This window comes from Amblyomma mixtum, chromosome 3 (assembly GCF_055824585.1).
Source record: "Amblyomma mixtum isolate Tamu chromosome 3, ASM5582458v1, whole genome shotgun sequence".
Taxonomy (NCBI): Eukaryota; Metazoa; Arthropoda; class Arachnida; order Ixodida; family Ixodidae; genus Amblyomma; species Amblyomma mixtum.
This window is the reverse complement of record NC_143014.1, coordinates 419,233,005-419,305,093: the sequence shown is the minus strand read 5'-3', so window position 1 is coordinate 419,305,093 and position 72,089 is coordinate 419,233,005. Positions and strand designations below refer to the sequence as shown.

Below are 72,089 nucleotides of genomic sequence, written 5' to 3'. Positions count from 1 at the left end.
ACAAAAGACCGAGGAGCTGCTGAGCGCCTAATTTAGCGCCAATTAACGTGTTTTCTTTTCTTACTGTTCGAGTCTCGAGCGATATGTCAGGTTTGGCTGATTGCCAACAAATAAGAACGCTTCCGACTAACTCTTGAAACATGCGGAAGATTAGGTAGTCACTTGGATTAATCGATATATGGGCACTTGGGGATTTCAGGAATCTGTAGATGCCAAATGGAATTGAATTTCGCGGATAGCCAAGAACTCTCCCCTGACGCAGAGATGACTGATGCGAAGTTATGCTTTCTAAATGTTCTTTCTGCCTGGAAGTCTGGATACCGCAGCTCTCCGTTCTTCGCACCAACGTCTTTCCTGACCAAGCCGTGTAGCTGCCCGACTCGTAAGGCCTATTATTTCTCTTTCCCCTTTCTTCAACACTTCTCTATCCGTTCTGGCGCTGACCCGGAATGATACTATGAAAATGCGTGTTTTTCCCTCATTACTGCGTAATTTCTCTCGGCAATATTTCCTAAAATGCGAGCCATGGGCCAACCAGCTTTCGCCTCACCTGGTTTGTCGATAGACGAACTTGGCAACTACTGCGCTGGCTGTGAATGCTTGAATCGTTTGAGCTACACCTATAGGATATATTAACTACACATATACAGGGTGTCCCCGCTAACTTAAGCCCAGGGTTAAAAAATAGTATATTTGAGGTAGGCCAGGGAAAACACTTACATACATCTACCAACCGGCTTGCGCATCATAGGCAATTTTTTGTTTTGCAATTAATTAATTAGCAATTCAGACAATTTTTCTAAATTCGTAAATATTGAATTTAGGCAGAAAATGTGAATAGCAAAGTTGGAGAGCACCTTGAGAAACCCCCATTCCATTTGTTTGCCGTAAAGAAAACCTCACGTGTATCTTTTTCCGAGCTCCAAAAAAAGCCCGCGAAATACAAAAAAAATCACGTGACTAACGCATTCGCGCACCACGATTGTGCTGCTCTCAACCGCGGCTTGAGTGAACAACATCAGCTGCTGGCAAGGCGCGACGACCTCAATGCGCCGGCAGGCCGATATGTCAAAGGTGGTTGCGGCGCCCTGCGAGCCAGTCTGCAAGCGTGACGGTGCAAGTTGTGAGCTATGGAATGGCCAAAGGTGACAAACACAAATTCGACCAGTTTTATTCGCCACCTAGAGGCAAAAGCAGATAAGTATACTTGCCTATCTTCTTTTGACTCTCAGTGGCGAATAAAACTGGTCGAATTTGTGTTTGTCACCTTTGGCCATTCCATAGCTCACAACTTGCACCGTCACTTTTGCAGACTGGCTTGCGCGGGCGCCGCAACCACTGTTGACATATCGGGCGCATTGAGGTCGTCGCGCCTTGCCAGCAGCTGATTTTGTTCACTCAAGCCACGGTTGAGAGCAGCCCAATCGTGGCGCGCGAACGCGTTAGTCACGTGATTTTTTTGTATTTCGCGGGCTTTTTTGGAGCTGGGAAAAAAGATACACGTGAGGTTTTCTTTACCGCAAACAAATGGAATGGGGGTTTCTCAAGGTGCTCTCCAACTTTGCTATTCACATTTTCTGCCTAAAGTCAATATTTTCGAATTTAGAAAGATTGTCTGAATTGCTAATTAATTAATTGCAAAACAAAAAATTGCCTATGATGCGCAAGCCGGTTGGTACATGTATGTAAGTGGTTTCCCTGGCCTACCTCAAATATTTCATTTTTTAACCCTTGGCTAAAGTTACTGTGGACACCCTGTATACTGAAATCGGCATTTAAGGCCTACAACAAACCGTTCCCGAGGTCGGGTGTCAGTGAGCATTATATGGGCATTATATGAGAAAGTATATGGTTTATGGTTTATAGGAGTTTAGCCTGCGACGACTTACAGACAGAGCAACCAACTGGCGCAAACATTCAATCAACAATTTTTCTTCCATCAACGGCTATATGCAGGAAATTTCAGTAGCTCTGGGGTTGTAGTGCTTCTAGAATTGACCCCTGCACACAGTTTGTCTCTTGCAGCTCATACTGAGAACGATAGTACAGGCTGCTTTAATTTTGGCCCCATCAGGATTTGAGTTGGGGATCACACCCATGACAGCGAGCATAGCGGGCCTTGAGCTCCACTCGGAAGCCACAGATATTCTTAGCAATGCTACCAAAAAAGATAGTCCGGGTTTGTTTAGTATCAGCAAATAAACATGCCAGTTGAATTCCACCACTGATGCGCTAAAAAAACATATCTGAGCCCTCATTGCTGACAACGGTGAAGGTACTGACTTCCGGCACCACCCTAGGGACGAGCACCTAATACACAGAGAATGCGACAAGGCTTTCAACCTGTTTTCGGCAGGACCAGCCCGTGCTACCACGATCAAAAAATTAATGGGCATGCGTTCTCGCAAAAAAAAAAAAACAATTGTAGGTTTGCCTCGCAACCCAGCCGCATGGTACTGCTCTGCGCATTTCAGGCAGCTGGATTACGTGAGTGCTCCAAAAAATCATTTATTTCCGCACACTCGCGTCCCGTAAACTTTTGATCGCGTAAGCACGTTGGTAAGTCACAGCCTTCATGAAAAGATAACGTCCCATGGACGTAAACGGAGGAGGCCTTACGGTTTCCTTCGACGTCACGGCGCTCTTCCTCACGTGTCCAGCCGTTTCCACGGTCGAGGGTGTTCTGAAGAGAGGCTGGCAGGTCGCACTTCTTTGACGCCCCTTAGCTCAGCGTACTGGTGCGGTTCTGCCGCAGCGATACACCTGCAGAGAAAGAGGGGAGGAAAAAAGCCAGATACAAATACATCGCTCGGCTGTCTTCTCCCCCACCCCTCCCCTCGCGTCACGGGATTCCAGCGTGGCGAGAAGGGGCCTCTAACGCGAAGGGTATCCTCTTCCATGGAGAGAACAAAAGCAAGACTCTGCATAGACCCCACACAGCCGTACATGGCACGTCCGCTGTGAATGCGAGATGGTTCCTGTGCTAGACGATCTCAGAGGAAGAGACTGGCGCCGACGGCAAGAGAAAAATGAGTAAGTAAGTGGTTTAATAAAACATAATAAATTGAACGGAAAGAGTTTTGCTAGGCCCCGCATCTGCTATCGCTGTAAGACGGCTTACAAACGTTGACTCCGCACTGAAGAGCTTTTTTTTTTAATTAAGTGGTGTTGATAGCCTCAGAGCATAAAACTGAATGTAATGATAGATGAGGATGTGATGTCTATATAAATGAGAATAGATTCCCTAATCTAAAGAAATCGAGCAGTGAACGATGATGAGGTGCTTGTGTTCATGCGGTGTATGAAGCAATATTGTTGGGCGAAGGACCCTTTGCCAACAGGTGCCGAATTCTTGTCGGCTTCAGAGCCGGGCAAACCCACAGCAGGTGGTGAATTTCGGCCTCAAGATTTCGGTTCTTGCAGACTGGACACCCGGGGGGGTACCAACCTTCGAATGGCGGCTACTTTCATGTAACGGCTGGAGTTAGGGCAACCCCTACCCGGATGCTAAGAAGCGCAACCTCCTCTGCACGGGTAAGACCACGGGGAAGGGTTACCGCACACGGAGGGATTAGAGCACGTGTGCGGCGCCAGAGGTGTTTCTTTCCTGTTAAAAGGAGGGTGGTGTCATCGAGAGTTGGGGTCACAAGATGAGGTTGGTGTCACAAGGCGCGTCGACGAATTTTCACGGCTTTGCGAGCTCAGGAGGTCTCGTGGGACGCATTCAATACGGATTTGCTGCGAGATGCGTGCCGCGAGGCGATGGATGTCCTGGCAATTGCCTGGGGTGCGACTGACGTGTCGTAGTAGGCGTATGACGTGAAGGGCGTTGGTGCGGATGACAATGCGAGCCGTAGGTAGCAGGGGAACGGCGACCACAGAGTAAAGTGCCTCTGGAACCGCAAGCATTTCCGCACAGAACGAGGAAGGAGGTTCCGGGAGGAGAAACCTGGACGTTTTGTTCAGGACAGGCTTGCAAGGGCAGTAAATTTCAGTCGTTTCGCTGGTTTAGATGCTTGCATAGAGTATAAAACGATTGAGCCATGCGGCAGATGGGCGTCTTTTTCTGTAATTCGTTCGCGAAACGACGCCGCCGCGAGGGTAGATGATGGGCGACGTAGTTCAATTGGTTTGTTCTGGCTTAGCTGCACAAAATGCCAGTGAGGGAGAACTGGAAGACGCGGCTGTAGAATGAAGTGCGATGAAGCATACGCCCTGAGTGCACACGTTGCGTGGTACACGGTTAGTCTTAAGCTGGCGAGCATAACGTCTTTGTTGCATCTGCTCATCTAGTGTACTCAGCTGCGCATGTTCTTGAAGCGCCACGAACAGCGCGACACGTGGAAGACAAGTGATGACCCTCGTTGCCTCTCGATTAACAGCTTCAAGGGGATTCCCTTGAGTCTTTGTCAAATACTGGAATTGGGCTTGGTAAACAAGGCGCGGTTGCACAACCGTCCGCACCAACTGCCGCGCAACATGGGAGCGGGCGCGGCCTGTTTTAGGAGCAATGCGTCTAATCAGACGTTACGCCTGAATCCCTTGTTTTTTAGCTCGACAAAACCAAGCAGACCCTGTTCCGGATTCGTGTATTGTTAAGCTGAAGATTTTTATGGTCGAACTTTCTTGAAGTGGAGCTCCAGATAGATGGAGACGAAATGGTGTAACAGCGAGTTTACGGCGTCCCCAGCGCTTGGATACTAACACGTACGCAGTTGTCCTCACTGAAAGCTGAAGACCAATCGAAGAAGCACAACTCGACGTATTAGCTATGGCTGATTGTAGGGCGGAGGCTTGAGTCAACAGGTCGTGGTGGGTGCTCCACACAGTGATGTCATCAGCGTACAATAAAAACTTAATTTCAGACACACTATGTAAGCGCCAGGCAGAGGGGATAAAAGTAAGATTAATTAATGTTGGCGACAATACCGATCCCTGGGGTGCACCGCGAAACGGCACAAAGGATCCGATGGCCTCACCACTGAGGCGTATGGCAAAGTGTCGGCCTTCCGAAAAGTATTCTACAAAATTGCGCACTCTAACGGGGAAATGCAGCATGTCAAGGGATTCCAGGATAGCAGCATGACTAATATTATCATACGCCTTTTCAAAGTTTATGGCCAGTACGGTACGTAGTCTTTGTCAAAAGTAACCAGGCTGCATTGTTTGCTCCTAGCTTGTATAGTGGAGCCCTTGTGGCTTTCCTAAAGATCAAAAAGTTTTGGAAGGTAAGAAGACCCTCAGTCCTTACCTTTAACGACCATTTCAGCTTCAGGGATGCTGTAAGGGCTCCACTGTACGAGCTAGAAGCAAATCATGCAGGATGGTTACTTTTGACAGACTGTACATTGTTGCTGCCAGTTGATGCTAGAACTGTTGACGCCAAGACAGCCAATTCATCTTATGATTCTATGGACTTCCGAAAGCCTATTTTGGCTGGGTGATAGAAACCGTCAAGGCACCACGGCAGTCGTGTGGCCAGCATTTTTTTGGTAAGCTTGCACAAAGTGGGCGTAAGGGATATAGGCCAAAAATTACCGAGGTCTGTCGGCGGCTTCTCCGGCTTTGAGATGGGGGATCACAATAGCCGATTTCCAAATTTCTTGTACGACGCCTTCTATCCATACCTTGTTAACTGTGGCAAGGAGTTGAGGCAGTACAGCGGAACTCAAGTTCTTGTACACCTCGTACGGAATGGAGTCTAGACCGGGTGCAGTCTTCCGACGGGCCTCATCTGTTGCTGCAAGCAACTCAGGCATGGGAAATGGGCTTGCGGTTCTCTAGGCGTTGGCTGTAGATGGTTGTCTATGGACATATAATCGAATGCCCGCCAAGTAGGCTCCTATGATCCTTGGGGGCAACACATCATACTTGGGAAAAAACTTTCGCGCTGCTTCTCTGCGCAATGATCCGGAGCTAAGTTAGCAGCGAAGCGTGCTAAGTCCGCTGCGTCAGGACGACAGGAACCATGTTCCGTAGTCCGAAATGTTTGCCATAGAGAAGCATTCGATGACTTCGTTGAAAACTGCTCACAGCACGCATGCCACTGCATTCGCGAGCTGAAGAGTTGACCTTCGTGTGAGGATTATGCATGCACTGAGTTCTCTAATAGAGTGTATTTTTTGTTTTCCTCTATGAATTAAGTACAGCTTCACTGTACCGCTGTACCGGCAAGCATGGAAAGAATATTCCCCTTTAATGGGCTGCGTCGCAGGTACATGAAACTCACACAGTACAAGACCCACGTGCGGCCGCCAATCGGGTTCTGCCTGTCTCGGCACGCAGCGCGTCTGAAGGGGCTCCTACCCAACCACTCTTTTGCAGCATCCACAGAAACCACAATTTCCTTTTCTAGCCATAATGGTTTTTTGTGACCAATGGTGGGCAAATGCGCTAATTTTTATCTTCGTCCTTCACCGTCACTTTTGAATACCTCGTTCACCCTCGCCCTTATTTTGAGAAATTAACCGGCCCTCCTTTACCCTCACTTCGCAAAATTTGCTGGCCATCACTCCGCTCTCCCACAAATCGTCAACCCACCCTCAGCCTCCCCAGTAGTTTTTTTTTCTATAAGTTTTTTTCTAGCCGGCAGCTTCTGGCAATATTACTGAGTAATAGCAATATAAGAGAAGCTCTCAAGGCACAGTTGGACGAGAGGCTAGATGTTTTTATTTTTGTATTTGCGCGTTAGTTTGAGCTAATGCACGAGACAAAACCAAGACAGTTATGAGTTGAGCATCATAATATCACTCTTCCTTCACTTCTGGCACGCACTGCATTCATACATGTGCCCTGCACTTATAACATTTGATTGTTATCGATATGCACTGCTAAAATTAGTCAGTGCGTTGTTTTGTCGTTGTAGGGAAGCTAATATACGCCGCGAACATTCAGAAAATAATGCAGTGACATTTACCCAGGCAATTACAATAAGTGCAAAGCACTAACTCGACTCAGAACAAGGGAAGTTTGTACGTCGCTTAATTACCATTACCCGGTGACGTTCCGATAGCATTGTCTTCTAACTGAATTTCACTGCTTCTAAACTCCCGCCATTTCGTGCGGATTGCTGCATGCTTGTCTGACGGCGCTTCCACCCGCACGGATGGAAGATAATGAAGACCACGTTTTCAAACTACAGCACGACAGACTGGGAGTGAGTGAGTGACCTTACTATTGTTTTTTACGCGATGTCCCAAGTCAAGCTACTGTGCGGTTAACGAAGTGTGCAGAAAAATCTGAATGAAGGCTATGGTGGCTATGCGTCTGGCGCGCAAACCTGCAAAGAGCGCTGGGTACGAAATCGATGAAGACTACTTCTTGAAGTCTGTCTTGTTCGGCGCTTACCATCGATGAAAAAAGTGTCAAAGGGTGAAGTGCTGGAGTATATGAGGTGGGACTTTTTGTTTCTTTTCCCTTGGGAAAGAGAAGACGGCCGCAAAGTACGATTTTCGGAGAAAAAGAAAGTTCTTTCCCAGCATAAGCGAGTTTTCTTTATATGGTGCTGTGGCACAGAGGCGACCGCGGGAACGCACTGCTTCTGCGCGCCAACTTTACAGATTGCCTCCGATATCCGCCACAGGCATTTTCTCCCCGTCGGTTGTGCGCCGGCGGCGTGCGTCTCGTTACCAACGGCACCTTGAAAGCCGCCGGTGGCAAAGGACCGCAGTGCACGTAGCAGCTGCGCACCACCAACAGCGCACTCGCACGCACACTTCCGTGTTCATCGGCGGCTTCGTCGCACAGCCACTCCGCAGTCTGCTTCTCCAGTTGAAATAGGCGTCGAAACAGACCGTCCGGCAAGTGAAACGCGTCTTCATGCGCCCTCCTTTGCCGTTGCTCACGCCGGCGCAGCCTGCTCAGTCGTTTCGTCAAGTACACCGCCACCCTTTTCTGTGACAAACGCAACGGCGAAATTGAACGCCTCGAGGCGATCACAAAAACAATTTGCGCCTGCATAATTAGGCGCGCAACATCATCACTTCTGCCACATCTGTGACGTAATCTGCCGCCGCCCATGACGCAAAAAAGTAATGCGGTTGCCGGCCACGGCCAAACAAACAGGAGCGGGGCTAATTTGTAATTTTATCGTTGCGTTGTACGGTCCCAGAAGAATTATTAGGTGCAGTGTTAGCGCATTCCCTATGTCTGTGCACATCGGCTAGTGGTCTGAGCACGCGCACTCCTCAAGCGATGATAGCACGCTTGTTTTTGAAGCCTCCTTCAAACAGGTATTCCGGGCATTGCAGACAACATACTGCAATGCAGGCTTGTCCCCATATAGGTCATGCATACCTGCTCTGGCTAGACGAAGCCCTGCTCTTAAACGTGCACTGAAGAGGAATCTGAACTTGTCTTTTTGCCGCGGGAACTCGATCTACACGTTCCGACCTTTCTTAGAAACATAGATTTATTGCCCTGTGTGGCCGATTTCCGTAATTAAATCGGATTAACGTCCGGCTCCCGCCTTTTTTTTTTAATTCTCCCGAGTACGGTGGGCGGAGTCGACCAACGCGTAGAGCGCCTTTCACCCAGTCCCGTGGCGGCTTGCCGCTCTGCCATCGGCGGAGTAATGCGTAGTAGTCCGTAGTAGCAAATAGTCCGCGCGTATTTTTATTTCTGCGGGCTTATTTGGCGGCTGTGTTATCTGCGAATGAAACTATTTATTCATGGAAACATAAAAAACAAATAAAGCGAAAGCAAAGCCCCCATGGAGCTGGCTGAAAGGCACTTCACGCGTTGGTCGACTCCGCCCACCGTGCGCGGAGATTTAAAAAAATAAAGGCGGCAGCCTGACGTTCATTCAATTTAATTAGGGAAATCGGCCACAGAGGGCAATAAGTCGCAGTTTCTAAGAATGCTAGGAACGTGTAGATCGAGTTCCCGCGGCAAAAAGACAAGTTCAGAATCCTCCTCAGTGCACCTTTAACCGTCCCCCAAATTAAGCCCAGGAGGCTGCTGTAGCGAGTGATAACGGCCACAGCTCTTTGGATCCTTTTTCCGGGGGAAATCTGTATTTGGGGACCATTCCAGTCATTTGCCTTTGCATGAGGAACTCGCTCGAGGTTTTCAAAAAACACTCGATTTCCCACGCCGCGGAATATATTTATAGTTTCACCCGCCGCGGTGACTCAGTGGTAAAGCGCTCGTCTACCGAGCCGGAGTACCCGGGTGCGAACCCGACCGCGGCGGCCGCGTTTCGATGGAGGCGAAACGCAAGAGGCGCCCGTGTGCTGTGCGATGTCAGTGCACGTTAAAGATCCCCAGGGGGTCGAAACTATTTCGAAGACCTCCACTACGGCACCTCTTTCTCTATTTCTTCGTTCACTCCCACCTTCCTCCCTTCCCTTACGGCGCGGTTCGTATGTCCGCCGAGATATGTGAGACAGACACTGCACCATTTCTTTTCCTCAAAAACAAATTCAGATTTATAATTTACATAGTCGCCACTTGCCTCCAAGGTGTTCATGCATACTCACCGATACGTCATTGTTAAAGGTGCAGTGAAGAGGAATCTGAACTCGCCTTTTTGCCGCGGGGACTCAATCTGCACGTTCCGAACATTCTTAGAAACTTTGATTATTGCCCTGTGTGGCCGATTTCCCTAATTATATCGAATTAACGTACGGCTCCCGCCTTTTTTTTTTAATTCTCCCCCGTACGATGGGCGGAGTTCACCAAAGCGTGGAGTGCCTTTCACCCAGTCCCGTGGCGGCTTGCTGCTCTGCCATCGTCGGGAATACGTAGTAGTCCGGAGTGGCAAATAGTCCGCGCGTGTTTTTATTTCTGTGGGCTTATTTTGCGGCTATATTATCTGCGAATGAAACTATTTATTAATGGAAACGTAAAAATAAAATAAAGCGAAAGCAAAGCCTCCACGGAGCTGTCTGAAAGGCACTCCACGCGTTGGTCGACCCCGCCCACAGTACGGGGGAGAATTCGAAAAAACAAAGGCGGGAGCCGGACGTTAATTCGATTTAATTAGGGAAATCCGCAACACAGGGCCATAAATCGCAGTTTATAAAAATGCTCAGAACGTGTAGATCAGGTTCCCGCGGCAAAAAGACGAGTTCAGATTCCTCTTCAGTGCACATTTAAGGCAAACTTACTCCTCTTACTTAGACACTGTTCAAAAACGTGCCCAACCATCTCGGCTGACGCCAAACGGGCACTTATCGCCTCAGCAGCAAGCACGGAAGCACGTGGGCGTAACATTGGTCCCGGCAATGTGCGTGATAAGTGACCACTTCCTTCGAGATCGAAACTGTGAAAGTTGGCCAAAGAGACCGACAGAGCACCGGGCAGCTCACCAATACATCTGTGCGACCCAGGATATATGCTAGGGGTGAGTGAACGTTACTTTGTAGTGAGTGGACATGAACATAAGTGAATGGTTGCCAGTGTGACTGAACGTGAGTGTGAGTGAACGGGTGTGAGTGTTAGTGGTCATAAGAGTGAGTGTGAGTGAGTGGTTGTGAGTTCGAGTGGTCATGAGTGTGAGTTTGAGTGGGTCCTTGAGAGTGTGAGGGACATGAGTGCGAGTGTGAGTGGTTGTGAGATCGAGGGGACATGATTGTGAATGTGAGTGAGTTGTATTGAGAGCAAGTGGTCGTGAGTGTAAGTGTGAGTAAGGGGATATGAGTGCGGGAGGCCGTGAGTGTGAGTATGATTGAGCCACCCCTCATGGAGCCGAGTTATGATTCCTGTATACCACAACGGGAGAATTTTTCGGCTAAAATTCTCCCGGCACTCTCCTCTTATTTTCCCCCACCGCGGTGGATCAGTGGTTACGGCGCTCGGCTATTGACCCGAAAGACGCGGGTTCGATCCCGGCCACGGCGGCCGAATTTCGATGAAGGCGATAAATTCTAGAGGCCCGTGTGCGATGTCAGTGGACGTTAAAGAACCCCAGGTGGTAGAAACTTCCGGAGCTCTTCACTACGACGTCCCTCATAGCCTTAGGTGCTTTGAGACGTTAAGCCACAATAAATCAAATCAAATCAAATCTCCTCATTTGCTACTTAGGGTACTTTGTGAATTTTGCTACGCTTTTCACGGCCCCGATTCTCCGGAGACAGTTCATTATAGCCGCAGTAACAAGTACCCGACTGACCGGGCTCTTACCAGTGATCGGCTACAGCATGATCATATTCCCTGTGTTACTTCTTGAGGCCAACCTTGGCTGCTGCAAACTATGAAGTGCTAAGCAAGATCCACGCGGCTGGAGACACGGTACAGTGGACACAACGAACGATAATTTGCGCCTAATGCGAAAGTTTTTTTTTTTTAAGGAAATGAAAATGGCGCAGTTATTGTCTCACTTCTCGGTGTACGCCTGAAGCGCATCGTACGGGAAGGAAGGAGTGAGTGAAAGAAGAATGAGCTTAAGAGGTGCCGTAGTGAAGGGCTGCGCAACAATTTCGACCACCTGGGAATCATTAACGTGCACCAACGTCGCACAGCGTGCGGGCCCCTTTTGCATTTTGGCTCCATCGAAACGCGTCCGCCGCGGCCAGATCCGAACCAAGGTAACCTAGTGCGCAATTCATTACATTGGCACATAGCTGTAATATGAAAAAATAACTCAAATGTCAACAGCGCTGATTGTGAGGGCGAGGATGAGGGAGGGTAGGCAAATTGACGGCGACGGAGGGCCAAATAATTTTCGCAAGTGAAAGTGAGGGCGAGGTAGGGCCGAATATTTCAAGGCGAGGGTGAGGGAGGAAAGGCAAAATGGGGGTATTTGCCTATCTTTGTCCACGACCCGGACCCCTCGACTTTGGGGATTGAGGGTAATAGCCGGAAAGTGGGACCCCAAATAGAGTGAGTTGTTGCATAGTGTAAGCGAGGTAAGCTATGAAGCCAAATGGCCGCTACCAGCATCAAACACTAGCTGCCGGTTCTAAAGTTTGTTATCTTCCATGCACGATCTCTAAGACTTTTGACGTCGACCAGCTGCCTTGAATCTCACTGGCCGTCGATTGGGTTGGATTTACAGCAAGGGGACTATCAGGAGGATGCGCATTTATGTCGACAAATACGACTAGAGCAAGCTTAGCAGTGACAACAAGCACTGGGGCAGCACACCCAAGAGGAAGAGACAGATGCCACATGCCCGCTTGGTATGAGACCGTTCAGATTTAGCTCGCAACCTGCCACGCAGATCACCCAAATTCGATTGTGCTCCTCTATTTCGATGAGTTTCTTCTTTTTTACTCATGGCAAGTGATCGCGCTCTTGGGATGCTTTAATTTCATATATCACGGGATCTTCTCAGCCAAAACAGCAGTTCATAAAAATTCAGCTTGCCGTAATAACTTGGACTCTGTTTCAACGACGGCCATTACGCCTGGAATTAAAAATGCTATTACTTGTGGCAAAATATGGCTGCGTAAAAATGGCAGAGGACTTGGTCACTGCCTCTGTGACTATTAGTTACTACGTCCGCTGCATGGAATAACAAACATTAATTCGACACCATTTCAGCTGCCATCGCGGGAAAAACAGTGTTGTTTGACATGAAATTCAGTGGTTAGTCGAAAGAGCTGTGACATCATCGAAGTCACGAGACATCAAGAAACCAATCGCATGATGGCTTCAGATTTCAATATTCATTAGCACCGGAGGAGGCCGGCAGGCTGGGGCAGTACAAACGTTCCTACAAGAGAGAGAGAGAGGGCGAAATGGAGAATATAAGCATAGCAAGGGGCGTCAGAGTGCTAGGCGGGAGGCGGACATAACAGATAAAAAATCGTATGGTATTAACAAAGTTAAACCTAATAGATGTGTGGAAGGATACCTTTAGCCTGGTTGGCTCATGGTTTTGCTTTGCTGGGTCGTCAGCACGTCTGGAGACGATATTAGACTCAGGTTAATCCCTGATCAAAGTTAAGCTGATATGATCTGTTCGCGCCGCAGGCGGAAGTTGATAAAGACGACGAGGCGCAATGCACAGCGCGAGAATGTGATGCAGTTTGACACGAGGCGTTATCGGCTGCGGCGATAGCATTGCCGGTGATACTTATCTGTTCGCGCTGCCGCGGGTTAGAATTCTAGTCGCGGAGATATTTAATATTTAATTATTTATTTCAAGCAGACGAAATTGAAGTGACGCCGCTGGTGCCACGCAACGGCTCAGAATCATACGATCAGTCCACAAGATAAATGATCGAGGTTGGTAAGCGCACGAGTGCTGTCGCACTAATAAATGAAAAATCCTTGGCCGCGAGTGGATTTCGAATCATAGGCGGCGCGAAAAGATAAGCCTCACCAGCCACTGCATTATACCTGCCAGCCTCTCGCGCTATGCTTTGCGTGCCGTCGTCTCCATAAATTTTCACCCGTGTGCAATGGAACCAGCACACACAGCTTTCGTTTCCCTTTTAAGATATGTAATTATGCGGCCCCATAATTTTTTTCTTACCTGAAAAAAGCTAAATTCTCCTGAAACAAGTAAGTCACTGCTAGGTGCAGCACGCTCTCATAAAAACCTGCGAGTTATGAGCAGAGATCATTAAAGGAGTTAACATCACCGGAAACACTGGAGAGCATTTAACCTGCATGGAATTTCGGCACAATATCGCAAGTTCTGTAAACAGCTCATTATGTCCTTCCTTACAGCCAGCGATGGCATTATTAAAGTCGGCTCTCGTTTCAGGCTAAAGAAACAAAACCATTCGGGAAGAGCCAGCCTCCACTCTTTTTTTGTAGCTTACCTCAGTTCTTGCCTTTCTTGGCTTAAATCCGAAGCTATGCCTGCGAAGAGCGCTCAATACTTTGGCTATTTAATGCAAGCAAAAATGACGACGAATGCTCGAATAAGTGTTGATTTCTTGACCCGGATACCAGTCTCTGAATTGCACCGGTACTCACCTATGGGGTAGAAACGTGGAGGCTTACAAAGAGAGTTCTGCTTAAGTTAAGGAAAACGCAGCGAGCTATGGAAAGAAAAATGATAGGTGTAACGTTAAGCGATCGTAAGAGGGCGGAGTAGGGAAGAGAACAGCCACGGGTTGATGGCATCCTAATTGAAACCAAGAGGAAGAAATGCGCTTGGTCAGGGCATGTAATGCGAAGGCAAGATGACCGCTGGTCCTTAAGGGTAACGGTGTGGATTCCAAGAGAAGGCAAACGCAGCAGGGGACGGCAGAAAGTTAAATGGGCGGATGAGATTAGGAAGTTTGCGGGGATACAGTGGCCGCAACTGGCAAATGACGGGGTTATTTGGAGGGACATGGCAGAAGCCTTTGCCCTGCAGTGGGTGTAGTCAGGCTGACGATGAATGATGTGAGCAACAAAATACAGAGGAGGGCCAGGTCTCGTAGGCAGCTGAGTCCCGTGAGGAGTTGACTCCAGATTGGAGTTACACAGAGCACATGCGGCTTAGTTGGTAAGCTTGGGAAGGCTGTGCAAATGAAATCTCCAAAAAGAACAAATGCCGAAGCCTCGCGTCGTAAAATTATCTCCCTCTCATTTACCGACCATAAGTCATTGAACGCGACTGCAGATTAAGTAATGCGACTACACTTATTTCCGGCAAGAATGGCCAGCACACCCTCTTCTTCGCGCTATTTCTTCGCGAGTAACACGCCTGTGTCCTCAGATATGCCTGTCTAGAATTTCAGCCAAATCCGCGTGATTACGCGTCCGAGAGTGCAGCACTCGGCTTGAAGCTCCTTGCTTGTGTGACGCAGTTGTAAAGTGACAGGCGACGGTCATCACTTTTTCCTCTTGGACAGCAGTGCCGCTTCGCTGCACTTGCCTGCATGTGAAGTCTAAAGCGACACCACATCTTATCCCCCACTCTAATAGCAATCACTTAAAGAAGTAGTGCTCCCCCAGCGCCTCAGCATGCCTCAGCGCCTCAGCGCAGCACCATGGATTGAAGTTGGGTCCACAGCAAGGTTCGACCGTGCATGCAAAAACCTTTAAAACGCGTTCTCCAGAAAGCCTGCTGCGACACCTTGTATCCACGTTTACAAAACGTGACAAGTTTCGGTCGGCTGGCGGATGATGGTGCCATCTGCAGCAGTCGTCAAGGCGGATGGGTTAGTGGCTGGTTGGTTCAAAGGCCTTGACACCAGGTAGATGGTGCCACGTGCTACAGTTCATTAAATGATAGTGCGACTCCACCTCGCTTAGTGTTAGTGTGCAGCCTTGCTACCGAATCTCCGTGGCCAGCAAACTAGGCTTGTATTTGGCTAAAGCCGCGTGCGTGTGCAGCAGCCTATGCTGTTTTGCGCCTTGTGTGTCGCACTGCAGCATTTTCAGCCATTTTGTTCTATTTCAGCCCTGTGTTCAAGTATTAAAGGTGTGTCGTTAAGTCCAGCCTGGAGCATCTATGTCACCTGACCTTGAACCCACGCACTCGCAGCAGGAACGCTTGAAAAGCACTACCTGGCACCGACGGTGGCTCGCGAATCGTTCTGAGACTCTTAATCTGAGGGTCGTGTGTTCGGGACCGACGTGGGGCCCGAACTCACGCCGTTTTTTGTACAGGCACTGCTGACGTATAGGAATTCAGTGTTCCCTTTTCGCGATTAGCAACGACTTAACGGCTGCTTCAGTTTCTTCCGTACAGTCAATTATGCTTGACCTTGAGCAAGAGTAGAGACAAGAATAGCCGAATTTTGAAGAAAAGGTATCAAAACACGGCACCGCAAGCAGCACAGGTAATCGAACCAACATTGCAAATGAATGGTTTCACTCTGGTCCTCTGTTGGACCGGATGGAACGGATGCAGAAACAAATCGCTTTAATTAGCTTAAATCAGTACAAAATGTCATCAAGGCTTATCGGGCGTGGGGTAGGTGATGCTTAAACGCTGATCTCTCAGCGGATGCAGCTGAAGGCTTGGCATTCCACACTCGTGAAGTAGACGCCAGGCAAGACGCTGACGTTGGTTCGTTGAACAGGAGAGTACAACTTGATCTGCCGCAGGTGGGTGTCGTAGCCATACTTGTGGTTGGCCAAGACTGCAATCTGTATAAGGAAGACGCGGACAGGGCGGCCAGCCGAGTCTTGCATGGGAATGTGCACCCATCCCATTGGCTCATGCAGGTCAACGGTTTCGAACAGCCGCAGGTCTTCGAAAGTGTCTCCCACTTTCACTGCAATCCTGAAAGCACAGGTAAGACCAAATGTTGACACTGTATAGCCTGCGTGCAGTTTCATTCATGGGGCTACAGCAATCAGCAATGTAGGACGCGAACTGAATTTGACCGGCGGTAATTAGCTGATTAGGGTAGCCTCTTTAGCCTAGAAGATGCGTTCGTCGTACGAATGTGGAGCATTCCGCGCAGTTGCGAAGGAGTGTCGGGAGGGGGAGAGGGAAGGAAAGCAGTGGCCTGCGTGTGCAGATCACGCAGCGACCACCTGAACCGCACTTCTGTCATGATCATAACAGCACCGCAGGAGTGGGAGAAGGCGAACTAAAAAATAACAGCCATGTGAGACTAGCAGCGGAAACAACGGGAGGTGTAAGTAGACCGGAGCAAATTCCGCTGCATTGGAGAAGAGAGGTTCTAGCCACTAAGTGCATTGCGTTGCTGTATGTTTTAGTGTTCATGTTCAGAACCGAGAATGAAGTGCACAGCGTGGTATGAATAAAATAAAATGAACAATTCCACCCAAGTGCGTCCTGATGAAGAAAGTCAACGGCTGTAATAGACAAACGCGCCGAGGTTCAGCGTGTGCCGTAGATTGCGCGCACCCAGATGAGGCGCGAGGCTCAGCTCTCGCGGTGGGTTGCTCGAACGGAACATTAATGGGAAGCTTAAACAGCTTGCAGTTACCATGTTTAACGCCATCGCCTAAACACTCTAACTCTGCAGCATGCAACGGCAATAGTGAGCCGTATTGTGTTGAAGAGGGACGCAGTCCAAACAAGAGCACCACCAAGAATGGAAAGCTGCGCAGGCCGCACCCCGAAGCGATTCCGAAGGCGCGTCCGTGTCGCAATGAATGTAACACGTAGGGGGCGGCTTTTCAACAAAGCTGCCAGTGCCGACTATTTGTAGGCGATGAGTTTAAGAATGTGTGCGACATGTATGACAGAAAATACGGCTTATGCGAGACATTGCGACAGTCACATTCAACCGAGTATCGCGCTACCGTAGGCCGGGCTGTACATCAATGCCTTATCATGGCATGAGCCAGCAGAAGCAACGAGACTAGGCGCGTGCGCCGGGAGCTCACAGCACGAAGGTCGTTCTCTAAGCTTTTCCGAAATGTACGCGCAACTCCTGTCGCTGTAGGCGCCATCTCTGCTAAGCAGCTATAGAGGCAGCACGTGGCAGAAACAATTTACTTTCAGTACGCAAGGAATATGTGATGATGCTTTTGTTATTCAGGCCGCCGCGGTGGATCAGTGGTTATGGAGCTCGGCTGCTGACCCGAAAGACGCGGGTAGATCCCGGCCGCGGCGGCTGGAATTTCTTTGGAGGAGAAATTCTAGAGGCCCGTGTACTGGACGATGTCAGTGCACGTTAAAGAACCCCAGGTGGTCGAAATTTCCGGAGCCCTTCACTACGGCGTCTCTCATAGCCTCAGTTGCTTTGGGACGTTAAACCCCATAAACCAAACCAAACCTTTTGTTCTTCATGCGTAAACCGTGAAATAATAGGGAAACTACGTAGGCACAGGTCGGACAAAGCTTAGTGCGAAATTAAAGTTATACATTGTGTTCAAAGTCAGATTTTGAAAGAAATAGATAGAACACTACAAAAAAGTATATTTTGTACATGGGATATGCGGTCAGGGGGAAGCAATCTGGGAGGATGTCATCTTAATATGGGTAATTAACTATATGCGATAATCAACTTTTTATTCTGTGCAGCTAACATTCATGTTTATATTGAAGACTTCGAGATTGTGGCGTGTGATTCCGATTCCATTTTGTACAATTTTAGTAAAGCTCCTGTGTCCTGAGATAAGCGAGTCCAGAATTTCAGCCAAATTCATATAATTACACGTTCAAGAGCGCAGCACTCGGCATGAAGCTCCTTCCTAGTGTGACGCAGGTGTGGACTGACAGGCGACGGGGATTACTTGGCCAGCAGTGCGGCATCGCTGCGTTTGACTGCATGTGAAGTCTAAAGCGACACCACGTCTTATCCCCCACTCTAATAGCGATCGCTTAACGCCGCAGTGCTCGCCCAGCGCCTCCACTATTTTTACAATACCTGCCGAATATAGCCGATCCGACGGTCCAAGGTCCTCCCCTATCCTCCTTTCTTATTCACCCTAGTTGGCTAGCCTTTGCACCTGCTCTACTGCTTTGGGGGAGAGTTATATCTGAGTGGCACCTGACGACGGAAAGCAGAAGAAGAGAATTTTAGAAACGTTCTCTCTTTCTTCCTGAGGTGGCGCTCTGCATCTCTCATAAAAAAAAATTGCAACACATGGCATAAACTGAGAATAATAATGCTCCGAAGTTCAGGCAAGTGTGCAGATATAAATGTCATGTTCGTGAAACGAACACCCGGAAACGGAGCATGAAATCTGACCTACCATAAGTCAGGCCATATCCTACTCGGAGTAATTGTCGCTGTTTGCTCCACTACGCGCAGCAGCCTGAATTGAAGTTGTGTCCACAGCTAGGTCCGACTGAAGAGCTTTCGAACGCGTACTCATGAAAGCGTGTTGCGAAGCCTTGTATGCACGTTTACGAAACGTGACCAGTTTCGCTCTCAACAGTCGGATGATGGTGGCATCTGCAGCAGTCGGCAAGCCAGATGAGTTAGCGGCTGGTTGGTGCAAAGGCCTAGACAGATGGTGCCACGTGCTACAGTTCATTAAATGATAGTCCGCGTCCATTTCCTTTAGTGTTACTGCACAGCCTTCCTACCCAATCTCTGTCACCAGCAAGCTAGGCTTGTATTTGGCTAAAGACGCGTACGTGTGCGCCTTATGTATCGCACGGCGGAATTTTCAGCCATTTTCTTCTACTTCAGCTCTGAGTCCAAGTATTAAAGGTGTATTTTCAAGTCCAGCCTGGAGCATCTATATCACCTCGCCTTGAACTCACGTACTCGCAGCAGGATCGTTTGAAAAGCACTACCTGGCATCGACGATGGCATCTGCGAGGGAATCGTTTTCAGACTCTTAATCTCAGGGTCATGAGTTCGCACGCCACGTTGGGCGCCCGAAATGTGGGTGCTTCCAACGCTGCACGCTGTAGAGGTTTTCAAACAAAAAAAAATCCTAGACTGAAAGCAAGCAATCAGTGAACCATAAATTTGCATGAAAAATTTTCGTTTTTTTTTTTTCAATTTTTCCGCGGCTGGAAAGAAAACAAAAAATTTTTTTCTCCAAAATTGCACTGTTTTGTTTTTTCAGGGCTTCAAATCTCTACTCCTGACAACAATCAGGCGCTAATCAAACGATGCTAAACAAAAAAGCGTATGAAGAAAAGGAGGCAGATTAAAGCGAAATCAAGCCCGCTTCAGCACGTGCTCAGGAGCAGTCACCGTTGATAAATTTTGCCGTGCTAGTAGATTGTTTCACCAGGCATGGGGTGCAGGAACACCACCGCTGTGGCAATGGAGGAAGGAACGTGGGTCGGAAAGTTGGAGTAGGGGAAGCAAGGGAAATACTGTATTCACATATTTACAATATTACTTACAAAAGAGACAAACAAAGTAAAAGCTGAGAAGAGTCTCAGAATATCGCTGCTCAATGAATATGTCCAAACACTTGGTGTCCCAAAATCCCCAGTTTCAAATAAAGTTTTTACCACCACCACATCTCGACTCAATACACAACATTAGCATACCGTGTACCGTGTTACCGTTACCGATACAGGAGTACCGGGAGCCCGCGCGCAGTCAATGCGCATGCGCAAATGGCCTTGACGCCGCCAGATGGAGCTACGTACCCGGCTGCTGCGCGCGCACGTGAAGCATCGGGACCAATCAACGCGGGCGGTGTGGTGGTGGGCGGGCAGCCGGTAGTCCGGTAACAGTAACGATAGCATGGTACATGATATTTTAAAGGTGTCTAATGTCTCCGCCCGTCGTCTCCCTGGCAGTGGTACATACATGGTCGCAGGGTCATTGCTGCTGTGTTGGGTGCTGCCACCCAACACCGTTCTTTTCAGGTGGTCGCATAGAGGCGCGTACTCGGAGAAGCACCGCTGAAGCAGAATCCCGCACTGCCTCTGGGAAAGGCTTAAGTTAAGACGGCTGTGGCGGGAACACAGAATGGGAGGGGGGGAGGGGAGTCACAACGCCGTAAAGGCAGTACCACATGGCAGCGTGTCTTCGGCGCCGCGTCAGTGTCTCTGCTACCGGCGAGTGTCGCTCGGCGCCGCAGGAGTCGGCGACCAAACATATGAGGGCGTACGAACTGGCGTCTCCACCCGGGCGTGTTTTGTTTGAATTGCTGTTGAGTTCCGCTCGCCCACGAGATGTTTTGCCCTCCTCGTGCATACAAAAGTGGTTGCGCTACAATACAAGCCTCTTATGATTGCAAATACTTGTATACACAGCATATAGACAGAAATTCTATAAATTTAATTGGCTACAAATGAAAAGAGTTGTTTATTAATTTATTAATTAATACCTCAAAGGCCCACTAGAGGCATTGCATGAGGGGTGGACTAAAACATCATTTAATTAGATCGGTGATGAATGATTTGAAGGATTCCACGCCAGGATGTATAAAAGCTTCAGCGGGCAGGTTGTTCCTGTCTCTTGCAGCCTGGGAGAAAAATGATTTCAGATGCGCAGAAGAGAATGCTCAAGCTGTATGCACAACTTTCGGATGACTGATACGAAGTGAAAGGCGGTGTGCAGGGGTGATAACAGAGAGACTTCAAGGGGAATGATAAAACCTGTGCAAAAGGCAGAGTCTGGTTATTCGCTGACGGTATTCAAGAATGGGGAGGTTAGCTTTTGTATTCAAGGCTGTTACGCTCGTATGTTATGAATAATCGCAAAATATGAATCTTATCGCGAGGCTCTCGATGGACTCGAGCGTTCTGGCTATGTTATTTTGTTGGGGGTCCCAGACTGAGCATGAATATTCAAGTTTAGGATGAACAAGAGTGAAATAGGCGCGCAGTTTTACGGAAGCAGGTGCCAAATGCACGTTTTAGATAACCAAGGACACAGCTTCGTTGGTTATGTTCATTATGTGGGAGGTCTAAGATAATCTTGCATTAGGCAGACTCCTAAATAATTATATGAAGAAGCGTGGGACATAATAGAACCGCGAACGGTGTAGTTAGGAGTAGGATACGATCGGCGACGATGAAAGAATAATAAACTTGTTTTATTAACGTTAAATAGACATTACCAGTTTGCGCGCCACTCTTCCAGAAGTTTATGTCGCATTGCAGGTGGTACGTGTCTCTGTTGTTGGTGAGGCTCCGGTCGTCGGTGAACAAGCGAACAGTGGAAGATAGATTACTTGGGAGGTCGTTAATGTAAAGTAATAATAATAGAGACTTTAAAACCGTGCCTTGTGGCGCGCCTGAGGTAAAAGGAAAAAATGGAAGATGCGTGATTGTTAACCTATACGAACTGGTGGCGGTTAGTCAAAAAATTTCGGAGCCAATCGTATACTAACGGATTCATCTTTAGGCGTGAAAGTTTAAGTAAGAGGCGTTGATGAGAAACTTTGTTGAAAGTTTTTTCAAACTCTAAGCAAGAGAGCGTGTAGGGATATGTTCGTTGAGAGCCAGTTGAGAGGTTTTTTAGGAATCCGTCTTGAGAAGGGTGAAAAAAGTTCACAGTCTCCAAGAAGGTGATGATGTGTGAGTAAATTGCGTGCTCCATTAATTTACAGGGAACGCTGGTGAGGGAGATGTATAAAGCCGCAATGTATATAGCCGGGGTGTACGTATAAAGCTGCAAAGTATATGGCTGCCGATACATGCAAACTATCGCATATACTATTAGTATAAATAGTTGTAAATATATCTGAATAAATGGACGTAAACGTCCCCTTCTTTTGTACAGAGTGAGCAGCGAAGTTCCGCAGCTCCATATAAAAGAGCTTGAAACATCCCAGACTTCGCACAAAACTGAAAGCCACAGCCCTACTGCACATAATTAACCGCTGCAATTTTACTGCGGCTACGAAGACACCTTGTCAGCGTCGAGGACCACACCATTTACTCGCGCAAAACAAATTTCGTTAACAATGGTGCCACGAAACGAACGAACCTAACAACTTACTACGCTCTATTCGTCTGGCACAGAACAGCAATAAGCGGCGCAAACGCCTGAAGAAGCGTCTCAATTACACCAGCCGCCATCCTCAAGTCATACGGGGTCTGTTATGAAAGTAGTAGGACTCATTTTATTTTGTGAAATTTATTCAAGATAATAGTACAAACGATTAGAATTTTTCAAAGTAGAACCCTTCCGCACCTACACCCTGCTGCCAATGAGTTTTCCAGTTTTCGTACGCCTCCAGGAACGCCTGGACCGGAATGCTGTTTAGCTTCCTCGTCGTGACCTTTTGAAACACCTCTACCGTTCCGTGATGTTTCCCCTTGAGCGTCGATTTTATTCTCTGGAATAGAAAAAAGTCTGGCGGGGCAAAGTCTGTGCTGTAGGGGGCCTGAGGTAGCGTTGCCGCCTTGTGCTGGCAAAAAATCGGGGTCCTCATTCACATGATGAAGGAGATCCTGGCAGATCGCTTTCCGGTTGGCCTTTTGCTCCTCTGACAACACTCCCGCACCAACTTCGCGGACACTTTCCACATGGCTAAGTTTTCGGTCACGATCTCAAAAACTGGGGTTTGAGGAAGGCTCATGTCATCAGCAATCATTCTGATACTCATACTGCGATCACAGCTCAGTAAATGTTTCACTGGCTACACATTTTCGTTGGTCTTGCTGGTTGAAGGGCGTCCGGAACGGTCGACGTCTTCCAATCTTTCCTGACCTTCTCGGAACCGCTTGTTCCCCACAAAAAACACCTGATCTACCCATGGCAGCGTCACCGTAGGCCCCCTTAATCATGTCGTGAATCTCTTTGCCCATTTTACCAAGATTTATAAAAATTTTATCGCGTATCGCTGATCCAGTAAACGCTCCATGATTTTGCGTGACGAGACTTTCGACAAGGGTTCACAGTACAAGTGACCAGCTCTCTTCAACGGCCGAGAGCCGACTGCCGATTTTCCCCAGCATTCCCAATATCCCCTGTTAAGTTCGCTGAACTTTCTGCGGTGCCATCCAGCCTCCAGCACAGTGCATAGAACCGCGGACGCACGACGGACACCGCGGACGCACGGCACGACGCGCGTCGGTGGCTGCTGTTGTTGCTGGCGGCGCCGTCGCCAGAACGCTTGTTCTCTCTCCGGTTTGCCACTTTTTAGCACGAAGTGTTCTGCAGTGCAAGTTTGAACGCCTGCAGTCTTGTTTGTTGCTACTGGACGCTGGACCCCTTCAGGAACTGCCTTTCCTTTTTCTTATAATAAGGAATCTTCGGCGGTGATTGTTCCCGTGGCATACGTGCGTTTCGTATGCACGTGTGCGGGAGGGGAAAAGAAGAGGAAGGCGGAGGTTTGGAACGCGGCGAGTTTAGTGTTTTTTGTGTGCGTGCTCGAAACTTCTCCTTTCCTAGGCATCTGATTGGCTCTCAACCTTTCCCCAGTATTTGATTGGTTGCTGTCCCCGCCAAGGGCGGAGACAGAAGGTTTAAAACGAAAAGCTCCCGGTGAAGTAGGGCTGATTTTGTGTAATAACGTGTCAGTCATGTTGTAAATAGTTTTCTGCTTGCTTGTTCCTTCTCGTTTAATTTGTGTAAATAAATAGTTAAGCTTCTTGTCCCGCCATCGAGTAACGTGACTGTTTGCGACTCCGAACCGTCAATTCATCACCATCAAGTGTTTCCTCTCGTCACCACCTGAAGGGGAAACTCAACTGGCGCAGTCGACACGGGATCGCAACGTTTTTCTGCTCGAGGCCTTGGACGGAAGGTGAGAAGATCAAGTCGGTGGACAAGCTGCAGAGTGGTAGCTCGTCCTAAAGGAGGAAACGCGAAGCTGCGTCGAGAAACAGACGAGAGACGCAGGCCAGGACGCCTTCCTTGAGAGCGTCCCGGTGGCTGACCGGCCCGAACGCAGGTCGAGTTCGAGAAGACGCAGGAAGCCCAAGTCAGCGAGGAGCTGAAGGAGCTGGGCAAAGACAAGTCTTCGAGGGTTCGAGACAGCAAGCTGCTGAAAGGAACCAGGCGTCCACGTCGAAAGGTTCAGAGCAAGAACCAGGCGGCCACGCGAAGCGCGTTCCAAGGTCGTAAGCTGCTGTGGGACGCACCCGTGTGCGTCTACCTTCCCGGGAGTCCGCTGTGATCAAGGTGAGTGCGACAGCAGTGCGATCGACAGAGCATCGAGAGAGGTAGGGCACCTCCTTTCTGCTTTCTCCGAAGTTGCCATGTCTGTATAGTGATTGTAAGCTATAGGTAGATGCAATGACTGATACAGTGATGGACGCCGCAGGGAATGGTCTAGAGCCTAACAGGCAACCTGCGTCAGCAGAGCAAGTGCCAGCGACAGAACAGGCACTAGGAAATATGACACAAGCGTTGCTTGTAGAAAAGGACCATCAGGTTCAATTGTGTGAAATTGAAAAGTTAAAGCTCCAAATTGAGCTGGAAAAAATAAAACTGACTCAAATGCAACTTCAGTCAGTAGCGGATGCGCAACATGGACAGAGGTCAGGCACAAAGCTGGGCGATTACGCAAAATAATTGAAAGCAGTGCTGGCGCCTATGCCAGAAAAGGATCCAATGGTGCCCGCATGGTTCAAGAGTGTTGACACAATGGTGGAGACCCTTAAAATTCCAGAAGAAATTCGTGGGGCTATTCTGTTGCCATTTCTGACTGAGAAAATGAGGGCGTTTGTAGCCAGCGAATCAGATGGCAGGGTCATGCCATATAAGGAGCTTAAGGAGAGTTTTAAAAGAGCTCCGAATGACTCCGAATGAGTACAAGAGGTTGTTTATGGCGGTACGCAAAGAACAAGGTGACTCATGGCATCAGGTAGCGACCAGGCTCGAGACAATGTTCACGTACTATGTTAATAGCCGAGAGGTCGAAAGTTTGGAGGATTTGAGAGATTTGATGATAGCAGATCGTTTCAAACAAGTGCTGCCAGACGAAGCCAGGACCTATGTCATGCAAAATGAGAACCAGAGCTGGCTGACGGCTGATGAAATGGCCGGATTAGCGGAAGCGTTCGAGGAAAACCGGCGGGTAGGCAAAATGCGGGAGCGTTTCGAAGGTTCTAAACCACCGCAGCAAGGTGGGGAGAAACGGGAAAAGCAGCCGCCAACTCCAAGCCCTAACACTAGTGGGAAAAATAGGCATACAGGTGTGAAATGCTTTCGCTGCAAGAAATATGGGCATATCTCTATTCACTGCCCAAGTGCACAGCAAAGGCAGGACGCAACAGATTCCAAAAGGGACACGAGCAAGCTAGTAGCCCGAGCGGAATTGCTTGTCCCCGATAAACTCGCCTCCAAATTGGAAAGGAAAGGAGAACCCGATCGAGCGGTTGAATTAGACTCCCTCACTTGGGTAAAGCTGCAAATCGGAGATAGTCCGACAGAAGCTTGTGTGGACTCAGGGAAAGAGATTACAGTATTGAGGGCAGCGACAGCACCCGCATCGTGTCGAGATGACTGCTCCGCTAGAATAAAACTGAGAGGTGCGTTTGGACAGACAGTGGATACAGACCTAATCTATGTGCCTATGTCCTTAGTACCGGAAGGAGAAACAGTCAATCAGCAGGTGCCAGTACTATGCTCTGTAACCGCAGAGCTAGCCGAAGGTGTAGGTGCGTTGCTGACACCAGAAACTTATTCACTGCTACAAAGAATCGAAAAGCAGCAGGTGCCAGATGCAGAAGAGAGAGCTGTTTTCGAACAAGAGCTGAGCTCTACACACGGGGTGGATGAGGACAAAACAGAGGCTACACTCGAGTTCGAGGAGGAAGATAATGCGGAGCCGATAGTTGCCTCAGCTTTTGCTATAGGGCAGGAACGAGCAATGTCAGAAACTACATCCAGGGCTCAAGATTTTAAGGTGGAGCAGCGAGACGATATATCGTTACGAGAAGCGTGGAGACAGGCACGAGAGGGTAGCCACGGGAATGTTGTACACGGGGCGTTACTTTTCCATGAAGAAATGATTGATGGAAAGATGCACAAACAGCTAGTGCTCCCAGAATCTCGAAGGCATGAAGTGCTGGAACTGGCACATGACCGACCAAGCGGTGGGCATTTCTCGGAAAAGAAAACCAAGCAGAGGATTAGAAGTGCATTCTTTTGGCCAACAATGGTAACGGATGTGAAGAACCACTGCCGCAGCTGTCACACGTGCGAAATGTTTTCACATGCAACAGTTAGAGACCAGGTGCCAATAACGCCGCTAACTAGACCAGAGACACCTTTTCAGGTAGTGTTCCTGGATTGCATAGGACCGCTTGAACCTGGGTCGGCAAGGGGACACCGCTGTGCGCTAAGCATTGTTGATTTGTGTACGAGATGGGCAGAAGTTACACCGCTCAAAAACCTGACAGCCAAAGCTACGTGTCAAGCGTCGATAGAGGTTTTCACTAGGTTTGGGACTCCTGAACTGATTTGTTGTGACCAGGGAACCAAATTTGTGCCCAAATTAACTCAGGAATTCATGCAAAGGCTGGGAGTTCAGATGCGGTTTTCTATTCCAGAACACCCTCAGATTAACGGGATCGTGGAGGGATGGAACGGAACATTTAAGGCTATGCTTCGACATGTTGTACACGATCATCAGCGAGAATGGGACCGTCACGTTCCATGCATGCTTTGGGCCTATAGAAAAGTACCTCATGATGTGACGGGCAGGTCACCATTTGAACTAATGTTTGGACGCACCCCACATGGACCGCTCAGTATCCTCCACAAAACGTGGACTGGTGAGTGGACACCGCCGACGGGACTGAACAAACCGGCTGCCCAATACCTGTCTGAGCTAAGGGAACAGATGAGTGACGCCGCGAAAAGGGTTGACGAAAGGGCAGAAGCCATACAGAAGTCATATGCAGCCAAATACAACCTCAGGGCTAGTTTGTTTGTTGCTACTGGGCGCTGGACCCCCTCAGTGACAGCCTTTCCTTTTTCTTATAATAAGGATTCATCGGCGGTGATTGTTCCCGTGGCATACGTGCGTTTCGCACGCACATGTGCGGGAGGGGAAACGAAGAGGAAGGCGGAGGTTTGGAACGCGGCGAGTTTAGTGCTTTTTAAGGCGGAAGCCTTTAATGCCTGTTAAGGCAGAAGCCTACGGCGCCCGTAGGCTAATTCCCCCCCTACCGTGTCCGTCTGAAGTCGGGAGGGGTTAGGAATGGCGACAGCGGGTCGCGCGCTTCGGATGCCATCCAAGGCTGCGGGAAAGACCGCGACCGCCTTGTCGGGGACCAAGGGGTCGGCGACCGTCTCCCATTGAAGAGAGAGATGACCTGTCTAGTGGGCGTGGCGGACAGTAAGGCCGGCGACTTTTGAAACCCCCGAAGCAGTGGACTTGCTGGCGCCTCTGGAGTCGGGCTCTGGCGAGCACTGGGCTCCGCCTACTTGTATGTGCAGTGCCACTGCAGCAGTATTGGTTGGAATTGGGCGAGAGCCGGTTTATTAAAGCTCCGCCCAATTATCGAGGGGATAAAAACCGCTGCAAACAAAGAGCGGGGACGAGCGCGCCGAGTCTCAGTCTCGGCCGCTTTTCTACAGCCCTTTTTTTAAACAGCCCTTTTTGACAGCCTTTCTTTAAACCGCCTTTTTCTTAAGTTCGTTGTGTTTTGGTCTCGTCTTCAATAAATTAGTTTTTTGCTTCAGTTTTGTCGCAAGAAGTTTGGAGTTGCTGCCCCAACCGGCAATGTGTCGCCGGACGAGCGGACGAAGTACCGCTGACCAACGTACGATCAGACTAACCGGCCATATCCGACCTTTCTTTAACTGGTGCCATGACCAGGATGACCAGAGCTGCGAGTTAACTGGTGCCGTGACCAGGATAGTCCGAGCGGCTTTCTGCGAGCGGTTGGAGGCACTACCTTCCGGAAGCCTGACGGGGCAATACCTTGGTGAAGAGTCCCGGGGACCAAGGTCCAAGTGAGCCGATACCCTTGCGAAGGGCCCGGAGCCAAGACTCCACGACAGCGCCAAGGAGCGAGCGAAGCGAGACCGACGGAGCGAAGCGCTGCGACTTCGGCGGCACCTGCGATTGCCGACTTCGTCTGCCGAGAGGACGTGACGGGCCTGCTGCGAGCCCTGGATGCCGGCCAGTGATCTGCGCCTATGGACGCAACCTGCCGCCGCTGCGCAGCAAGTGCCATCATCGACAACCCGACGGCCGAGTGAGTTTCCCCAGTCTCACTTTGCTTGCCTCGGAAGTGCTTGAGCCGCAAGGTTAGAGTAACAGGGCACAATGGCCACAGTTGGCTGGTGGAGTGGACATGGCTATGGGTATTGGGATGGCCAGGAGCGGCCTCAAATGTCAGAGGCTGAGCGAGCCAAAGCAAAGGAGAGAAGCGACGCTTATATTCTTGACCTGAAGCGTCAGTTAGCGATAGCCGAAGAGAAGCTACGGCAGGAGAAGAAAAGGATTCTGAAGGAGGAACGCTCACGGAGAGCGGCCAGTGCACTGACGGAGACGTCACAGTTGCCGTCCTACCGTATTGTATGGGACGCTGATCAAACGCTGATCAAAGTAGTGAGTAAAGCGGATAGCAGCAGCGGCATGCAGTCGGTTCCGTTAGAGAGCAGTCAAGAGGAACCTCGGGTTCCTGCAGACAGGGCAGCGATCACTAGCGTCCAGGAGCCGCGAGTTGTGGAGTGAGGCATTATTGTTGACAAAGACCAGGAGTCTTTGAATCCCAAGGTGGAGGTGAGCTCCACGGATGTGCCTGAGAAGAATTCGGCCAGTGATCAGACAGTGCAGGTCGTATTTTCCGAGGTAGGCGAGCATGCTGTTAGTGATACTAATGGCACTGATGAGCGCGACGACGTGGAATGCTCGGCCGGCCGGGTTGCCCAGCGCGACATTTTGTTGCCAGCTGAAGCGGCAGTATGTAAAGCAGGGTGTGGCGAGAGCGGCATGGCTCAGAAAGCATCCGTAGCACAGGCTGTAGCTTCCGAGAAGCCGGAAGAACAGCTGGGTGAGCCAGACTGTTCCGATCCGAGAAACTCGGATTCAGGTAACACCGCAATGAGTATGGCGGTCGATGAAAGGAGTCTGAGCAGTGACGAAGACGCCGAATTCATCTCACTCTCTGAAGGAGACGAAGATACACCGCCGCTGATAGGGTCGAAACGCGACCCATCCTGCAATCTCCTGGCGGGTCTCCGCAGCAGGTGGATCGCAAACCTAGAGGGCAGTTACGATGAATTGGTTGAGCTGGCCATGCCACATTCAAGAGGGCCCTCTAGGCACAAGCACTTAGAGCCTTGTGCGGAGGCTTGTGCACCGTATGCGCATACGGGCGGCGGCTCCACTGCGGTAGGAGATGAGCGACCGCGGAAAGCAGGAAGAATGTGGGGATTGTGCACGCTGCGGCACGTGATGTTTACTATTATGAGAACCGATCAGGGGTTCGATCCTGGTGGCTAGCGACGAATGCCTATGTCCTCAGCCTTAGCCCACTCTGCCACTGCCAGGTCGCATAAAGCGTAAAAATGTTCCTTGGCTCGGGCACACACTGGGGCAGTGGGTGAGAGTGGGGGAACATGGGGGAACGTGGTGGACTGTGAACTCAAGTGCATTGATGTTGGACTCCCATGTTACAAGTGTTTCGACTGTTGTGGTTGCTTGTGAAAAGAAGTTAAGGAGTGTGAGTGTTGATGCATGCATCATGTGGTCTTGAACATGCTCTTTGTGCAGTTGTTAGTAGGACGCAGAAGCGCTCCTTTTTTTATGTTGTTCGTACAGCGCTCAGTTGAGATCCGGGTTTTTTTTTTGGTGCTGTTGAGTTTTTTTTTTGTTGTTCACGGCCGGGTCTTCTGTACTTTTGAGCGCTTTGGTATGTTGTGTGTACGGCGAGCGTCCACGCAACATTCTTGGTGGGGAGGTGTTAAGGCAGAAGCCTACGGCGCCCGTAGGCTAATTCCCCCCCTACCGTGTCCGTCTGAAGTCGGGAGGGGTTAGGAATGGCGACAGCGGGTCGCGCGCTTCGGATGCCATCCAAGGCTGCGGGAAAGACCGCGACCGCATTGTCGGGGACCAAGGGGTCGGCGACCGTCTCCCATTGAAGAGAGAGATGACCTGTCAAGTGGGGGTGGGGGACAGTAAGGCCGACGACTTTTGAAACCCCCGAAGCAGTGGACTTGCTGGCGCCTCTGGAGTCGGGCTCTGGCGAGCACTGGGCTCGGCCTACTTGCATGCGCAGTGCCACTGCAGCAGTATTGGTTGGAATTGGGCGAGAGCCGGCTTATTAAAGCTCCGCCCAATTATCGAGGGGATAAAAACCGCTGCAAACAAAAAGCGGGGATGAGCGCGCCGAGTCTCAGTCTCGGCCGCTTTTCTACAGCCCTTTTTTTAAACAGCCCTTTTTGACAGCCTTTCTTTAAACCGCCTTTTTCTTAAGTTCGTTGTGTTTTGGTCTCGTCTTCAATAAATTAGTTTTTTGCTTCAGTTTTGTCGCAAGAAGTTTGGAGTTGCTGCCCCAACCGGCAACGTGTCGCCGGACGAGCGGACGAAGTACCGCTGACCAACGTACGATCAGACTAACCGGCCATATCCGACCTTTCTTTAACTGGTGCCATGACCAGGATGTCCAGAGCTGCGAGTTAACTATGCCTCATCGTTGTAAGCAGGAGCTGTCGACAGAAATGTCACGCTTTTCAATTGGTCGAAACGGTCGTGACGTCACAGTGCGCGAATTTCAAACGGGGCCAATTGTACTTTGGCTACCAACCAAGCAACCAATTAAAGGGATCGTATAGTGATGCTCCAAGAAAGTTTGACTGAGTTTAGTTAATTGCTTACTCAACCAATCAGTCGAATTAACCTTTCTAGTCAGACCAGATAAATAAAGCCGAGTAAGAAATTGGCCGAGCTTGGGAATCGAACCCCGGTCTCCGGAGTGCGAGTCGAGCAAGCTACCACTCCGCCATGTTAGCTCGATCGTTTGGAATGAACAAAGGTGCGTCTAGTGAATACGGTGTCTTCGTTCACTCCCATTTTCCTCCCTTCCCGTTACGGCGAGGTTTAGGTGTCCACCGAGATATGAGAGACAGATACATTTCCTTTCCTCAAAAACCAATTTACCATCGAGCAAGGCGTCTTTGTCCGCGTTTCAGATTGGTCCAAATTGTCGTGACGTCACCGCGCGCGAATTTTGACGGGTGTCCACCGAAATATGTGAGACAGTTACTGCGCATCTTCCTTTCCTCAAATACAATTTTCGACTAGTGTGTACTGAGATATGTGAGACAGTTAATGCGTAATTTCGTTTCCTCAAATACACATTTCATTTTCTTCATTACGGCCCCTCTTCTTTAACTCACACTTCCTCCCTTCCTGTACGGGGCGGCTCAGGTGTCCACCGAGATGACAGAGAATTAAAGTCCCATTTCCTTTCCTCAAAAAGCGTTGCGTTCGAAGGGCAACGCATCGCGCCGAACAGGTGGCGGCGTTCCTTGGACTCCGTGGCAGCGTTACAACACGCTGTCGCGTTCCACTCCTAAAGGCGAAACTTAAGCATCATTAATTGGCAGTTAATTAATGCAGCAACAAAATGTGCAGTGAACAATCGCGTAGCAGAATGCAGCTCTCAGGCTTCGCCTTTCACCACTATAGCCGCTAAAGTTCCTCGTAATTTTTGTGTGCGTGCTCGAAACTTCTTTCCTAGGCATTTGATTGGCTCGCATCCTTTCCCCAGTATTTGATTGGTTGCTGTCCCCGCCAAGGGCGGATACAGAAGGTTTAAAACGGAACGCTCCCGGTGAAGTGGGGCTGATTTTGTGTAATAGCGTGTCAGTCATGTTGTAAATAGTTTTCTCCTTGCTTGTTTCTTCTCGTTTATTTTGTGTAAATAAATAGTTAACCTTCTTGTCCCGCCACCGAGTAACGTGACTGTTTGCGACTCCGGACCATCCATTCATCACCAACAAGTGTTTCCTCTCGTCACCACCTGAAGGGGAAACTCAACTTCCCCCTTCAACGATCCTGCACGCGCAGACCGCCTCTCGTCCACCCGTTGGCCCAGGAAAAAACCAGTCCTACTACTTTCAGAACAGACCCTGTAAGCAGAGAGAATGCCTCAGCCCACCTCTGCGAACAGCGAGCAAAGGTGCCGGTCGAGCCGATAAACGCTGGAAAAAGCACCGCGCCGCGGATGAAACGAGAGCTACACAGAAATGGGTAGGAAGCAATTCTCTGACAGACGCGTGGTGTAGGAGCGAGAGAACAAACCTTTATTAATCGAATATAGAGGATGAGCCGGAATCTTCTTGGACCGCAGCCCTATAGTACGGGATGCCGCCGCATCACGAGCCCGGCGTGCGAGGGCAGCTTGCGCCGTCGAACTGGAGCACTCGCAGCCCCTTTGCCGTTGGAGGGAACTGGCCACGCCTCTTTTTGTAATAGTCGATAATTTCTCGAAACCGCAGAAGCGGTCGGCCAGGCTCGTCGGTTGGAGTAGGACAGAGCAATCAACAAGACGCGCCCATGTGCAAGCACGACGCAAGCAGTGCTACCATCGGCTAGGCAGGGTGTCGCGTAACCGATGCTATTTATTACGTACGCCTGGATCAGTTATAGTAAGTTTCTCTCCTTGAGGCCTCTTTCTTTTGACGCGATCCTCTGCAAGAGCCCGAGAGTTTGCATCGCGTAGCTTTGTACGAGGCCGGAGAGAAAGATTAACTAGACTCCCTAATCCGGAGACGCGTTACGAAGGCGCTCAGGATGAACATGGGGACCTCGACCGAGCGGCTGCTCGAACTCGGGGTGCACAGCACGTGGGCAGAATTGATGGAAGCAGTGCACGTCTCCTAGTTAGACTAAGTACGACCGAGACGGGTAGGATGACCCTTGTAAAAGTGGAACTCAAGCAGACAGTGGGATGCAAACAAAAGTCGAAATTAGCAGGGAAAGCAAGAACGCAATGGCAATTCTTCCTTCCTTATTAACATGCATCCATATTTAAACGTAGAAAAAAAGGCTAAAAGAGCCGAAGATCAATAGCAAAAGATTCGGAAATATGCAAGCGAAGGGAGTCGCCAATGTCGATGCGGCGAGTGGCAGAACGGGTGCTGCCCCATTTCTTTTATTTCATATCCGGGGTCATTCCGGAACTTTTGGAAACGAGTTAGCCGACCAAGCTGCTGGTAGTGCCGGCAAGTTTGGAAGTTTACATATTTCTACCCTTTCACGTCGTTGCGTGCGTTCCCGTTTGCATCATTCTTCACTTCTTTTATGGAGCATTTTTTGGCGCGAGAATAATGGTGGCACTGAACCATTCAACTAGATCCCTGATACACATAATATTCCCCCTATTCGTCCACCCAGGAATCCTCTAATAACTTTACTTACTGGACATGGTAGATTTCCGTTCTATTTTAAAAGATTTGGCCTGTCTCCGTCTTCAACTTGTTCCTGTGGATTGTTATGTGAAAATATCCGTCATTACTTCGCGGACTGTTCCGTTACTGCTTCTTTAGTTCCTCGCTTAAAATTTCTTTGCTCATCGGACATCACACCATGTGTTTACCCCTCCCTTCTCCGAAACCCTTCTACTTGTGCTCTTCTCCTTCAAATGGTTCATCTCATAAGTAGTACAATTCCAAATTATTAACGCTGATTTCTCTCTTTCCTCTAATCTCTCTTCCCCAAGCTCTGCACACAGGAGCGCCCCGTGCTCCTTTATTGAGCGTTGGTGGCTTTGACGAGGCGTGACTGTGACTGTGTCCATGACTGTGTGACTGACTCTGTCTTGACTGCGTGACTGTGACTGTGTCCTTGACTGTGTGACTGTGACTTTGGTTTTTTCTTTTGTCTTGATTATGTTTTTATTTTTCTGATTTTTATTTTGTGGCCGGCGCTCACTGCTTTCTTCGACTGTTACGGTGACAATGACTTTGCAGTGACTTGGGTTTTCTCTTTTTTTATTACTATTATTTATTCCGCGGACTGCACGCTGTGCTTTGGCTCTCTGCCTGCGTCTCACTTTTATTATGACGAGACTTTTCTTTTCTTTTCTTTTGAGTTTTTTATGCTCTGTTTTTCGCTTAATTTTTTTTTCTTCTTTGGAACAATTAGTTCTTTTTAATTTATTTTGAATTGGCGTTAAGCCTGGCAAAGCATTGCTGGTCCAGGCATCCTCTCTCTTTCTTTTATGCTTTTAACCTTTTTTGAGAGGACCAATAAAAGGGTAAAAGGGTGCGGCAGTAGCCTCGGTAGTCGATGGCCGAGGGCCACCGCTATCCGTGGCAGCCATCAGAGGCCGCAACATATAAACTGCGGAGGAAGTTAGGATAACGCTCGCTTGCGTAGGAACGGAAGCCAAGTTCATAATTAGCGACAGCAAAACTGTCGACCAAAATTTTAGAAAACGATAGGCTACCCCAAAGAACTCTGAACAGAAAAATTGAGCTAATTTGGACACCCGCGCACGCTGCCTCGCATGGTAGCGAGGGGGCTCACAAGCTAGCCGAAGCTCTCTACTTCTGGGTAGCCGTCGAGCCCCCCGCACACTGGGCATACGACGAGTGTCTGCAAAATTGCGGACAAATCATCAACCCTTATCAATTGGCATGCAGATTGGTACCCCCGCCAGATTCTGGCTTAAAAAATAAAGAAGCTGTCGCATGGAGGCGGCTCCAAACTAGTACCTTCATGATCCCGGTCTGGGCGTTTCACGTGCAAACAGAGCATAAGGACAACGATCAGCGCAAGCACAGTGAGGCGAAAAGGACCCTTGACCACATAATTAGGACGTGCCAACAATACCAGCGGTGGGACCAAATATCGTAAGTAGAGAAATCTGGTAGACCCTGCTGTGAAGCGTGGACCCTACCATCCAGCGACGCACCATCCATCTGGCAGAAGAACCCGCAACAAGCTAAGGGTTGCCTGGGAACCTCTAATCCACGGCCGCAGGACTCCTCGTCTTCCCAGGGGTGGGGAGGGAGGCGCCCTTTTTCTGAAGGAAATAAAGCTTGTTTCACTAAATCAATCAATCAATCAATCAATCAATCAATCAATCAATCAATCAATCAATCAATCAATCAATCAGTCAGTCAGTCAATCAATCAATCAATCAATCAATCAATCATTGCGGCTAGCGCTGCAGCTCAGCAACTAACTGAAATGAGGCGTACCGACGGCTCCCATTGCGAAGCGGTTGATGCGGCTGGCATTGTACAAATAGAGGCGGCGCCGGCTCGCCTCACGTCGACCGCACATTCTTCCGTTTACCTGGCCAAGAACGAGGAGTAATCGCCGTCGCCTGTCGGTCCACATTCTTGTCGGACGGAGTGCCATAAGGAACAGCTGCATCACACCTGGGAGGAGCTCCATGCTGGATAGCGCGCTCTCGCATGAGTAATTAGAAGGATTGGGCTGGAATTTTAGACGCGCCTATCTCAAGGCACAGGCGCTTTGATAAAATTGTACTAACTAGAATAGTCATGAAATGTCACTACCTCGAAGTTTTCAATACAAACTTGCATGCTAATTAACTGCAGTCAATTAAATGTTGGTTATCGTATTTAGTTAATTATTAACATTAGGATGACAATTATCCTCACAGTTTGTGTCCGCCTGGAAGTATAACCAATTTAAGAAACAACAACTTTTGTGTAGTTCTCATTGTATTTGTTTTAAAAATCCTGAAAGTATAAATTCGAATACCCTGTATGTCGATATCGCGTTTTTTACCTTTGCTGTTGACTTCCGCACAATATGGAATGAACCTGGGCCACGATGTTTTAAGCGAGTGGTGGCAATAAACTCGCGAGTGTCGTTCACGGCATTCAGGGGCGTTATTCGTCGCAAAGTTTGGGTCGCGTGTCAAAGCGCGTGGTTACCCATGTGGGTGAGGTAAAGGTGCAGCACAGCCATAGGCGAGCCCAAACCCAAGCAGGGCAGTAATCAGCCCTATATTGGAAACTTATTGGCAAAGGCCGGTCCTACACAGGACCAGAGTGAAAACATCTATTTCTAATATTGGGTCTCGGGAAAGAAGGGAGCAAGGGAGCCAGTAGGTGACCTAGTATGAGGGCGGTAATTTTACCCCATATTGTTCCCTCCTGCCCAGAACTCATGAAAAGGCAGTACCATAAACTTCGTCCCCCCTTTATAGAGAGACCTGCGCAGGCCAATGAACACAACAGCTGTTACTTCGCCACGAGCTATGGTCGGAACGCTTGGACTTACACACTACTGAATCCGCGCATCGGTCACTGCTTTTCTGTGTCACATAATACAGTCTAATCTGCGAATAAAAAGACAGACGTTGCTAAGCTTCGTTGCTTAGCCTGTAAAATTCCTGGGAGAGCCGGTTTACTGAGCGCTGGGCTGCTTTGGTGTTTTGCTTACACAGGGTAGAGAAGTCTCTCACAAATACCAGTCATTTTGAAGTCGCTCAAAAATACCAGGGCGTCGTTCACGTATAGCTGCAGATAGCCCCTGTTGAAATGAGCTGGCAAGTCAGCGAGGTGGCGCCTTCAACGGGTGCACAGCACACATTTCTCCAATGTTTAGCGGGCACTCATCATATGACGCTGATCTCAGTCTGGTTTCGGCGCCGATCGACCTCCTACTCTGCAGCGCGCTCGACAGAGCATCCTCTGCGGTGCCGACGACTTTCGCGTTGCTGCGCGTGGCGGCGGCCGACAGCTTCTGCGTCGGCCATAGTTCCAGCACAAATACGAAACCACTTGCTCCTCTTATTCAAAATAACGCAGCCTCATCACAGCACCACACCATACCTCTAACGTTGGCCGTGGGATGGCTCTGGAATCGCGCTAGCTCTGGGAACCTCTATCTCCTTTTTGTTATATTAAGCTGGGAGGTGGTTTGGCGCCAGGCCGGGTGAAAGCTTTTTGCGTCACGAAAAGTCTGAGTCCCACGATTGCGATCTACTTAGTTCTGTCTGATCTCTTTTTTTTTCTTTTTTTTCGAGATTGACATGAAAATAAATCTTATCTGAAGCCATCATCTTCTCCGTATTTCGAATCTATCTCGCGCTATAACTCCGGCGTCACGCCAGCCGTGTGGGGTTACCTTGGAGCTCAGCTCTGGGCGGACTCTGTAAAATGGCCCTCATCGTAAAAGTGTCACAATGAACCTCCCGCTTCTTTCCACCCTTCCTGCAACTACCTTCTTCGTTAATTACATTGAACACACCGCAGTGGATCGATGGCTTTGACCCTCGGCTACTGGTCCCAAGATCCCGGGTTGAAATCGTGGGCACGATGGCCGGCCGCATTTAGATGCGGGTGAGAAGCAAAAATTCCAGTGGGTAGCGGGATCTCAGTGCCCAGTAAAGAAAACCATATTGTCTGAACTAACCTAGAGCCGTCGATTGCAGCGTCCCTCATACCCACAATTTTCGTTTATAAGTACACTGTTCGCTTCGACTTTATCTGTTGCTTTCCGCAGAACCCACGGTGCGAAAATAGACATAAAGGCACAGAAATCGTACAATAACAGAATAATTACTCAAACCAAGATAAGCACAGAAATTTTTTTTAATGCTGACTTTGATGAAAGTGGGAAATTTAAAGCATAATCACCATTTGCATGAACGATAACTCAGTAAAAAGTAAAATAAAAGAACATATGTTGCCGGAGGGATACGAACCAGCGACGTCAGCAGCACGGTGGAAGAATGGTCAGCAGGTAGCATACGGTGCATGGATGAATGAATATGGAAGGTAAAGGCACTAGAGAAAAAGGCGAAAGGGCGCAAATACGAAGAACTTTCATATTCCTGATTATTAGCGTTAACAAAGTGTGCTGCTGAAGAGTTAATTCCTTGTTACTGCAGCGGGAGAGTTGACATACTGAAATGTGGGAAAAAGGCGGAGGAAGAGGAACCATGTCCGTTAGTTACCCTACAAACAAGTGTGCTACGACGGCAGCAGTTCAGCCTTTTCTTTCAGAGTGTGTTCGTGTATCACCACCTGCAAAAAAAAAATCCCCTGTGCTTTCCTTGGTTTCAGTGAGTGCTGGCTTCTTTCATATCTATCACTGCAGTTCTCTCATCCAAATCTCTACCGCTAATAAGCGTTCCTTGCAACGTGAAATTCTGAAGGTAGAGCACCAGTGTTGTGGCCTCACAATGAGAGGGCAGGATGCATTAAAAAAAGCATTGATCCTGGGAAAGGTGGAAGCGAAGGAAAGACGGGGAAAGCAGACGATCAGATGGATTGACAAATGAGGCAAGCAAACAGTGCCAGCCTAGCTGAGCATGCTGCGTGATCATGAGGTCACGAAGCTCCACACGACTGCTTATCAGCCGTGTCAGCCGCACACGACAGCGCCACTGAACTGCCTCAACAATGGCACAATATGCGCTTCTGACGTCGCGCAGCTGCATGTGATCATCGCGAGATGCCGTAATGGAGGGCTCCCGAATACTTTCTACTGCCTGGCTTCTTCAACAAGGTCTGACATGAACAGCAAACGGCTGTCTTTCCCCTCCGACTTGGGCGAATTGCGGGCGCTGAATTCCGTAGCGCGACTTTGATATAAGCAGCCGAATGTCAAAGTGACTGTGCCGCCACGGCGGGCAAAAAAAAAAAAAGATGGACAGCAGACATTAGGGTGCCGTACATATTTAAATCTTACACCACCCACACGGGTGAACATGCTTTTTCTTTCTTAGACAAAGTGGCACGCATCCTCTCTTGTACAGTTGTACGCATTCTCGTCTACTTAATCATCACGTTAAAAAAACTTTACTTTTTCTCTCCAGTGGTGAGGTATGGGAGCACGTTCACGCAGCTCTGTCGCCGCACGTAGCCGCCGCGCATCTCCACGCGCGCTGGATGCAGGTCCAAGACCCCCAGCAGTTTCTTCGTAAACGCTGCGCCGGCAGACATTGTAGGATGTGGTAGCATTAAAATAACTGCAGCTTGGAACGTGGGACAGCGTTTGTGAGGAAGGGGTTGAAAATTTTCTGGCCACATGAGCGTTCACCTAACTGCGCATCTCTTGCATTGTGGCGTATCCGTCCGTGCCTGCAAGTGCTAGCTTCAAATTCAGCACATGACGGCTTTTCTTCCACTGGATACGGTTCCAGAGGCATCGATATGAAATGCAACGGGAAAGCGTAGTAATGCAAGAAGAAAACACCGTTTCGACGAGGCTAGGGAATACTTCAGTTTGGAATCAATAAAATCTTTATGCATAAACTGCGCAGCACGGCAAGAGCACACAGATCATGACATCTCCTGATAAACCCGAGAGCCCTTGTGGTGCCAGCAGCATGTATTGTGACATGCACCAAATATGTGGGGCTGCATCTGGTTAAGGTTTCAACATACCATTAACCCTAGAGGTGGGAAAGGAGGTCAATACGTTGTGACAAAACAATGCAGACAAGACAAGGACAACGAAGGAATAAATACGATGGCATGAGTGCTGACTATTGCCAATGTGTATTGGAAACCACGTCAAAATATATACACTGTGGCCTAAAAAAACAACGAACAAAGGGCACCTTGTGTAAAACCACATTGCATGAGTTGAAAACAAAACAAAAACTGACAAAGAAGCTTTTAAGAGCATGAACTCTTCCTTAGGAAGCGATAAAGAAGGTGTGCTAACACAGCGATTGCGGTTTTTTTTTTTTTAAATTTCAGCGGCCTCGATTATCTCACGCACGAACTTTTCTGTGTCTGTCAGGCAAAATGCAGAACATTAATTCCGGTTCACAGCGTTTAGGATCTGGCAAACAATTGCAATTGCGACAGTGAATCATCAAAGTTCTCTCGCAAGCTTTGTTCACATCGTCGTGGTGGTCTTTTAAACCTCTCAGTGACACACTTGCCTGTTTTCCCAATGTAAACATAGCCGCATTTCAAGGCGTTCGAACACACTATGTCTTCTGTGCAGTGCGCGAAGAGACTCTGATGGATAATCTCGGTTGACTACAGGTACTGAAACATCATAGGTTTAGAAAAACAATATCAACGCCAACTCGACTGCCTATTTAACCGGTGCGACCAATTGTGGATGTAGGGAGCAGGTACGTACAAACTTCCTTTTGGGAGTTACAGTCACGACGGGGGCACAAAAGGAATGTTTCATATTCTGCTTAAAGCAATCGGCTAAAGACACTGACAAAGGTTCTGAATATCCAGTAAAGGACAAACGGCATATGAGCTGGGCAAAACTGGATGTCATGGCAATCAAACAGGATTTCATTAAGGAATTTTTGAAATAAAGGTTAGTGACACCTCTTGACCAGCTTAGACTGAACCGAAGAAAATGGTAAAAGTAGCTTGTTTTCCCTTGGCTCGTAAGCCCAACAAGTGTAGCCACCCAAGACTGAGATCCAATAAATGTAATGACACATCCTCTATAATTTCAGTGGTGATTCAAAGTGGACTGAGGCTTTGACTGAACTCCTCTCTCACCTTAGACAATGCTTCGTCAGGATTGGAGATCCTGCAATAAGCCACGTAACAGCGGCGCTAATACAGTTTTTTTTTTTTGCAAAAACAAGCTATTCTGAAATGTAATAAAGGTGGACTGAAGGTATGAGTTAAAAGTGCGACAAAATTATTCACCAAAACGCCTGAGACGTTTGGAATGCCACTGCTCCATTTAGGTTGATGAATTCTTCAACAAATTATTGATCCTGATTGAGGGATGGCGTAATATAAGTCCTTGTTGTCAACATAGCACCCCATGAAACTGGTGCGAGAGTTATTGTGTAGAAACTGCGTTACTGCGTTACTGCGTCCCAAGATCCCGGGTTGAAATCGTGGGCACGATGGCCGGCCGCATTTAGATGAGGGTGACAAGCAAAAATTCCAGTTGGTAGCGGGATCTCAGCGCCCAGTAAAGAAAACCATATTGTCTGAACTAACCTAGAGCCGTCGATTGCAGCGTCCCTCATACCCACAATTTTCGTTTCTAAGTACACTGTTCGCTTCGACTTTATCTGTTGCTTTCCGCAGAACCCATGGTGCGAAAATAGGCATAAACGCACAGAAATCGTACAATAACAGAATAATTACTCAAACCAAGATAAGCACAGGATTTTTTTTTAATGCTGACTTTGATAAAAGTGGGAAATTTAAAGCATAATCACCATTTGCATGAATGATAACTCAGTAAAAAGTAAAATAAAAGAACATATGTTGCCGGAGGGATACGAACCAGCGACGCCAGCAGCACGATGGAAGAATGGTCAGCAGGTAGCATACGGTGCATGGATGAATGAATATGGAAGGTATAGGCACTAGAGAAAAAGGCGAAAGGGCGCAAATACGAAGAACTTTCATATTCCTGATTATTAGCGTTAACAAAGTGTGCTGCTGAAGAGTTATTTCCTTGTTACTGCAGCGAGAGAGTTGACATACTGAAATGTGGGAAAAAGGCGGAGGAAGAGGAACCATGTCCGTTGGTTACCTTACAAACAAGTGTGCTACGACGACAGCAGTTCAGCCTTTTCTTTCAGAGTGTGTTCGTGTATCACCACCTGCAAAAAAAAAAAATCCCCTGTGCTTTCCTTGGTTTCAGTGAGTGCTGGCTTCTTTCATATCTATCACTGCAGTTCCCTCATCCAAATCTCTACCGTTAATGAGCGTTCCTTGCAACGTGAAATTCTGAAGGTAGAGCACCAGTGTTGTGGCCTCACAATGAGAGGGCTGAATGCATTAAAAAAAGCATTGATCCTGGGAAAGGTGGAAGCGAAGGAAAGACGGGGAAAGCAGACGATCAGATGAATTGACAGATGAGGCAAGCAAACAGTGCCAGCCTAGCTGAGCATGCTGCGTGATCATGAGGTCACGAAGGTGCACACGACTGCTTATCAGCCGTGTCAGCCGCACACGACAGCGCCACTGAACTGCCTCAACAATGGCACAATATGAGCTTGTGACGTCGCGCAGGTGCATGTGATCATCGCGAGATGCCGTAATGGAGGGCTCCCGAATACTTTCTACTGCCTGGCTTCTTCAACAAGGTCTGACATGAACAGCAAACGGCTGTCTTTCCCCTCCGACTTGGGCGAAATGCGGGCGCTGAATTCCGTAGCGCGACTTTGATATAAGCAGCCGAATGTCAAAGTGACTGTGCCGCCGCGGCGGGCAAAAAAAAAAAAGATGTAAAGCAGACATTAGGGTGCCGTACATATTTAAATCTTACACCACCCACACGGGTGAACATGTTTTTTTCTTTCTTAGACAAAGTGGCACGCATCCTCTCTTATACAGTTGTACGCATTCTCGTCTACTTAATCATCACGTTAAAAAAACTTTTCTTTTTCTCTCCATTGGTGCGCTATGGGAGCACGTTCACGCAGCTCTGTCGCCGCACGTAGCCGCCGCGCATCTCCACGCGCGCTGGATGCAGGTCCAAGACCCCCAGCAGTTTCTTCGTAAACGCTGCGCCGGCAGACATTGTAGGATTTGGCAGCATTAAAATAACTGCAGCTTGGAACGTGGGACAGCGTTCGTGAGGAAGGGGTTGAAAATTTTCTGGCCACATGAGCGTTCACCGAACTGCGCATCTCTTGCATTTTGGCGCATCCGTCCGTGCCTGCAAGTGCTAGCTTCAAATTCAGCACATGACGGCTTTTCTTCCCCTGGATACGGTTCCAGAGGCATCGATATGATATGCAACGGGAAAGCGTAGTGATGCAAGAAGAAAACACCGTTTCGACGAGGCGCTTTTGTGCACCAAGCCTTTGTTAGTAAAGCGGCGCATCGTGATGATGATTCAGAGCAGCCTCTTGTTTGGACTCGAAGTCGATGACAAAGATAGCCGCACGATGACTCCTGGACGAAAACCCTTGCGGGCACAAAATAGACGTGGCAAACTTGCTCGTGACACCAAAAATCCGAAAAACCATGTGACCCATCCCGCATAAAAAATTTTCTGCGTTCTGTGCAACAGCGTGAACTAGTTCTGTCGATGAGAGCGACAAAATCCGAGTACCTGTTAGGTGTGTAGCTCTCGTCGCGATCGTAGTCGATGTAGATATAGATCGCCTGTATTGTCGTTTTGCGGGGGAACTGAATATTGACTCGGTGCGGTCTGGCCCCATCCGATTGCCAGTATGTATCAAGGCAGTTGTCTCGCAGCCGATCGACGCCATGTCCTGCGAAAAAGTGTGTTGACAAGAGACATCAGAATCCCCAGCCAGGACACGGCGTTCGTGACGGTCGGGAGGTGCCTCATAGCTTACCACGCTTGCAGGACGACACCGACCACACAGCATCGAATCCCACTTCGCGCACGTCGCCCTGCCTCACCAAACTCGAGAGGTCTGGAGCAGAGGAAGCGTTCATGGTCCTAATAAGACGAGAGTGGAGGAAGGAATGGGTTAACCAGCAGGAAGCACCGACTCTCCGCAGCGCCGGCGTTAAACGCCAGCGCTTTAGCTAGGATCACGCGCGTGAGTAGATTTCCCTGACGTATGATTCTGAAGCCCTTGCTTGCATGGTGGCTACCGTTACACCGAATAAAAGCAAACGGGTTGCGCGCGACCACAATGGGAAAATACATGGCACACAACTAAAAGCACGACACTAAGGTAGTGCACAAAACGGCAATGTGGCCTGTCCGCGGGCTCACAGTATTCAGTCTGCTATGCGATGAGACAAGACGATGATTATGAATGACTCGTGTTCGCTTCTGTGGCTCTTCCGGGCACAGGACAATTTATGCTGGAACGGTGCTTTTTAAACCAGGCGCAACACATACCTTTTAAAGATTTTTTTCAACCGTTACCAGAAACAGTCCTCGAACCACACGATTTATTTAGAACTTAAAAACGCCGTGAATTCACCAAATAAAACCAAGTATTACTGAACGCAATCGTTCACCTCTTTGGTGTACCATCGCGTGAAGGTATCCCTTTTATAGTAGTATACATGTTTAGAAAATTAGCAGTTGGAAACAATCGCTCATGGTTCACGGCGTCCTGCATTACTCCGCCGACCAATCACAACAGTAAACGAAAACGTTTTTTTATGTTTCGCTATATCAAACAAACCACCGGCATGGAAATTCTTGAGCTCATAATCTCATCTGCTGGTGTACTTTTTCTTTAGTTTTCAACAACCTTCAACAGACGGTTGCCTTTAATCATGGAGAAATTCTGTGTGGCGGTGAGTGGAGATCTTAATTTGTATCCGACTGCTGCCACATCGTGGGAACCGGTATTCAGGTCGAAACGCTGTATTCTGATATTTCAGCAAAGAGACTCAAAGCACAACGAACAGACTACTTGAATGACCTGCCCTTGAGCATTACTTCTTTCTGATTTCTGCTAGGATATCACTAACTCGCGTTTGTTGTCTGACACACTGCCCTGTTTTGCTGTGTAACCTTACACCTCAATTTTCCCTGCCATAGTGCGCTGCGCTCTTCTCAACTCAATTACATCTTTTCATTAGCCTCCAAGTTTCTGCTGCATATTGAGAGCAGGTATAACTGCTACACACTTTGTTACACAAAATTGGCAATTTATGCATGTATCTGAAAACAGTATGGTGATGGTCATACAGCATTCTAACCTTTTCAACATGTACCGGTTGTCGGGAGTGTGCCGTTATAGGCTACGTCGCGGTTTCAGCACGCTGCCGACTCATTTGTGGCTGGCAGCCACCTCTCGCTCGCTTTCCGAGGCACTTGCACTCGATTACGATACCTCGTATTCGCCGCTTTTCAGGGCAGCGTACTAGAGGGCCATACTAATGAAATAAAGCAACGAATACGACACCGCAACGCATTTCCAGAGCGCGAATCGCGCGCTGTTGCCTCTTCCATTCGATAGGTCGGACAAGACGCTGTAACCTTGAGCGAGCGCTGGCAAGCGCCTACAGAGAATGCGGAGGTAATAAATGAGTTAATGTTGTGCAATGATGAAAAATATAGGCAGTTAGGTGCGCAGGCATTCCTCATGTCTGCGTGGGCTATGAAACAGTCATCCTGAGTTCGGTCAAATCTTTATAGTGAAATCCTCCAAGATGGAGTACAGAGGCTACAGAGGCAAGCTATACAGTTTCCACAGGACTTTTGTAGTTAAAGAAAGCATAGTCCTGGTCAAGGGTTAGCACCCGGGACCATCGCTTCACAGGAGCAGGCGCAGTCTCAAATCAGCCAGCGGGAACTTTTACACATGGCATACATTTAATACGATGAAAATGAAAATATGTAATACAATTTAAATATATTTATTACACTGTAAATATGTTCTAACCGGAACGGCTAGCATATGGTAGGGAGATAGAGAATTGATCAATAACTCGAAGTGAGATCAGTGTTGGTGCATTTATTATTATGTATACATACTGCAGCCCATATTTTTTTCTGGGCTATGACAGGGGTGGGAATACAAGTATATGGCGCCGATAACCCAAAAGGCAACGCCAAAAACATAAACAAGCCAATACCGCACGCACTCAGTACCAAAAAACGCATGCAGACATTCATGGAATAGACTAACTAGACGTCGATGTATGAGTCATTCAGTGTATGAGTCACCATTCTCGAAAACACTTGGTACCGCATTGTTTAAGGTGCTGGCCGTTCGGTAATCATCCTTACCAGACAGGTGAGAAATACCAACCACGTTTCTTTGTTAGTAGACCATCTACTGTCTAGGTCCGTGGAAAGTTTTATTCAGAATAACTGTTGTAAAATTTCGTTCCGGTTGATACACGCGGACAGTGTACACAGCTGGCTGTTCGCAGTGTCACAAGAATTTTTTTCTACAACATTCGACGCAAGTCAGCGAGCACCGTTGGTTCAGTAAACATTGCTTATTTCGGGGTGAAAAGAAGGCATGAACTCCTATTCGCGAGTCCGTCTCGCTCTTATTCCTGTGAAAACTTGTGGTTTGAGAGGTTAGGACTCCGCGGCCTGACGAGAGGGCGAAAACAGACACGGGACGAAACATACGCAGTTTGGCACACCGTAACCGCTTGTGCCTACTCGTACGGGGAAGGAACTGGATTGTAATACTGCCGGATTGCACAAAACAGATATATGAAAGTGTTTTGCGCCTCCTTTTGGTGTTGTAGAATAGGAACTTTGAGGATATATAGATTCTTATACATATTACGTGTTTAAATAATTGAAGCACACGGAAAACATTAAATGAGCGCAGTCAAATCATTATGAGGGTCATGTTGAATGATGCAATGATGCGTACAAAAGACGGAGGAGCTGCTGAGCGCCTAATTTATCGCCAATTAACGTGTTTCCTTTTCTTACTGTTCGAGTCTCGAGCGATATGTCAGGTTTGGCTGATTGCCAACAAATAAGAACGCTTCCGACTAACTCTTGAAACTTGCGGAAGATTAGGTAGTCACTTGGATTAATCGATATATGGGCACTTGGGGATTTCAGGAATCTGTAGGTTCCAAATGCAATTGAATTTCGCGGATAGCCAAGAACTCTCCCCTGACGCAGAGATGACTGATGCGAAGTTATGCTTTTTAAATGTTCTTTCTGCCTGGAAGTCTGGATACCGCAGCTCTCCGTTCTTCGCACCAACGTCTTTCGTGACCAAGCCGTGTAGCTGCCCGACTCGTAAGGCCTATTATTTCTCTTTCCCCTTTCTTCAACACTTCTCTATCCGTTCTGGCGCTGACCCGGAATGATACTATGAAAATACGTGGTTTTCCCTCATTACTGCGTAATTTTTCTCGGCAATATTTCCTAAAATGCGAGCCATGGGCCAACCAGCTTTCGCCTCACCTGGTTTGTCGATATACAAACTTGGCAACTACTGCGCTGGCTGTGAATGCTTGAATCGTTTGAGCTACACCTATAGGATATATTAACTACACATATACAGGGTGTCCCCGCTAACTTTAGCCAAGGGTTAAAAAATAGAATATTTGAGGTAGCCCAGGGAAAACACTTACATACATCTACCAACCGGCTTGCGCATCATAGGCAATTTTTGTTTTGTAATTAATCAATTAGCAATTCAGATAATTTTTCTACATTCGTAAATATTGACTTTAGGCAGAAAATCTGAATAGCAAGTTGGAGAGCACCTTGAGGAACACCATTCAATTTGTTTGCGGTAAAGAAAACCTCACGTGTATCTTTTTCCGAGCTCCAAAGAAAGCCCGCGAAATACAAAAAAAATCACATGACTAGCGCATTCGCGCGCCACGATTGTGCTGCTCTCAACCATGGCTTGAGTGAACGAAATCAGCTGCTGGCAAGGCGCGACTACCTCAATGCGCCGGCAGGCCGATATGTCAAAGGTGGTTGCGGCGCCCTGCGAGCCAGTCTGCAAGCGTGACGGTGCAAGTTGTGAGCTATGGAATGGCCAAAGGTGACAAACACAAATTCGACCAGTTTTATTCGCCACCGAGAGGCAAAAGCAGATAAGTATACTTGCCTATATTCTTTTGACTCTCAGTGGCGAATAAAACTGGTCGAATTTGTGTTTGTCACCTTTGGCCATTCCATAGCTCACAACTTGCACCGTCACGCTTGCAGACTGGGTTGCGCGGGCGCCGCAACCACCGTTGACATATCGGGCGCATTGAGGCCGTCGCGCCTTGCCAGGAGCTGATTTTGTTCACTCAAGCCACGGTTGAGAGCAGCACAATCGTGGCGCGCGAACGCGTTAGTCACGTGATTTTTTTGTATTTCGCGGGCTTTTTTGGAGCTCGGAAAAAAGATACACGGGAGGTTTTCTTTACCGCAAACAAATGGAATGGGGGTTTCCAAGGTGCTCTCCAACTTTGCTATTCACATTTTCTGCCTAAAGGCAATATTTACGAATTTAGAAAAATTGTCTGAATTGCTAATTAATTAATTGCAAAACAAAAAATTGCCTATGATGCGCAAGCCGGTTGGTACATGTATGTAAGTGGTTTCCCTGGCCTACCTCAAATATTTTACCGTGTGCTGTGCGATGTCAGTGCACGTTAAAGAACCCCAGGTGGTCGAAATTTCCGGAGTCCTTCACTACGGCGTCTCTCATAGCCTCAGTCGCTTTGGGACGTTAAACCCCAATAAACCAAACCAATCAAATATTTTATTTTTTAACCATTGGCTAAAGTTACCGTGGACACCCTGTATACTGAAATCGGCATTTAGCCTACAACAAACCATTCCCGAGGTCGGATGTCAGTGAGCATTATATGGGCATTATATGAGAAAGTATATGGTTTATGGTTTATAGGAGTTTAGCCTGCGACGACTTACAGACAGAGCAACCAACTTGCGCAAACATTCAATCAACAATTTTTCTTGCATCAACGGCTATATGCAGGAAATTTCAGTAGCTCTGGGCTCGTAGTGCTTCTAGAATTGACCCCTGCACACAGTTTGTCTGTTGCAGCTCATACTGAGAACGATAGTACAGGCTGCTTTAATTTTGGCCCCATCAGGATTTGAGTTGGGGATCACACCCATGACAGCGAGCATAGCGGGCCTAGAGCTGCACTCGGAAGCCACAGATATTCTTAGCAATGCTACCAAAAAAGATAGTCTGGGTTTCTTTAGTACCAGCAAATAAACATGCCAGTTGAATTCTACCACTGATGCGCTAAAAAAACATATCTGAGCCCTCATTGCTGACAACGGTGAAGGTACTGACTGCTGGCACCACCCTAGGGACGAGCACCTAATACACAGAGAATGTGACAAGGCTATCAACCTGTTTTCGGCAGGACCAGCCCGTGTGCTACCACGATCAAAAAATTACTGGGTATGCGTTCTCGCAAAAAAAAAAAAATCTAGCTTTGCCTCGCAACCCAGCCGCATGGTACTGCTCTGCGCATTTCAGGCAGCTGGATTACGTGAGTGCTCCAAAAAATCATTTATTTCCGCACACTCGCGTCCCGTAAACTTTTGATCGCGTAAGCACGTTGGTAACTCACAGCCTTCATGAAAAGATAACGTCCCATGGACGTAAACGGAGGAGGCCTTACGGTTTCCTTCGACGTCACGGCGCTCTTCCCCACGTGACCAGCCGTTTCCACCGTCGAGGGTGTTCTGAAGAGAGGCTGGCAGGTCGCACTTCTTTGACGCCCCTTAGCTCAGCGTACTGGTGCGGTTCTGCCGCAGCGATACACCTGCAGAGAAAGAGGGGAGGAAAACGCCAGATACAAATACATCGCTCGGCTGTCTTCTCCCCCACCCCTCCCCTCGCGTCACGGGATTCCAGCGTGGCGAGAAGGGGCCTCTAACGCGAAGGGTATCCTCTTCCATGGAGAGAACAAAAGCAAGACTCCGCATAGACCCCACACAGCCGTACATGGCACGTCCGCTGTGAATACGAGATGGTTCCGGTGCGAGACGATCTCAGAGGAAGAGACTGGCGCCGACGGCAAGAGAAAAATGAGTAAGTAAGTGGTTTAATAAAACATAATAAATTGAACGGAAAGAGTTTTGCTAGGCCCCGCATCTGCTATCGCTGTAAGACGGCTTACAAACGTTGACTCCGCACTGAAGAGCTTTTTTTTTAATTAAGTGGTGTTGATAGCCTCAGAGCATAAAACTGAATGTAATGATAGATGAGGATGTGATGTCTATATAAATGAGAAAAGATTCCCTAATCTAAAGAAATCGAGCAGTGAACGATGATGAGGTGCTTGTGTTCATGCGGTGTATGAAGCAATATTGTTGGGCGAAGGACCCTTTGCCAACAGGTGCCGAATTCTTGTCGGCTTCAGCGCTGGGCAAACCCACAGCAGGTGGTGGTGAATTTCGGCCTCAAGATTTCGGTTCTTGCAGACTGGACACCCGGGGGGGTACCAACCTTCGAATTGCGGCTACTTTCATGTCACGGCTGGAGTTAGGGCAACCCCTACCCGGATGCTAAGAAGCGCAACCTCCTCTGCACGGGTAAGACCACGGGGGAGGGTTACCGCACACGGAGGGATTAGAGCACGTGTGCGGCACCAGAGGTGTTTCTTTCCTGTTAAAAGGAGGGTGGTGCCATCCAGAGTTGGGGTCACAAGATCAGGTTGGTGTCACAAGGCGGGTCGATGAATTTGCACGGCTTTGCGAGCTCAGGAGGTCTCGTGGGACGCATTCAATACGGATTTGCTGCGAGATGCGTTCCGCGAGGCAATGGATGTCCTAGCAATTGCCTGGGGTGCGACTGACGTGTCGTAGTAGGCGTATGACGTGAAGGACGTTGGTGCGGATGACAATGCGAGCCGCAGGTAGCAGAGGTACGGCGACCACAGAGTAAAGTGCCTCTGGAACCGCAAGCATTTCCGCACAGAAGGAGGAAGGAGGTTCTGGGAGGAGAAACCTGGACGTTTTGTTCAGAGCAGGCTTGCAAGGGCAGTAAATTTCAGTTGTTTCGCAGGCCTAGATGCTTGCGTAAACGTATAAAACGATTGAGCCATGCGGCAGATGGGCGTCTTTTTCTGTAATTCGTTCGCGAAACGACGCCGCCGCGAGGGTAGATGATGGCCGACGTAGATAAATTGGTTTGTTCTGGCTTAGCTGCACAAAATGCCAGGGAGGGAGAACTGGAAGACGTATCTGTAGAATGGAGTGCGATGAAGCATACGTCCTGAGTGCACACGTTGTGGGGTACAAGGTTAGTCTTAAGCTGGCGAGCATAACGTCTTTGTTGCATCTGCTCATCTAGTGTACTCAGCTGCGCATATTCTTGACACGTGGAAGACAAGTGATGACCCTCGTTGCCTCTCGATTAACAGCTTCAAGGGGATTCCCTTGAGTCCTCGTCAAACAGTGGAATTGGGCTTGGTAAACAAGGCGCGGTTGCACAACCGTCCGCACCAACTGCCGCGCAACATGGGAGCGGGCGCCGCCTGTTTTAGGAGCAATGCGTCTAATCAGACGTAACGCCTGAATCCCTTGTTTTTTGCTCGACAAAACCAAGCAGACCCTGTTCCGGATTCGTGTATTGTTAAGCTGAAGATTTTTATGGTCGAACTTTTTTGAAGTGGAGCTCCAGATAGATGGAGACGAAATGGTGTAACAGCGAGTTTACGGCGTCCCGAGCGCTTGGATACTAACACGTACGCAGTTGTCCTCACTGAAAACTGAAGACCAATGGAAGAAGCACAACTCGACGTATTAGCTATGGCTGATTGTAGGGCGGAGGCTTGAGTCAACAGGTCGTGGTGGGTGCTCCACACAGTGATGTCATCAGCGTACAATACAAACTTAATTTCAGACACACCATGTAAGCGCCAAGCAGAGGGGATAAAAGTAAGATTAATTAATGTTGGCGACAATACCGATCCCTGGGGTCCACCGCGAAAAGGCACAAAGGATACCATGGTCTCACCACTGAGGTGTATGGCAAAGTGTCGGCCTTCCGAAAAGTAATCTACAAAATTGCGCATTCTAACGGGGAAATGCAGCATGTCAAGGGATTCCAGGATAGCAGCATGACTAATATTATCATACGCCTTTTCGATGTCCATGGCCAGTACGGTACGTAGTCTTTGTCAAAAGTAACCAGGCTGCATTGTTTGCTTCTAGCTTTTATAGTGGAGCCCTTGTGGCTTTCCTAAAGATCAAAAAGTTTTGGAAGGTAAGAAGACCCTCAGTCCTTACCTTTAACGACCATTTCAGCTTCAGGGATGCTGTAAGGGCTCCACTGTACGAGCTAGAAGCAAACCATGCAGCCTTGTTACTTTTGACAGACTGTACATTGTTGCTGCGAGTTGATTCTAGAACTGTTGACGCCAAGACAGCCAATTCATCTTATGATTCTATGGACTTCCGAAAGCCTATTTGGGCGGGGTGATAGAAACCGTCAAGGCACCACGGCAGTCGTGTGGCCAGCATTTTTTTGGTAAGCTTGCACAAAGTGTTCGTAAGGGATATAGGCCAAAAATTACCGAGGTCTGTCGGCGGCTTCTCCGGCTTTGAGATGGGGGATCACAATAGCCGATTTCCAAATTTCTTGTACGACGCCTTCTGTCCATACCTTGTTAATTGTGGCAAGGAGTTGAGGGAGTACAGCGGAACTCAAGTTCTTGTACCCCTCGTACGGAATGGAGTCTAGACCGGGTTCAGTCTTCCGACGGGCCTCATCTGTTGCTGCAAGCAACTCAGGCATGGAAAATGGGCTTGCAGTTCTCTAGGCGTCGGCTGTAGATCGTTGTCTATGGACATATAATCGAATGCCCGCCAAGTAGGCTCCTATGATCCTTGGGGGCAACACATCATACTTGGGAAAAAACTTTCGCGCTGCTTCTCTGCGCAATGATCCGGAGCTAAGTTAGCAGCGAAGCGTGCTAAGTCCGCTGCGTCAGGACGACAGGAACCATGTTCCGTAGTCCGAAATGTTTGCCATAGAGAAGCATTCGATGACTTCGTTGAAAACTGCTCACAGCACGCATGCCACTGCATTCGCGAGCTGAAGAGTTGACCTTCGTGTGAGGATTATGCATGCACTGAGTTCTCTTATAGAGTGCATTTTTTGTTTTCCTCTATGAATTAAGTGCAGCTTCACTGTACCGCTGTACCGGCAAGCATGGAGAGAATATTCCCCTTTAATGGGCTGCGTCGCAGGCACATGAAACTCACACAATACAAGACCCACGTGCGGCCGCCAATCGGGTTCTGCCTGTCTCGGCACGCAGCGCGTCTGAAGGGGCTCCCACCCAACCACTCTTTTGCAGCATCCACAGAAACCACAATTTACTTTTCTAGCGATAATTGTTTTTGTGACCAATGGTGGGAAAATGCCGTAATTTTTATCTTCCTCCTTCACCGTCACTTTTGAATACCTCGTACACCCTCGCCCTCATTTTGAGAAGTTAACCGGCCCTCCTTTACCCTCACTTCGCAAAATTTGCTGGCCATCACTCCGCTCTCCCACAAATCGTCAACCCACCCTCAGCCTCCCCAGTAGTTTTTTTTTTTTGATTTTCTATAAGTTTTTTCTAGCCGGCAGCTTCTGGCGATATTACTGAGTAATATCAATATAAGAGAAGCTCTCAAGGCACAGTTGGACGAGAGGCTAGATGTTTTTATTTTTGTATTTGCGCGTTAGTTTGAGCTAAAGCGCGAGACAAAACCAAGACAATTATGAGTTGAGCATCATAATATCACTCTTCCTTCACTTCTGGCACGCACTGCATTCATACATTTACCCTGCACTTATAACATTTGATTGTTATCGATATGCACTGCTAAAATTAGTCAGTGCGTTGTTTTGTCGTTGTAGGGAAGCTAATATACGCCGCGAACATTCAGAAAATAATGCAGTGACATTTACCACGGCAATTACAATAAGTGCAAAGCACTAACTCGACTCAGAACAAGGAAAGTTTGTACGTCGCTTAATTACCATTACCCGGTGACGTTCCGATAGCATTGTCTTCTAACTGAATTTCACTGCTTCTAAGCTCCTGCCATTTCGTGCGGATTCCTGCATGCTCGTCTGATGGCGCTTCCACCCGCACGGATGGAAGATAATGAAGACTACGTTTTCAAACTACAGCACGACAGACTGGGAGTGAGTGAGTGAAAACTTTATAGGATCTTTCAAAGGTTTCGCGCTTGTGAAGTCTCCGTCGTCTTCTCTGGCGCTGGCGACTTGAGGCTTCTCGTCAGCAAGGGTGGGCCCCTATTCCAAGGCTCCACTGAGTCGTGCTGCATCAGTCGCGTGCTGCACTAAGGCCCTTTGGGTCGCGAGCTCGCCGCTGGTGAGCCGACTCTCCCATTGCTCCGCACTCGGGTGTTCGTGTTGGTGGAATGCTTTGTTGCGTTCGCATTCCCACGTGATATGATAAAGTGTAGGTGTGGCATCGCACCAAGGGCAGGTGGCTCTGTATTGTGTCGGGAACATCTTATTAAGTATGTGTAGGTTAGGAAAGGAGTTGGTCTGCAATCTGCGCCAGCCGGTCGCTTCCTCTTTTGTTAGGGCTTTGTGTGGTGGTGGATATCTAATTCTAGCTCCCCTATGCAAGTGCAAGGTCTCTGCGTATCCACCCTCGCAAGCCTGTAGGCGGAGCTCCGGAGCATTTGATTGCCCTGCTCGGAATGCTGGGAGCTTAAGACGCGCGAACGCGGGTAGATGACGAAGAGTACGTCATTGCAAGCAGAGCTCGATAGCCTGGCAATTCGATCAGGCAGGATGTTAAGATTTCTGCAAAGTGATTGTTCATCTGAGGGAAGTATATGTACCGCCCGAATCTGAACCTCAGTGGCACTCCCTTTTGCTGATGTCCTCAGCCTTACCTCCCGTCTATAGTGCTCTGCGGCACTGTCTTTATGAGATGTCTTTCGCAGCGTTCCCTAAAAGCTCTGTAAATAGTTATGTAAATAGAATTCATTTTCAGTGTAATAAATAGCATGTTAAAGAAAGCTGCAGCGATGGCGTAATCGTCTCAAGTATACTGTTCCAGATTAGTTGTAGTGGCAACCGGATTCGCTGTGAGGCTATTTTCCCAGACGCGCATAGATGACGCTGCAGACCTTTAACATCGGTCGTCTCCCGTGCTCTTCGGCCGTCGTTCTGCCGGACTCGGTAGCCGTATTTCGGAACTTTTGTCTGGTGCTTTTTTAGAGGTATATTGCTTCAAGAAAATATGCAGTGTTAATATTCATTGCCGCTTCAGCTTGCCTCGCCCTGATAACGCAAGAATCAGCAAAGAGATACTGGATTACGCACGTGCAGATATACCTAAAATGTATAGCATTCTAACACACGCTTTGCAGCTGATTTCCGCCACGACTTCACTAAACGTACTACAAATGAAAACTGGTGCTTATTTTGTGATATATTAAAAGAACTTGAGAAGATATGCGTTCCCAAATTCACAATCTCAAACCGAATAAATGATCCCTGGTTCACTAACGAATGCAAAAGGTACTTAAACAGAACAAAGAGGGTATACAGAAGAGCTTCAAGAAATAATGCACCACTGGACTGGATGAAATATAAGGAAATTGCTGCGCTTACTGAAAGAAAACCCGAAGAAGAGAAACAAAAATACTATAACGACACACTTCCGAAACTATTAAAAAGTGATCCCAAAAAGTTTTGGCGCACTGTAAATCCTAAAAGCAGCAACATTTCACCAGCACTAACTACAGGAGAGGGCTCGCCCTTACCGTTAGACAAGTGCGCCGAAATTTTCAACAAATCTTTTAGTGACATGTTCACAAATGAACTCCCCACTGATAATTTACCGCCCATTTCTCCAACGTACATACGGTTTCAATTTGAACCTATTACTATCACAATAAATGGCGTCGCCCGCGCAATCGACAAGCTAGAACTTAAAAGGCCCCAGGACCCGATGTGATCAGTACAAAGATTCTGAAACTAACATGTCACGAGTCATCTGGTTTGCTCGCGCTGATATTTCAACAATCTCTGGATGCAGGACAGCTCCCGGACGACTGGAAGCAAGCACACATCATTCCCGTACACAAATCAGGAAGTAACACCGATCCAAAGAACTTCAAGCCTATCTCACTTACTTGTATCTGCTGCAAACTACTAGAGCATATCTTGTTTTCCCACATCATGAACCATCTGAACCTAAATAACTTACTTCTCGAGAACCAGCACGGATTCCGGCAAAACCGATCATGCCAGTCGCAACTCTTTGAGCTTGTGACTGACCTTCATCAATCCCTACTCGATGTCTCATTTCGCAGACGCCATTTTCATTGATTTTACAAAAGCTTTTGACCGTGTTGGCCAAAAACGCTTACTGCTAAAGACCCGCAATTTACAGCTCGACAAGCAAACAACTACATGGATCGAGCAATTCCTAACCGATCGTTACCAGTCGGTCAAAATTGAGAACTTCATTTCTAAACCCACTCGCTTAATATTCGGTGTCCCGCACGGCTCAGTATTAGGGCCACTGCTTTTTCTCATTTATATAATTAACACAACCTCTAATATTACTTCATCAATACGGCTTTTCGCAGATGACTGCGTAATATACAGGCAGGTATCCACCCCGACTGATGCACTAGCTCTCCAATCAGATCTAACAGAACTAGCGCAATGGTGTTCAACGTGGCAGATGAATATTAATGTCAGTAAGACTAAGCATGTAAGATTCTCTAGCGTAGCACGAACATCACAGAATAATTACCGGTTAAATAATAGTGGAATTGACTCCGTGTCGTGTATATCTGGGAGCGTTTTTCAGTCAAAACTTAACCTGGGATGCTCACATTGAATGCATAACTAATAAAGCCTTTAAAAAAAAACTGGTCTCTTGAAACGCCGTTTACCCCTCGCGAACGCTGAAACATGGCACAGCGCTTATACAACGCTTATCAGGTCATCTGTTGAATACGCTTCTGTTATATGGAACCCCTCCCACGCGATTCATACAAATGCTCTAGAAGCAGTGCAAAATAAAGCCGTCAGATTCATACTGTCATCCTACTCCCGTCATCAAAGCGTATCAGCACTGAAGCAAGCAATGAATCTTCAACCTCTAGCGACACGTAGAAAGTTCGCCCGGTTGTCATTATTTCACACTTTACACTATACAGAAACGCCATTCTCCCGAAATCATATCTTTCCTGCACCTCATTGTTCAGCTCGCCTGGATCATGCGCATAAGGTACGTCCGATTTTCGCTCGCACACTAAAATACCAGAAGTCACCGCTGGTTTTGTCAATAAATGAATCGAACTCATTGCCATCCAGCATTGTCGGCCATACTGAATTATCATCTTTTCAAACAGCTTTAATAACATTTCTGATCCCGGAAAATGCGTCACAGAGTGCTAGATGATTTACCGTGTTACGACGACCGTAACTTTTTGGCGGTCCTTTTTTGCTTTGCCATTTCTTGTGTGCTGAACAGCTCCGGAGCTTCTTTTGTGTGCCATTGTATTTGTAGTTACTTATTTTGCCCTAATTATTACTCACTTGTTTGAACGTGTTGAATTTTGCAGTTTCAATGTGTTAAACTGCACTTAACCAAATGTTACCCAAACTCTGCCTTCAGTATATTGACCATCATTTGTTATGAGTTGATTTGTTATGTGTGCTTTCTTTTAATCATCCCCCCCCCCTATGTAATGCCCTCTTCTGGGTCTTTAGGGTAAATAAATTAATAAATAATGCGGACAGACATGCACACTACACGGGGCTTCTGCATTCCGCCGCATTTAAATGGAGGCGAAATGCAAGAGGCACGTGTACACTGCGCGGTGTCGGCGGCCGTTAAGAAAAGCCCCAGATAGTCGAGATTCATATCTTCCTTTTATATACTGTGTCGCTATAGGACGTTTAGCCCCACAAAAAAAGCCAAACAATTTCCCTTCATCATGACTTTCCACACCGGCGTGGGTAAGGTGTGCAACGATAGTGAAACAGATACCGCATTTCCTTTTCCGGGAATTCTTATCGTTAGCAGTAGTAGAATTTTTTGGACCGCCTGCAGGTTACCAGTAACGCGGTTTCATTTGTATATATGAACTCACACGAAGACCTCGCAAATACCGCGAAAAAAGTAACAGTTAAAACACCAACAGTATCATTTAATTAAGCCCAAAGAACACTAGAAAAAACACACAAGGGAATAAAAACTGATACCGGCCTCTGACTGAGTGATTGTTCTTTACGTGCTGGTGCTAAGCTTTAGAAGAAATTTTCATCCCCTTGGGGACTTCTCTGACTAAGCAGTCGCACTCCGGGTGGCAGATGTGCTGCACAGCATATTTCGCTCCCCCTCAAAGCCTTCCTCAGGTATTGGGAACATATGTGTACTGTTCCAGTCAAAAGAGCAAGACTTCATAAACACTAAATAAACAGATATGCCAGACTTTGTAGCACATTCAGTCGACGCAGCTTTGCAGTGCGATGTAAGACACAGTAATGTAGTTTCTAGCTTTAATTTTAGGAACTTAAGATGCAATATTAAAACCAGGACACGCAGTCACGCTTCCTCTGCATTTCGTACTAACGGCCGTCAACGTGCAACAATTGCTGTTCCATTCCTTTTGCGAGGGGCGCACAAATGAAATTTGTAGGTTTGCGGGCATAGTACAAGAAACTTGATCTGAATCGGGGTCCTCCGCCAGATTTTTCCACAAATTATCTCATCTGTATTGCTACCGCAGTTAAAAAAAAACAATTTCCAAAAGACCACAGAGTGAGGCTCAATGTTGTACAAAGCCTGCATGTAAGCAGCAGCATCATAATCTGAAGATTTGTGCGTGGCTCACTGATCGGTCCGCTTTGGAGCATTTTGAATGTAGACTGGGACGGCTGGCTCCACAATTTCAACGCTGTGTTGGAGTCACCTAAATCCTGCAAACAATTACTGCGCTTTGTTTCATTTCGATCTCTTCACATCTCTTCACTGGGGAGTCGTTCACGTTTCGGTTTCCTTTGGGATGTTTGGTATAGGATCGTAGGCACGGCGTCTGACGACAGCGATGATGCTCCGTGTGGAAGGCGGATTTGCTTGATATCGAGGACGTGTAGATAGTCTATCAAAATATGCAGTCGTTTAGTTTTCAAAAGTACATGCCCACGGCTTCAGTCGGCGGAGCGGCGGCGGTGCCACACTGCGGCGCTGCTATCTTCGCCGGGCTAGGGTTCCTCGATGGCCAGCGCCGCTTTCAGGATGAGGACACTGCTCTCGACGGAGGTATGTTGGCTCCCACTCTCCCGTTGGGTTACATTGGGAGCAATGCGTCGGCGAGCTGTTTGGAACAGGAAACTGTCTCTAAACGCATGAAATTCCCGCAAACTTGGTGTCCTCCCAAGGCAGGGTGGTACCATAAATTGTTTTAAAAGTGCAAAAAAGTTCGTTAGACACAAATGTATCTTTATTCACAGCTATTCTGCCAAGAAACTCGGCGCCTTGTGAACAGTAGCTGCATTTTCACAACGGGCGTTGCATACTCCAAGGGAATCTGCTGGCCCGGATGCTTTGCATTTCATTACTTTGGAAGCAAACGGGATTACGTAATCTCCAAAGGTAGGCCATTCAAACCGCTTCTCGTTCGCCGCGAAGTCAAGTGCGAGAATTTACGAGGATGAAACGTTGAAGTTGGGCATTATAACTTCGCCGCAAGCAAACATTGTTCCGGAATGCAAGCATTTCGCATTCCTTGCCTCGCATACTTTGGAGTTCTCTTGGTTGACCTCCGTCTCACCTGACCTGTGATCCCCACTGTTTTCTCCGCTCGCTTTTCGAGCAAAGCCGCTATCCTTTTCTAGGGTGAGCAGAACAGCCGGGAACAAAGCAGTCCCTCATAGCTTGATCTCCGACTGCTGCATCACGCTCACAACACGAGCACACTCCAAGCAATGAAGCGTGACCGAATGGGCGAACTTGCGTATACTTTCGCCTCGGTTTTGCATGTTGCCCGCTGCTTTCTTTCTCCCGATTGGAGACGCATCATTGTGCAGCAGCCTCAATACACATCGAACCTTCTGCGCACCACGCTGTAAGAAGTCGCGTGTTTTTACCAGATCGACCACAAGCCCGTGCGCCGATGACGCAGGCCCGAAAAGCTGCAATCGTCCCGCAGTTTATTGCGGCAAGGGGAGTCGAGTATTAGACTTGTCAGGCCATATCCAAATCTGCCGAGCGCTTGCCAAAGAACCAGAAGAAAGACGTTTTCCAGTACGGCACCCATATTATTTAGGCGCGTCCTCACTGGTAAGCTAGTATGCGAGCTTTCATCATACGTTTTGTACAATTTATTCATCATTATGTCAAGAAGGCGTCATAAGACCCCCCCCCCCCCCCTCTACTTCTTTGCGCCAGCTCACTAAGAATATCCTGGCCGCGAACCTACATTCTCTGCGTCAATAAGAAAAGAAGTCGCGATTGCGTGACGCCAACGAAAGGGGTCTTTTCTCTTCTCCACTACGAAGACAAAAGGCTGCTTTTGTTGGTGTCGCGCAGCCACATTAGTAAAATTCGTCACACGTGCTTCTGCTTCTGGGCAGGTATTTCCTAGAGTTTACGTTTTTTTTTTGCCTGTCTTGATGACAGCTGCGGGGAGGAGAGCATGTCCACCCTGTTTTCTCGCCGGTGTCTTCCTGCGCGCTTAACGTCAAACGCGGTTTTTCCAGGTAGCCCAGACCCATACCATAATGAGAGATCTATTGCCTTGGCCGACTACTACAAGAGTGAGGCCGCAAGCCAGCGCCTTTTAGAAAATAGAGCAGGCGGTTCCCTGGAAGCGAAGAAGGCGGCCCACGTTGCTCTGACTCCCGTTTCTTAGTTTAGCTCGACAGGGATAATGGGATTCAAACGAAATGGTTATTAGAGGCTGATTTTGTGAGATGACATTGTGAATCGGTCGCTTGTGAGGATTTCTTTCTCGGAGTTTTGAAAAGAAAAAAAATAATTGTGTCAGTTAAATTTGTCCTCAAATAGGGTAACTTAGCAACTACCAATGTGCAAAATGTCGGCTTATCGTATCATCAATCTTCGTGTAGTGAACACCATGCAGAGAAAAACTCGACCATCTGCATGATTCTTTTGCGGAACAAGCAATTAAGAAAGTATGGCCAATATGTTTCAGGCCTGTCACAGCTGTACACCTCTGAGCAGTGCGCCGACGGACCGTTTGGAAGAGAAATTTCCCATTACTCCATGAAATTCTCCACATATGGCGTAGTGCTAAGAAGAAGGGATCCCAAGGAATGTTCAAAAGTTACGAGGAACTTTAGCGGTTAAAGTGGTGAAAGGCGAAAGCATGAGAGCTGCATTCTGCTACGCGATTGTTCACTTCACATTTTGTTGGTGCATTAATTAACTGCCAATTAATGACGCTTAAGCTTCGCCTTTAGGAGTGGAACGCGACAGCGTGTTGTAGCGCTGCCACGGAGTCCAAGGAACGCCACCACCCGTTCGGCGCGATGCGTTGCCCTTTGAACGCAACGCTTTTTGAGGAAAGGAAATGGGGCTGTAATTCTCTGTCATCTCGGTGCACACCTGAGCCGCACCGTACAGGAAGGGAGGAAGTGTGAGTGAAAGAAGAAAGAGGGGCCGTAATGAAGAAAATGAAAATTGTATTTCAGCAAAGGAAATTACGCATTAACTGTCTCACATATCTCAGTAGACACTAGTCGAAAATTGTATTTGAGGAAAGGAAGTTGCGCAGTAACTGTCTCACATATTTCGGAGGACGCCCGTCAAAATTCGCGCGCGGTGACGTCACGACAGTTTGGACCGATCTGAAACGCGGACAAATACGCCTTGCTCGTTGGTAAATTGGTTTTTGAGGAAAGGAAATGTATCTGTCTCTCATATCTCGGTGGACACCTAAACCTCGCCGTAACAGGAAGGGAGGAAGATGGGAGCGAACGAAGACGACACCGTATTCACTAGACGCACCTTTGTTCATTCCAAACCATCGAGCTGGCATGGCGGAGTGGTAGCGTGCTCGACTAGTACTTCGGAGACCGGGGTTCGATTCCCAAGCTCGGCCAATTTCTTACTCGGTTTTATTTATTTATCTGGTCTGACTGGAAACGTTAATTAGACTAATTGGTTAAGTAAGCAATTAACTAAACTCAGTCAAACTTACTTGGAGCATCACTGTACGATCCCTTTAATTGGTTGCATCGTTAGTAGCCAAAGTACAATTGACCCCGTTTGAAATTCGCGCACTGTGACGTCATGACCGTGTCGACCAATTGAAAAGCGTGACATTTCTGTCGACAGCTCCTGTTTACAACGATGAGGCATTAAAGGCTTCCGCCTTAAAAAGCGGGTGTTAACTACGCAGATATCGCTCTATTCAGCAGGTAATCCTCCGTGCTGCGGGCATACCCGAGAAAATTAGGGCCCTGTGAACAGCCCTTACGTAAGAACAAAAAATGCAGCATAATTTTATTGAAATCGGAGACCATGATGTTAAATTATAACTACAAAGGAACACCGAATAACCGCTGTACTGTTTCAGTGCAGCCAGTGATCGGGGAACATAGCAGTCCATCACTAATTTCGGTTGCCATGGGGTTAGAGCGACTGCACCATGCATAATGCACACTCAAATGTCCCAGAATATTATTTCTAGCAGCGAAACAACTATGTAATGTATATTTCCAGTTCAATCGCATTATTCCAGTCGCCACGCAACCGCATACAAACCACGCTCCACGCATAGCGCACTGTACGCGGCTGGCACGTGGCACCCAACTTGCCGCTGCGACGGGGATACGGCGGCGCGGGGTGCTACAAAGGGTGTCCCCACCCTGAAAGCGGAGGCGCGCGGACATGAAGGTACGCTACGTCGAGCGCTCGATGCCAGAGTGTACCGTGTGACGACGGCCTTAACCCTCACTCTCGCGGTTTCACGTAATACGCCTATGAGCTATATGTGCGGCATTCGTCTGTTTCGCCGCTGGCGTTGGCTACAGAAGAGGGCGCCTGCATGTGCGCAGGTCTTAGCGCCCGCCTTGTGCGTAGCTGTTCATGCCCACTTCGAAGCGCGGAAAACGAGCGTCATGAAATGATGCTTCCGCTTTGCAGTGCTCTCTTGCCGCGCCGTTACAGCAAGACTAGGGCCGCGGAGCGGTCCGATATGACGCTTTGCAGTGGCAAGGTCTTCTTTATCTGTTCAAATTTTGTTTCACACGTATATTTGTAACGAAAGTGTGGTTCCAAACTCCTCTGCGAAACCGCTCGCACGGTCACAAACCCTAACCAAGAATCTCGTGACTTGGACCGTTCTTCTGTCGTTGCCTAGCAACAGGAAAGCCAGGTTGGCTTAAAGCTACCGAAAAGCATAACACACACTTACCACCACATTTGGCCCGGCCGCCTCTTAATTCGGCCGCGCCCAACACGAAGCTGACCTACAAATTTTGCCTGGCTACCCGAAAAATTTGGCCCGGGTCACCACAGAAATTTGACCTTGACACATTTGGATCCAAACCGACGTCTAACTACAGTTTACCATTCCAAACACAATGACGACCTGCAAATTCAGCCCAGAGCAACCTAAAATTTTGCCGAGTCCTCCTCTAAAATTTGACCTGCATAAATTTAGACCAGAATCAATGTCTAGTCATAACTGACCGCGCCCAACATGATGGCGAACTCCACATTTGGCTGGGCCTCCGAAAACATTTGGCTCGGGCCAAATTTTTGGGCTTGTCTGGCCAAATTTGTAGCTCAGTGTCCTGTTGGCAGCGGCCGTATTTGGAGGCAGCTGGGCCAAATGTGGAGGTTACGGTGTCTTACGTTTTTCTGTACCTTTTAACTAACTTGGTGTTCCTGTTGCTAGGCAACGGCAGAAGAACGGTCCGAGTCGCAGGATTCTTGGTCATTGAAGGTAAGTGTGCGAGTGGTTTCACACAAAAATTTTAATCCACGCTTTAGCCACAACTATACATGAGAAGCGAAATTTGAACAGAGAATCAAGACCTCGCCACTGAAAAGCGTCCTATCTCAACCCTCCGCTGCCCTAGCCCTGCTGTAACGGCGCGGCAAGAGAGCATGGTAAAGCGGAAGCATCTTTTCATGACACCCATTTTCCGCGCTTGGGAGTGTGCATGGCCTACAACCACAACGCTGCGACAGCAGGGGCCCATGCGCCCAGGAAGGACGGATGGAAGGAAGCAAGTCAGCTGGAGCTGATGTCATTGAGAGTGGGTACTCGCAGACGTCGGCCCAAGTCTTTCAACCGTGCGAGGGATTTAGCAATCGATAGTGAGCGTAAACGCGGTAAACGGTCAGCCGAAACAGATGAAGAGCGGGAGCTTCGAAAGCAAAGTAAAGGCGCACTTCTGGCCCCCGAGGACAATGGACACCTCAGTCGTGCTTTAAGCTGAGTGGCGGTAGTGACAGACATGCGCTGAATGCCTTGGCATTGACAACGCCGTGGCTGAAACGCAGTACCGAAGCTACAGGCCGTCGGCGTTACTTGGAGCTCGCATTGACAACGTTCTAGCCTCCGATTATTTTGAGGGAAGGAAGGGCACTGGCTCCCTGAGTCAGTGGACGCCTCAATCGCGCTTTGAGGTACGTGGCGGTGGTGAGAGAGATGTGGGTGGCATGTGTTAGCGCTGACAACGTTGTGGCAGACTCGCGGCACTGCAGCAATAGGCCGCAGCCTGACCTCACGCTGGTTATGCAAGCCTGACTTTCGCTTGCATAAGCAGAGTTAGCTAAGCCACGGCCATTGTTTGTTTAACTGTGTTGTAGATTTGTCTTCAAATTCGCCATTTTCTTTACCCCAAAAGCACAAACGGGGCTCTGAATTGCGGGCCCTTGTGGGCCCAGCACGGACTGCCCATTGGAGCCCGATGTGGATTATGTGCGGGATTTGCAACTCGCGCGGGACCCAAAGGGCAGCTCAGTGGGCTTGCTACATAGCACCGGCAGGGGACCTCTATAGTCTGCATGCATAAAAACGATAAAGCGGGCTTTCCTCGGTTTCTTGTGGGACCCAGATCGGCAGTAATGGTCTTCTCAGGGGGAACCTGCAGGGCGGCTAAGGTGGCAGTGCAGCGGAGGACCACATAGGCGAACCCATGCCAGGCCGGCAGGCGAAACCGTCCACTTTCGCTTCTCCACCGGTTTTGCTCAACCCCCCCATTTCTTCTCCCGATTAGAGACGCTGATTGCTGCGCGTCGAAGTTGTTCTTCTCCCGATTAGAGACACCTCGGTGATCTTTTGCCCATCGGACCAGAAACATCAGCTCTGATGCAGGCCGGGAGAGGTCTATTGCACAGTCGCAGGTATTAAGCGGCAGCGTAAGGAGCTCTTTTTGTCTACATCCCGGCTTCGTCCGTCGCAATAAATCCTACAATTCCTGTAATCAGAAAATAGAAAAAGAAAATAGCGGTCATTTGGGTTCGAACCCAGCCCCTACGCGTCAGGTGGGCACGCACCGCATATACCACGAAGTTTTATTTTTTGTTCTTTATTGTCCGTAGGCCATGAAGGGTCGTTGGTTCAGGCATGTTTTAGAGGCACCCAGTGAACGCCTTGTGGGGTGTATGACTTAGTAAGATTTGTTTGAGAGGTGTTCTGATCTTAGAGTAATTAAAAAAATATTAATATGCTTATTGTGTCTGCGAAATAGCACGGACGCCTATACAATGCGCAGCCTGGGTTGCGACAGCCCAAGGAATCAGTCAAGCGGCTGTCAGAACACTTCTGCTTCGCTGACGTCACTGTGTATGCACCTGGAGTCACCGATTCTCGAAGGGGGCGCTTCGCGGAGCGCGGTGGCCATGCTACGGGAGATTAGTGACACCTTCGTGGTTTTCTCTGCGCCACCGCGACGTCCATTGGCAGCTGGTTTAGCTGGCTCACGCCTGGCGTCGTCACCGCTGGATGTGGCAGCTTCTAGGCGCGCGTCGCTGCTAGGTTTCTGCTAGGTACATTGCTAAGTTCGCGTGCGAGTGCGTCATCTGTTCGTTCTGCAGTCGGCGGCACCCCTCAGTAACTTCAAGTCGCTGTTTTCTGCACCAAGCAGCCTATTTCTGCCGTACGTGTGCATAGCAACGAAACGCAGCAGAACGCGAAGCTGCAAAAAGCATCTGCGCTCCGTGATCAGTGACTTGCTTGCCGCCGTGACTGCCGCTGGGCTGGTTTCGGTGGCCGCAGCCTATGTGACCATGTGCTTTTCTGTAAAGGGCGAACTCTGAAGAGGCCCACTAACGTTGCTCGCAGCCGGGGAGTTGTGGCCGATCGATGGACGGATGGACGGACGGACGGACGGACGGACGGACGGACGGACGGACGGACGTACGGCAGTGTCCCCTTTGAAATGGGGTGGTGGCAGGTGCCACTATGCTCGGATTTTTTTTATTTATATGATTTTATTTAACACTATTGTAAATTAGTCTTGAAATTCGCCATTTATAAAATATGTTTTCCAGTCATTAACTTCTAAGCTTAAGTCACCCCTCTGCTTTTGAGCCACCAATTTTTTCAATCGCTTTCTGCTAACTTCCACTGCTAAATTATATGCATGACCATTGTTATCCCTGAACAATAGGCCTCAGGAAGACTGACTGTGCCTGCATCGACATCCGGATGGATACTGTCACATTTGAGGATGAGGTGTTCAACTGGTACCACAGATTTACCGCACACAGCACATCTATCATCTTCGACAAATCTCTTTTTGTAACTGCGCGTTCAAAGACAACCTGACCTAGCTTTAAAGAGTAGGGTACTCTTACATCCTTACATCCCGCCAAAATGCATGCGGTTTGAGAAGCTTGCAGGCAAAGCAACCTCTCCAGTGAACCTAACTCGTCGAAATAGCCAAAATTTGTTGGGCCACAGCGCCGAGGATAATCGCGTTCTCGAAATTCTAAAAACGGATATGGACATTACTTACGGTGGGCTACATGCCTCTCAATAATTAAGGAGCCCAACGGTAATAGTTTAAAAGTTAACTATTAAATATTGGATAACAAGCCTGCTAGTTAGCACGTCTTGGCTGCATTATCATGTACTACACCGCTGACAATGCTATGCCAGAAAAAGCGCGCATCTAATTCAAATTGCTTATTTTTAAAAATTGCAGAAAGTCTTAGGTGAAACACCCTGTATATAGCAACGGGTACAGAGGACAACCTCGACAGATGTACCTTTTAACCCTTCTCGTGTAATTTGAGGTTGATTATCTCGATATATCTCCGGTAGAAAATGACCTCATGACCGATACCTTTATCTTTTAATATGTTCCTCATTAGTTCCCTCTTTACGTTTTCGTATGCACCACTTATGCCCAGAAAGGCTAAATAGAAAGGTCTGTTTTTCGCATTAGCAATTTACACGCATTACGTAAGCAAGAACAGACTGTCATCTAAGTGCCCACTCCTTCTGAACCTATTCTGACGTTATTCAAGTACCTTATTACTTTATACATATGACTGCTTTTTTTTAATTTCACCGCCTGCATTGTAATGTGTCGTAATTGGTCGGAAGGATTTTATGTGCACCTATCCTTTTATAAATCAGTATTATTTTACTCTGTCTGCAGCTGTACGGATTTTGCTTATTTGTTACGACTGTCCCCAATCCTTTTAGCGTTTCCTTGCCTCTTGGCGCAAGTTCATTGATCAGCTTGATTGGAATTTTGTCTATCCCCACGGATATGCATTCAGGGTAACTTGCTTCCGCTTTTTCTACTTAAGACTTGTTAGTTCTAAGCTGCTTCCCATTGTGCCGTCCTGTGTTGCTGCCTCAGTTGGGGAGATTACCCTATCGTCGCTCCTACATGACTCACCAGTAACTGATGTAATGCAGTTCAGAGCGTCGTCTCGCTTTAAACATTTTCCCTCAGAATATTGAATCTGTTCCTGCTTTGTTTGAGTCGTTTTACTGAGCCAGGTTATATAGCTCGAGAATTTCCGTGGCTCCCCTTTAGTTCTATTGTGAAATTCTTCCAGCCAGCTATCGGAGGATAGTTTTTTTTTTTGCCTAGACGAGGCCGTGCATTTTCTGTTTTTTTTTCGATAAGATTCCCATTTTTGGTCTATTGTTTTTAGATAACTGAGCCCTCTTTCCTTCTTTGTGTTAACCTCGAAGCCACCCACCGTTGTTCGATGGCCTCCTCAATTTCCGTATTCCACCAGCTTCATGGCTTCCTCTTTCCTTTCCAGCGGTTCACCCCTTTTATTTCTTTCATTTTTGTACTGATAAGTAGTTCCGATTATAATCCCACCTTTCCATAGGGTGTTTCTCTATTGCTTCCTTTTTATCACTTCCCAGACTACTGACAGTGATAGAAATAGACGAAATGGGGGGGGGGGGGGCATTTCGTCTATTTCTATCACTGCGAGCTTGCTGTAGATCCTTTTCCACATTAGTCAGTAATCAATGGGTGTCTGCCCGTTACGGAATTCCCACGAGCTTTGTCCCTGACATTTATTTCTATAATAGCAATAACTAGGTTGTGCCGTTCGCAGAAATCTAGCATGACCTTCCCTTTACACTCTGCGTATCCATCCAGATCCTCGATATGGCGTTCATGTGCCCCAGGAGAATAATATCGGCACCGTCTCCAAACTACTCTATATCGTTATTGAGATATTTAACTAGATTCTCTTTTTCTCTCCTGGATTTGTGCCCTGTCCCTAAATAAACGATCCCTAGCCATGTAGGTTTACCAGAAATTTTTCCTGATACCCAGACATTTTCTTTGTAAGTGGATTTTATTCTGTGCCAGTTTGATCCGTAATGCACGAGCATAAGTACCTCTCCTCACTTCTTGTGAGCTGTTTTTCTGTTGCACCTTTCCCAGCCGTAGCATTCAATAAACGGTGGATGCACCGGAGACCGTTGCGCCGCCACTCGGCGGAGAACTCGCTCCAGCTGCCGTTGTGTTGCTCGGTTACTTTTGGCAAAGACTGTACATACGCATGATGCGAAGCGCCCGTGGGGCCGGGAAAAGCCTATGCTATAGCGCTTGCCTTTATCGATGCGCATGGCGTGAGAGAAATTGTGGAGCAGAAAGAGGAATGAAGGACAAGCGCTTGAAGAAGTCAATTCAGCCCTAGGCATCACGAATAAAAGCCCACTCAGGCATAATTTGGTGCAATAGGAGACAATACTTGATAGTGACACACTACGCTGGAAAAGCCGTACTATACATTTCGGAGGCGCTAATGTGAACCAGAATACCGTCGGCACCTCATCAGATAGTTTCCGCGCCCTCATTCTGGTTAGATCGAAACATAATTCGTTAAATGGTCACTGTGTCACTACAAAGTCAGATGCCTAGTGAAGTTTTCCACCTATTTTTTATTAAATTTATCACCCACTGATGATAAAATTTGGGCATAGGGCGCGGGAGCATGCATCACAATAAACGCGTAGCATTAAGGGCGCTCCGTACATGTGCGTAGCGCAGTCTCAGGTGTCTGCTAGTGCCGTCCCATTGCAATGCAAAGGACGCTTCTTTTTTGATGCGGGTTCGATTCCGGCCGCGGAGGTCGAATTTCCATGGAGGCGAAATTGTAGAGGCCAGTGTAGTGTGGGATGTCAGTGCACGTTAAAGAACACCTGGTGGTCGAAATTTTCGGAGCCCTTCCTACGGCGTTCCTCCTAGCTTGAGTCGTATTGCGACGCTAATCCCCCTCCCCAAATCACAAACCTACGTTTTGAAACCTTTCTTGAAGACCTTCCTGGTGCAGTCATGCAGTTGACGGCCCAACAAGTAGGCAGAATCGGGGACAAAGACGACAATTACGAAATTCCATGAAGAAAACGGAAACCGAAAACCATGCTGATGTCTCATTTCGTGCACAGCCAAAGGCTGACTTCTGGGATGAGGCCACTTACTTCCGGCAGCTTTACTTTCGGGCTCCCAATGCACCATCCAGTCCCTTACTGGAGGTCAGTGGCTACAAAGAGAACAGCCACAACCCTTCGTCATCATCATCGTTAAAAGCGGACTGCAAAGTCTTGACCGTAAACGACATATTTCAGTAAGTCTGCGTCTGCGTGGCCAGCCATCTCTTCCCATGGCGTTTGTGCCAGCCCTAGAAGCACTCACCACACTACCACACCTGCTTACCCTGTTCACTTGGTTTCCGTGCAGTCTTTCGTGCTTTCGCTCATAATTCACCCCACGCAAGCCCTTAATTACAAAGCCTATTTACCTCTTCCCTCACTCCCTTCTTCCTGCCTGCTCATCTCAAGCATGACTGAGGAGTCCACGGAGAACTGAGACAGTTACTGTGCATTTAATTTCCTCAAAACCAATTTTTTCACCGCAATTCATATGAGTGGCGATACTAACAAGAAAGAGAAGCTGTCCGACTGCGCTTTGCGCAGCTGCTGGTGGAGTTTGCTATTTTCATCGCAAATAAGAAAAGCAAGCCTAGCCGCACTGGTCAGATGAATTTCCATGGGAAAGCATAACAGTAGGGTTTTTTTTATTCGGTGTGGTGCAGAAAATGTGATGTAAAGCGACGATGCTTGCGGAGCTGCTGAGGAGCTACGACACACTGCATGGACGCGAGCATTAACGAAGTATGGACACCTAATTTTACTGGCATGTTTCGTGGTCTGGAATGATGCGGAAGAAATTACTATACGTGAATCATCAGGTGGTATTCGTCTACGGCCGTTAATAATTTATGATGGAATTTTTCTCCTATGCCGTTTCGATTTCAACTGCCGGACGATGGCGGTGACGTCAAAGTTCGGTTATACATCACGTGAGGAATGAAAAAACGACGATATATTAGCTGTTTGATCGTTTAGTTCACCGCAGTACTGAAGTGAGCCTTCCTCAACAGTCGGAATGACAATGAATGCAGAAAGAGATTATATTGCAGTTTTTATGCCTCACGTGACAAATAATCACTCTGATGTCACAGTTATCATTCGGCTATTGAAACCGAAACAGCACGAGAAAAATTCTTTTAAAAATTATTTAGCGGTCGAGGACAATTGCACGTGGTAATCTATGTAAACAATGTCTTAAGAATCATTACAAACAAGACCACACGCAACGAAAAGTTAAGTGCCTGTACTCCTTTAAGGCTTACATTGGTGGCGGTGAGCTGTGTGTCGGGGACGATACAATACTTTCTAACGTGCAAGGAGTTGCTCTCAAAGCAGGAGTGTAGTAGTGCAACATAAGAATAATCTCATTCGGCACATGAAGCATATGGCGAAGGGTGTTCTGAAAGGACAGTGGATGAAATCGAGTGCAAGGCTGGGGCACGTCCACCGGCAAACTTCAAGCTCTAGCTGAAGGAAAATTATGAATTTCATCATTTATTTCAAGGTCACCGTAGGCAGAAAAAACTGGCGGGTGGTTAGCTTTGGTTCCGGCTCGTAGGTTGCGAAAGCAGGTGTTTTATACTGCATGTGCAGCGTTTATAGTGGGAAGAGCGCGGCGCGCCGTGGCAAGCGGCCGCCGTTACCCGACGAGCCGACTTGGTAGCCCGTGTGTCGCTTCTGGTATGACGTCACGCCATAACGTCACTAGCGCTTTTAGCGGGAGGAGCGCGGCGCGCCGTGGCAAGCGGCCGCCGTTACCCGACGAGCCGAGTTGGTAGCCCGTCTCTCGCTCCTGGTATGACATCACGCCATAACGTCACTAGCGCTTTTAGCGGGAGGAGCGCGGCGCGCCGTGGCAAGCGGCCGCCGTTACCCGACGAGCCGAGTTGGTAGCCCGTCTCTCGCTCCTGGTATGACGTCACGCCATAACGTCACTAGCGCCTTTAGCGGGAGGAGCGCGGCGCGCCGTGGCAAGCGGCCGCCGTTACCCGACGAGCCGAGTTGGTAGCCCGTCTCTCGCTCCTGGTATGACGTCACACCATAACGTCCCTAGCGCCTCTAGCGGGAGGAGCGCGGCGCGCCGTGGCAAGCGGCCGCCGTTACCCGACGAGCCGAGTTGGTAGCCCGTCTCTCGCTCCTGGTATGACGTCACACCATAACGTCCCTAGCGCCTCTAGCGGGAGGAGCGCGGCGCGCCGTGGCAAGCGGGCGCAGTTATGCTACGAGCCGAGTTGGTAGCCCGTCTCTCGCTCCTGGTATGACGTCACGCTACAACGTCACTAGCGCCGGCACGCAATTTTCTTTCCTCTAATTCATTTTAAGGCGAAAGCCTTTCATGGCTCATGCTCGCGGTGTCCTTCCATGCTTGCGGTGTCCGTCCTTGCGCTGGAATCGTGCCAACTGTGGCCTCTCCGCGCAGCGGCGCAACCTCCTGCGTAATTTCTTTTCCTCTAAATCATTTTTTTCACTCTTCACTCCCTTCCTCTGCAAACGGATGACGGGCGTCCACCGAGAGATGCGAGACAGTTACTGCGTAATTTCCTTTCCTCAAATATAATTTTCATTTTCATCACTACGGCTCCTCTTCGTCTTTCTTCTTTCACTCCCACTGCCTCCCTTCTTGTACGGTGCGGTTCAGGTGTCCACCGCGACGGTTGCTACGTCAGAGGTCATTCTAAAGATAAAACGTGGCTACCGGCCGCCGCTACGCGAAAGGCCGTTAGTGAGCGTAGTATTGCTTTCGCAATAAAAGGAAAGGAAAAGGTCTGAGGTAGCATTTAGTGCTG

The 72,089-nt window shown here is 48.3% G+C and overlaps 1 protein-coding gene across 1 annotated transcript; it reads right to left on the bottom strand.

The window, feature by feature from the left end:
- Nucleotides 1-15,831: 15,831 nt before the first annotated feature.
- Nucleotides 15,832-49,152, bottom strand: LOC149357843 (anaphase-promoting complex subunit 10-like). Its single transcript, XM_089577978.1, has 4 exons — nucleotides 49,074-49,152; nucleotides 43,352-43,458; nucleotides 43,102-43,264; nucleotides 15,832-16,117 (listed from the first exon to the last, which is right to left on the bottom strand). The coding sequence occupies exons 2-4, from the start codon at nucleotides 43,452-43,454 to the stop codon at nucleotides 15,832-15,834; spliced, it is 552 nt and encodes a 183-aa protein (XP_089434104.1). The 5' UTR covers nucleotides 43,455-43,458; nucleotides 49,074-49,152.
- Between the last annotated feature and the right edge of the window lie 22,937 nt (nucleotides 49,153-72,089).

Excerpts from the sequence above, each read along its gene's own strand:
- LOC149357843 (XM_089577978.1), bottom strand. The coding sequence starts at position 43,454 with ATGAACGCTTCCTCTGCTCCAGACCTCTCGAGTTTGGTGAGGCAGGGC. Across the intron at positions 43,265-43,351 it reads GGTGTCGTCCTGCAAGCGTG|GACATGGCGTCGATCGGCTG; the intron begins GTAAGCTATGAG and ends ACTTTTTCGCAG. Across the intron at positions 16,118-43,101 it reads GAGAGCTACACACCTAACAG|GATTGCAGTGAAAGTGGGAG; the intron begins GTACTCGGATTT and ends CTGTGCTTTCAG.